This window comes from Erinaceus europaeus, chromosome 1, assembly GCF_950295315.1.
Source record: "Erinaceus europaeus chromosome 1, mEriEur2.1, whole genome shotgun sequence".
Lineage (NCBI taxonomy): Eukaryota > Metazoa > Chordata > Mammalia > Eulipotyphla > Erinaceidae > Erinaceus > Erinaceus europaeus.
This window is the reverse complement of record NC_080162.1, coordinates 182,174,929-182,247,017: the sequence shown is the minus strand read 5'-3', so window position 1 is coordinate 182,247,017 and position 72,089 is coordinate 182,174,929. Positions and strand designations below refer to the sequence as shown.

The window sequence follows — 72,089 nt, the reverse complement described above, 5'->3', positions numbered from 1 at the left end:
GGAAGCAGAGAAAATTGTTGACTAATCATGAACCTAAAGGTTAGAATATTGCAGATGAAGATTGGAGTCTCTGTTTTGGAAATAGCTAGTAGGTCTATTTTAGGTATATTCCAAGGGGCCCATGACCCAATTACTTTTTGCCTGTGCCTGACACCTAATATGCAGGTGACCTAAACTATTGTCTGGGGGGGGATGGTGTCATAGTTGGAAAAGGACCAGAAAGCTGGATCAGGGAAGGGGGTAGCTCTCAAATAGGGGAAAAGTATATAAATATTGTTAACTGTAAATCCTATCGATTTGATCTGGGGCCCATAGTCAGCACAGGAGCCTATGTAATCGATTTTTTAAGTATAGGACACAGAGAAATTAAGAATGGAAGAGAAGATAGATAGGGAGAGAGAGAGAGAGAGAGATACAGATAGACACCTGCAGACCTACTTCACCATTTGTGAAGAGACACCTCTGTCGTTGGGGAGCAGAGGGCTTGAACTGGGACCTTCGTATTATGTGTGCTTAACCCCATGTGCCACCGACTGGCCCCAGAGTCTGCCAGTAACGTCTGTTCTGTTCCAAATAAGAAATATAACTTGGAGGTGGTGGTAGGAAATGAGCACAGAACACTGTGTTTAACCATAGAAGCAGAACCAGGAGAAGACAGCATACAGATATTATACAAGGCATCATCTGAGATGATTTTGAAGATTTGTTGTTAAGTTTGAAATCTGTCTGTGAGACTAGAAGTATAGCTTGGAACTATGCATGGGCTGAAGCTGTCGTCCACAGATGGAAATTTCTTCATACATTCTGGTCTTATGACCTTCCAGCTGCTACTGGATCAGCCCCAATTGGAGTACACCATCTCCCTCAAAGTCAAGGATGGTGGACTATAGTCACATCTACAAAATATCTCACAGCAACATTTAGAGTACTGCTTAGCTGAATAGCTGGAGGCTGAAGACTAGTCATGTTGACCATTCAAAAAGATTGTTGGGAGTCAGGCGGTAATGCAGTGGGTTAAGCACAGGTGGCACAAAGCACAAGAACTGGCATAAGGATCCCGGTTCAAGACCCTGGCTCCCCACTTGCCAGGGAATCACTTCCCAAGCGGTAAAGTAGGTCTGCAGGTGTCTTTCTTTCTCTCCCCTTTCTCTGTCTTCTTCTCTTCTTTCCATTTCTCTCTCTGTTCTATCCAACAAGACAACATCAACAACAACAATACCTACAACAATAAAAAAAGATTGTTGCAAAGAAAGAGTAATTGTATTAAACTTTCAAAAGCTAAATGACTGCAAGTGCAGCACTAGAGGTGAGAGCGGAGGCAGGGAGAAGCCTTGCAGCAGAGCTGTTCACAGCAGGCTTGCACCCTCCTTCCACCTAGTGCTTGGTGGGGGAACCCCTTCATCTAGTAACCTGTATCTCATTCAGCACTCACCAGATTTGTGTACATGTATATAATTAGTGACAGTCGACATTTATAAGGAATTTTATTTATAAGGAAGTAAAGGAATTGTGGCTTTGTGACAACATGATGGAAAATGAGGAGCTCCTATTTAAAGTTAAGTATGAGGACTGACAAAATAGGTCACCTAGGCAGTGCAGTGCTTTGCCATGTGCATGACCCAGGTTCAAGCCTTGTCCTCACCCACTGAAAGAAGTTTTGGTGCTGTGGCTTCTTTCCCTCCCTTTTTCTGTCTTTTAGTCTCATTCCTTCTACTTAATCTCATAATGAAGCAGTTAAGCCTTGGAGGCCACACACACACACACACACACACACACACACACACACACACACACACACACACAGTTTAGTAAGTGAAAAGCAGGAGCAGAAGATACATTTGTTCTGCAAGGAAGGCGTGGAAATCTAAAATGGATTTGTGATTCCGGATTTAAATTTTTTAAACTTATTTTTTATTTGATAGAACAGAGAGAAGTTGAGAGAGGTGAAAGACATATAGAGGGGGAAAAAGAGAGAGAACAATGAACACTGTTCATTGCTCATGAAGCCTCCCCCATGCTGGTGGAAACTGGGGCCTTGAATCTGGCCCTTGTGTATGGTAACATGTGTGCTCAGCCAGGTGAGGCAGTGCCCAAAGGAATGTATGATCTCATAATCATTCTATAATAATATTATTTCTTATTATTTTTCCTGAGCTGTTGTTTATAGCATACATTGATGCAGAGGTACAACTTCTCATTTCTCCATATCCCATCCCTTTCATTGGAGGCTTCTCCATTCTTTATCCCTCTGGCGTTTGGACCAAACTTCTTTATGGGGTGCAGAAGATGGAAGATCTGGCTTTTGTAATTTCTTCCTTGTTGGACATAGGTGTTGGCAGATCAATCCATATGCCCATCCTTCTTTGCATATTTTAAGTATGTAACCTGTGAAATTATTATTTCTCATTCACTGGGGTACTTTTTTGTTTTGATACACATTTTTCCTGTCGAGAAACTTTTTTGGAGGTTTATTTTTTCACTGTAGTCAAGCTTTTGTTCCCTTAATCCAAAGATAAAGAGTTAATGATGTAATTAATGTTTATGGATGGAGCAAACAGTAGACTCATTCAAGTCCTAATGATGGGTAACCTCCGTGATTTTCTTTGCCATCCTTGGTCATATCCAAGAGTTTCACCTTCTCCTGAATGACAAGCATCTTCTTCTGGTGCTCAGTTTCATCATCAGAAGGCATAGAAGAAGCAGCACATTTAGGAGCCATTGTGGGCCTTAGATAAAGGTTCGCAGAAATCGAAAATACTTACAAGAGCAAAGATGCTTCCAGTGCATAGCAATGCAGAAGCCTGTATGAGAGAAAAATTCTCTGATGGACTTGGTTTCACCACACCTGATTTCAGACACACAAAGGAGTGGTGGAGCAGCTCTACCTGGCATTGAAGGATTTGCTGGAATGCACAGGCATATAGGAACTTAAATTTTAATTGTAATACAAGGGTGTATAATTGACTCAGACAACCGAGTGTGTGCTGTATTGTTTTCACTGTTTCTATGACAGGCTTATAGGAACTTAAATTTTAATTGTAATACAAGGGTGCATAATTGAAAACCGAGTGTGTGCTGTATTGTTTTCACTGTCTCTATCAACTTTTTAGTGAAGATATTTGAAAAAAATGCAATATAGTGAAACCATTAAAGTCAAAGTGTGAAGTGGCAAGGGACTACAGTATTGCATTTCATTCCTTGGCACTCTGTTCTGTTCTATTGAGTTATTTTAGTGTTCACAACAAATTCCTATTTTAACTATCCTGTTAAAGTTTCAGTTTGAAGCTTTTGAAAAGAATTAGTTCAAAGGGACCCGGTGATGGCACACCCAGTAGAGGACATGTTTCAGTGTCCAAAAATTGGGGTTCAAACTTCTGATCTCTACCTGCAGGGAGCAAACTTCATGAGTGGTGAAGCAGGCAGTAGAGATCTCTCTCTCTCCCTCCCCCTCTCTCTCCAGCACCTCCTCCCCCCTCTAAATTTCTCTGTCTCTATCTAGAACAAATAAGTAAATAAATATTTAAAAAGAAAATAATTTTTTTATATTCTAGAGTGCTGGATGATGAAAACATTGAAAAGTACTAAACAAGACTTATAAAATGGCTAAATGGCTAATAGAACAATTTTAGAACACTTGTTAAAGTTATGCCCACTGTTACCAACTTTTGGGGCATTGTATACATTCTATTATAGTAGCACTTTATTTTTTATTAGTGATGTAGTAATAATTACAAGAATGTAGATAAGAGGGGCACAATTCCATACAATACTCCCCACCAGAGTTTCATATCCCATTTCTCCATTGGAAGGTCCCCTATTCTTTATCCCTCTGGTGTTATGGAACAAAATTCTTTATGGGAACAACACTTTATTTTATCTTTATTCCATCTCTTCTCAGACTACCAGCTTCCTAGGAGAAAATGTTGCCCATTATTCAACTTCTCACTTTTTTTAAAGGTTTTTTTAAAAAAATTGTATTTATTTATTTAGGAGAAATATAGAAGGAGAGAGAAAGAGCCAGACATCACTCTGGTACATGTGCTGCCGGGGACTGAACTGAAGACCTCATGCTTGAGAGTCCGATGCTTTGTTCACTGTACCACCTCCCGGACCACCAACTTCTCACTTTCTAAAGCATGTATTGATTGCATGTGAAAGAGCATTTACTGTAATATCTTGCTCATATTAGATGTTCAGTTAATATTAACTGATAGCTCCTAAACTATAATACCATATTATTTCATGCTCAGAGAAACGGAGCTCACCACAATAATTGTGAATTAATGAAGTTGTAGTCCAGAGGAGTTAAGTCACTGACTCAAAGTGATGGACATTATTAACTCTGAAAACCATAGCTGATTCAGAACCACTAGGATCCAACTCTATTAGCAGGAGTTCAACAATAATTGAGTAACAACAGAATTGACCCCTTGCTTGATGGTCCAAAGATTGGTGTGATCATATTTGCAAGTCCAAGTGCAAGTACAAGAAAGCACTTTTTTTTCTTGGTGTAGCTTGATTCATGATGTAGCATTAACCTTCCTTCCTGTTATTGTAGTCACTCTTTCCTTCCTCCAATAAAGATTCTGGATTGTGTTGCATACACGTGTGCCTCTGAAGAAATAGTGTTTCCGCAGTAGATGGATGGTCTTTGAAAATGAATTTTATTGATAAGCTTAGGATGTTGCAACAGACCAAAGCTAACAGAGCTGTATGTGAGTGTTGATATAACCTCTCCAGACCCTAGCACCATATTTCTTGCCACATCCACGCGTCACTAAGCTCCACCAATCTATCAATAGAGGGCCAGAGCCGAAGAAACTCTAAAATCACTCTTTATATTTTTGAAATTAAATTGCTTGTTATTCCCTGCTATACATTCAGGTGAGAGTTAATATATTTTCAGATGTGACTTTTCATGCTAATTTCCCTTCACTTTATTGAGAGTAATAAAAATTATATAAAAAAAAACCTAAAAGAAAATACAGATAAAGGAGAGGGAACAGACTGAAAATCAACTGAAATCCTGTCACACTGAGACAGCTACAGAGAATATTTTGTGCTCACACAGATTTCTGTATATTGTATAGTTATATGCTACTAGTTATCTTTTCATGATTATATATAATTTAAATTTTTATTAATGTCTTCTGCATTATGTTCCAGTAAATTGTTGTACCATATACAACAATTTAAAAACTCTCTATCCTGTTCTACATCTAGATTGTTTCCAGTCTTTCTTTATTTAATAATAAGCATGTTAAGTCTTCATACACATATATTATGTTCAGATCTGTTTATGATGTGTATCATCTGCAGATGTTATTTCATTGTACAGACTGAAAAACAGATAATTTAAGCATTTTCAACATTCTTACATAACCACTAATTATTCATTTTTTCCTTCTAATAGTTCCTAATTGTTTTAATATCTTAAAATGCAGACAAGACTTTATTGTCACTAGTGGAGATTCTATGCTATAGACCAACTTGAGGACAGAGAGAGACAGAAAGAGAGAGAGAGAGAGAGAGAACCTGGGTTGTACCATGGCAAAGCAAGTGCACTATCCAAGTAAGCTATTTTGCTTGTCCAGTAACATTATTTTCTTTAAATAAGTCTTATATTATTAATTTATTTTGGTATATATACAGAATGGATTATTATGCAACTGCTAAAAACAACAAAGTCATCTCCTTTGTTGTATCATGAAAAAAAAAACTTGAAGTCATCATGTTGCATGAGAAAGTTATCATGTTGAATGAGAAAGGAAGAGAAGGAAGGAAGGAAGGAAGGAAAAAGAAAGAAAGAAGGAAAGAAAGAAAGAAAGAAAGAAAGATAGAATTAAAGAAAAGGACAAATACTATGCGATCTCATTCATAGGTGGAAACCAAAAGCAAGGCCAGTATGGGAAATTATAATGTGAAATTGGCATTAGGCATAGTGTACTGCATCAAAGCAAAGGACCCTGGGGAAAGAGGGAGAATGATGGGATGGAGCAGATGTGGAGTCTTGGTGTACAATGGTAGAAAAGGACCTATGGTGGGGGAGAGAGCGTCTTGCATATCAGTCATGGGAAGATGATAAGCTATAGCTATGAGTCAATACTGCACTGTAAAACATTAAGCCCTCAATATAGTTTATCTAACAAAATTTGCAAACTTTTGGTCAATATTTCTCAACCCCTTCCATCATCTTTTTCTCTTACTGAAACTCTAATGACACAAATGTTAAGACTTTTTATTATCGTCCCGTAGGTCCTCAGGGTTCATTCATATTTTTCATTGGTTTCATTCTTTTCTCAGGTTAAACTGTCTTCCATTGTTCTATTGCCGAGTCTCCTCTGAGATCTCTATTTTGTTATTGAATGCATCCAGTGAATTTCCTAGTTTCAATTATTATCTATTTCAACTCTAAAAATTTCATTTGATACTTTTTCATAGTTTCTAGTTCTTTGTTGCAAACTCTTTTGCCACTCATTTCAAGAAGGCTCATTTTTAGAGTCTACCAGGCAGCTTTAAAATTTGGGGCTTATTGGCACTGGCAACTTTTGATAGTCTTTACTATCAAGAATTTGTCAGATATTCCTGGAGTCTATGTTTGTTCTTGGTAATTTTTCACTGTATCCTAGGTATAATCTTGTGAGACTTTTAGGTCTTTTTAAAATCCTCTAGAAAATGTTTAATTGTATTTGTAGGCAATATATACAATCCGGGCCACATGTTCTGTCTAGTATGTTCTGAGAAGTTATTCTGATTAGATTTCCAAAGTCTTCTTTTATGCTGTTTAGATATTTCCTTTACACAGTCACATACATAGTGATTGTCTGAGAGGTGGGTGGTGGTTTCTCTTGTCTTTTCCTCTCTCACACCCCCACCCCCTAATGACAATTCAGACTTTTTTACATTTCTTTGTCAATGAAGTTCAAGGAGAGTCTTGGGTGTGAGCCGGGGAGACAGCATAATGGTTGTGCAAAAGTCTCTCATGCATGAGCTTCTGAGGTCACAGGTTCTAGCTCTAGTTCCACCGTAAGCTAGAGCTGAGCAGTGGTCTGTTCTTTCTCTCTGTGTATCTTTCTCTCTGTACCTCTCTCATTAAAAATGAATAAAATATTAAGAAACACACAAGTTGATACACAGGTGATCCATTTTCCCAACTCTGTCCTCTTTGAAATTTATCTCTCACTCTCCAGATTTTAAAAACTCTAACTCTCTGACTAGAAATCTGGGATTTGTTTAGCTGTTTACCTTCATTCCCTCACTAGGACTTATTCTCAGTGCTAAACAATGAGATAAGGAAGGAAAAAAAATGGAAGAGATAAGATCCCCCCCCCATTTTTTTTAATTACATACACTAAATTATCCTAGTTATAGCCAGAGGTATTTTTGAGTTAGCCTTGGTTCACATGACAATACATAATCTTTTAGAGTACAATTTAATCCTTTTTAAAATGCCACCACACTGCATCCATCTCAGAAATGCTAATAGTCCTGTATCAGAGTCCACAGAATCCAAATTCCCTCCATCCTTGGAACTCACCCTCTCGTTCATTTCTATTAGTTCTGGAGCCCAAATACAAAGACTTATCTTCCTTCAATATTACTTATTTTCCCTTGTTTTCTTCCTTTGTTTAGCCCATGTACGTAAAATTATTCTGTATTTTCCTTTTATATAAGTCACTTTAGTATTTCTTTTAGGGCCAGTTTATTGGTTATGAATTTCTTTAATCCTTATGTGTCTGGAAATTTCTTCATCTCTCCCTTCAAACATAAGTGATAATTTAACTGGCTATCCATTCTCTTTTTAATTTTTTTTATTGGTGGATTAGTGATTTACAGTAAATAGTAAATACAGTTGTTGGTACATGTCTAAAATTTAAGTTTTCTGAAGACATTTTAACCCACTATCTAGGTCCTCCTCCACCATTATGCTCTAGAACCTGCAAGTCCCTCCTTCCTCCCCCACAGTTACTTACTTTGGTGCAATACACCAGATGCAGTCCAACTTTTGCTATGTTTTCCCCTTTGTTCTTTTTTCTCAATTTATGCTCATATATGAGATCATTCCATATTCATCCTTCTCTTTCTGGCTTATCTCACTTAATATGATTCCTTCAAGCTCCGTAGAAGATGAGGGGAAGATGATGAATTCATTGTTCTTTTTCACAGAAGGTGGAAGGGACTATTCCTGTGTCTTCAATATTTTTGGAAGAGTTTAAAATGTATAGGTATTAACTTTTACTTGAAGGTTTTGTAGAATTCATTTATAAAACCATCTGATCCTGGACTATAAAAGAAAGAAATAAAGGTTCTTGATAGCTGTTTCAATTTCTTTGGCTGTGATTGGCTTGTTCACATTTTCTAGTTCCTCTTGGTTCAATTTTGGATGGATATGCATTCTTGAAAGGAAGTCTTTAACATGCAAATCTTTGAACATATTCTGCCAATCCTTTCTGAAGAGTAGAATTTTTGTTGAGAAATCAGTAGGTAGTCTTTCAGGTGTGTCTTTGTAGGTGACTCTTCTCTTTCTATTACTGCTTTTGACATTGCTTCTTAGTCTTTTCTGTTTAAATTATTAAGCATCTTGGTGAGCTTGAGTGTGAATTTATTTTGCTTGGAACTCTTATCACTTCCTGTTTTGGGGAAATTCTCAGCTATGATTTCAACAAGAATTGGATCCACTCCTCTCTTTCTTCTCTGTCTTGCAATTCTGTGATATGAAGTTGATGTTGCCAATAACTCTCTTATATTTGTTTTAGCTCTTTTCCTTTCATTCTTTCAATTTTTTCCTTCTCTTCCAGCCTGCCACTTTTTTCTTTTTTGTTTTTTGCTGGTTGTTCCCTCTCTAATTTTTTTAAATCTCACTAATTGTGTTTTTTATTTATCTGATTTTTAAAATACTTTTTCTGAATTTGTTTAAATATTCTTCCATTGACCTTCTGTTTGCCAGATTAGAGAGCCCCCACACCTTGTAGATTTCTTCCTATTGTGGAAGAATATTACATGAAAGGGCTTTTTCCTTCTTGGTGGAAAATGTTTCTCTGTGTCTCACCACCTACATTTTCACCTTTTTGTCCCTTGCTGCGGGAATTATGTTTCTATGTGAGGTTTCCCATGTATTATTTGGGGTTTTCTACTGAGTCTGGGGAGGAGGGAACACAGGGTTTCTCTATTCAATCCTCTTGACCCTGTTCTTTATGATGCACTTTATTTTGAAGGTTATGACTACCATTGCCTGACATGGTAATTTTATGTCTGTTTCTACCTCATAAAACAATCAGGGTGAAAAGATGGAATGAAGGAAGTTGTTTCTACAGTCTCTTGCTGATAGAGTTCTCACTTCTCTTCAAGATAGTTTGGGTGGCTGGAAGGTGTGTATGTGTATACATGTGAACATATGTGCATTCTATATAAATTAACAGTATCAATAGAGTACAAGTATTCAGATTTCCTTCCATGTCATTTGAGTACTTATGGACAGGTTAATATGATTTAACAAGCCAGTGACTACTGGAGGCTAATGGTCCCATCTGGCATTTGGGGGACAATGTTTTGTTTTTTCCCCTTGATTCTATAGTCGTAATTGTTGTTCCACTGGTGTTAAAGTTTCTACATATTTATTCTTAATATTTTATGACTATGAATCTTATTTGTAACCTCTAGACCCTTGAGAACTCATTTACTTGTCTGCCTCTGACACCTCTTTCTCTGCCTCTTATGCCCCCTCAGATATAACAAATGGGTTTTTTCTAGAAAATTAAACCTTATCCAATATGTTCAGAGAACTACATTACATGATCATAAAGGGATACTGGATTTCCCAGGTACACTTATTTACATCCGATGATAGGGCCCAAGTCCCCAACTCTACATAAAGAGTGTTCCTGAGGGAAAATTGGATATGGAAAGAGAGAGAGAAAGAGAAAGAGAAAGAGAGAAAGAAAGAAAGAAAGAAAGAAAGAAAGAAAGAAAGAAAGAAGAAAGAGAGAGATGTTTTCTATCCATCTCCGTATACTTGAAATATCTTATACTTAAAGTTTTCACCTGCTTCCTTTCTTTGCCTGTCTGGCATAGACTACGCATATGCAAAACAATCTTGATATGTTTCAACAGCAGACAAAGAAACTTAGAAAATCCTTTTCAACAGCCAAACCAGGGTTAAGAACAGAGAAGTCATAATAAAGTAAAATGAGTAACATCTGAACGTCAAAATCTGTGGCACAAATCTGTAGTGTGCTCCCAGATGTTGTACTCAGACGAGTTGCCATTGAAATAAAGAAGAAACAAATATCATTAAGTATGCAAAAAACTCTGTGACTGTAACACTTGGGAGTCAGTCTATATGGCAGTAAAAATCCAGCTAATCAGAGATCAAAATGTGAAGATAAGCCCAGAGATGGAGAAGCTGACGCAAGTTACTTATGGTCCATATTGAATCCACTTTAAAAAGGGCAAGTAACATGATATTATGTTACAGAATTGTAATTCTACATATCTTACAAATATAATGAGAACATTCCAAAAATGGGAAATAGAAAAGGGAGAATTTGGTTAACTATTAGAGAAAAAATTGTCATCTCGTGATTTATATGTAACGAATCAGTATAGTCTAAAATTGGAAATTATACGTAGTGACTCAAATTTCCAAATTATTGCCATTTCTTTCAACCTTAGTAGGAATGCTTAGAGGTATTCATTGTAGTGAAGAAATGTTCAAGATAAATAGTTAATACTTTTTAAAAGTTTATTCTTATTTCCATTTCTTCTGTAGTATAAAAACCTCTTCATAAAGTTGTACATATTGCATAATCTTAGTTCATGCAAGAGTTTTCATTAATCTATTTCAATCCCTGCTTTTTTACACTTCCACATGTATATGATATTTTGCTATGACACAATATGGTCTAACCTACACAGGAATTTATGCCCAATTAATGATTATGACAGATATGTCTGGTCATGCATTTATTTATTTTATTTTTGCCTTTGAGGTTATTGTTGGAACTTGGTGCCAGTACTATGAATCCACTGCTCCTGGTGGCTATTCCCACCCCACCCCCCTTTAAAATTATTATTGGATAAGACAGAGAGAAAGAGGTGGGGGAGGTTGAAGTGTGGGGGGAGAAAGATAGACACCTGAAGACCTGCTTCACTGTTTATGAAGTGACCCCCTCCTGCAGGTGGGGAGCTGGGGGCTTGAACCAGGATTCTTGCTAAGGTCCTTGTGCTTCCTACTATGTGCGCTTAACCTGGTGCGCCACCACTTGACTCCCTGGTCATGCAGTTTTGAGTATGTTTTATTATACTGCTTGAATTAGTTGTATGCATGTAATGTATATATCCATATAGTAAGTTAATCCTCTCTTTGAGACTTTTGAGAAATGTAAGGTAAGTTAAATGATGATTCATAAATGAATTTTTCTAATTTTCACTCAGTAGAGTGAGAATTATCTGCTAGTTGTGCAATTATTTACCAATATTTGGTTGAGCTTGGTGGTGAGTGACCTTTTTCTACCAAGACAAATTCCAATTGCATTTGGTAGGATTTATCATAGATAATAGTTTCATTCTGTTTGATAGACATATAACACATACTGACTTCTAGGTGTGAATTAAAAAATAAATAAATTAGATAACAGCACAAAAATCAATGGTAGATGTTGGAAAATCAATGTTTTACTCAATACAAAGAATAGAATTAGTCATGTAAAAGCTAAGGAAGGTGCTTTAGGAGTGAAATCACCTCCTCATTAATATACTGAGGAATCTGGAGAGTGCTTTGAGGGCACATTCCAAAGGAGACATCTGATTTTCCTAAATTCAGATTTTTCCTCACCTGAGTCATGATTCTGTAGATTTGAAAATGCTTGTGAGAATCAGTATCTCAAAGAGTTCATGCTCTGAATTAGTAAGGTTTTTGTTTGCTTGTTTATCTTAAACGTTGTTTTCGATTCCCATTGTTGTACTTAGAAGGCTTGGTAATAAGATCACTACTAATTTTCTAGTTCTAAGGTTTCTTGACCCTGTAGTTTGAATACATGATGAGTTTATATAGCCATCCTTCTGCTCCACATCATTTCAGCTGCTCTCTATGATTGTCAACTGTGTACCTGCCACCGAGCCTGTGGCTTTATTTTAATTTTTAATTTGTCCAAACTTTCAGTCTTAGAGGAATACAGTAACTGATTAATATGCTGTTTCCAACCTTGCATTAGTTAGCACTATTTGTGAAAAGCTTAAGTGAGTACATTCCAAATTACAGAGCGTATTTCATTCTACTTTTTTTTCTCTCTCTCTCTTTCACCCTTCTTTCCTTCCTTCCTTCCTTCCTTCCTTCCTTCCTTCCTCCCTTCCTTCCTTCATTGCTTCTTTCCTTCCTTCCTTTCCTTTCTTTCTCTCTTACCACCAGGGTTATCACTAGAGCTCAGTGCCTGCTTGTGGCCACTCCTCATAGCCATGTTTCTTTCTCTCTCTCTCTCTTTCTCTCTCTGCACTTCCCTCCCCTTTTTATTTGATAGAACATAGACAAATTGAGAGGGATAGGGAAAATGGGAAGAGAGAGAGAGAGAGAGAGAGAGAGAGAGAACTTCAGACCTGTTTCACCAATCATGAAGCTTCCCCTGCACAGGTGAACACCAGGGGCATGAGCCTGGGTCCTTGTGCATGGTAACATATGCTTTCAGCTGGGAGCATAACCAACCAATCCCAAAATATGCACTTTCAATGATCATATGGTTAAAATGTTCTCTTTTCTGACTGATGTCACAAAATAGTTAAAGTTAATAGTAAGCTTGATGTGATGGTCATTTCCTCTGGAAAAAAAAAGACATTTTGAAAGGAAAAGTAAAACCTTGAAGTCCACAGAGGCCTCTTGAATTGCATGGCTACGTGCATGTGAAAAGTTGCTACATCAACCTAAATGACTACTCGATGACCTTAAAGTCTCTGAGCCTCCAGCAGTAAAACCAAAAGATTTAAAGAAATGATGTAGGGGTAAATTTTAGCTACCTATGTTAAGAAAATTAAATAAACAGCAATTACATGCAAAAGTAATCACCTATAAAACCCCCTTTCAAACTGCATTTATTTCTCTCTTGTGAAGTTAATATAAAATTTCAGCTAGATTCCCCAAGTGAAGATAATGGAATTTAGTATTTACTCCAATTAAGTATTAAGAATAAAGAATAGATTTATCAGTGTTCTCTCCCCCTACCCTCTTAACACACACACACACACTAAACCGTCTCTGTTGCTATTCACTTTGAGTACTGTTTATTGAATGCAGTCATGGGGTAGAAAGTCAACAAACCGAGAAGATGCAGGTGTGTGATGTGATGAAATCTGATAGAGGCTATAGTCCTCTAGGAAAATAAACAGGAGTCATTGATTTAAATGAACTTAAATGTTGTCTGTAACCCTAAGGTCATTGTCCTTCCTTCCCTCCTTCCTCTAGCTTTTCCATATATGCATTTAGGTGATACCTAAATATTTGGGCTTAAAATACTTCTGAGAAATTGGGAATAAATTTCTTGGGAATTTGATGGATTTTTATCATAATAGGAAATTAAAAATGACATTGCTGAGGTCAATTCTCATAAACAAATCAACAAGAAACATTTGATAAAACCTTCCACTTTTCATGAGATGTTGATCCAGAAGCTGTTTTACATTACTAGTAATTTGGGAGGAAAGTAATTTTTTACTAAATAGACAAAATAAACCTAGTCATTGCATATACTATTACTCTAAAAATCATGGATAATTTAATATAAATTAACTTCACTTGAAATTGAGCTTGTCTCAGTGTATAATAATTATTTATTTCCTAGTCTTCAATACATAGCTTTGAGATTGTTCATACATTTACCCAGTTTGTCATGAGATCATTAGTTTGAGTCAATAATTTTCAGTCACGACATTTTTTTTTAAAAGCCTTTCACCTACAGTAATAATATTGGCTTCCAGTTTTAGATGGTATCAGATCACAATCACATTTAATTTCCATTAATATTAATATATAGTATATATAATACATTCCCAAATCAGTATCTCTTGAAACACAGCAGGTAAGTAGTAACTATCATAGTTTTGTTTTTGTTTTGTTTTGTTTTCTAGGAAATCTCTAGACTTTAAATATATTATACGTATAGAGAAGTCTATATACCAACAGATTTCCTACATTTACTTATCCTTAAATTTTCTTTGTTGTCATCTGCTAATGCTTCTAGAAGCAAATGATAAACATTCACACTGAAAAAGAAAGAACCACCATAGATATAGGAAGAGCAAACATAACAGCAAAAAGTAACATATGTGCAAACAATTCTGGGTCCTCTTTCTCCTTCCTTAAGATTCATCATGATAGCACATTCTTCAGAAATAAATTCAAGTTCTAATACCTTTCAAAGTAATACAGGTGTGTATTTAAGATCTTTAAGGAAATGGAGGGAGAGAGAATTTGTTTTTTGCCTCCAGGGTTATTGCTGGGGCTCAGTGCCTGTACCATGAATCCACTGCTCCTGGAGGCCACCCCCCCTTTGTTGCCCTTGTTGTTGTAGCCTTGTTGCGGTTATTATTGTTGCTGATGTCGTTTGTTGTTGGATAGAACAGAGAGAAATGGAGAGAGGAAGGGAAGACAGAGATGGGGAGAGACAGACAAGACACCTGCAGACCTACTTCACAGTCTGTGAAACAACTCCCCTGCAGGTGGGGAGCCAGGGCCTGGAACCTGGATCCTCACGCTGGTCCATGTGCTTTGTACCACGTGCGCTTAACCCGCTGCGCTACCGCTCTACGAGAAAGAGAGAGAGAGAGAGAGAGAGAGAGAGAGAGAATTCTTATAAAGGGCTATATTCCCTTGATAATCTTTTTATTCCTAACCAAGCTTGAGCACTACCCAAAACATTCCCAATCATTGTATTAATTTGCTTCTTCCAAACTTTCCTTGTTTTCATATTCTGTAAAACATGAAGTATAATTTTCTGGGTTATGAGCCAAAGAAAATCTGTTTAACTTATTTCTTTCCCTTCTTTAAATATTCTAGAAACTGATGAGGTTTGTTTAAAATTTTTTCCTTTCCTAATTATGTTCAAATTATTGTATTTTGCTGTTTTCCTCATATAACCTCATTAGCAAAGATGAATTGAAAATTGATACAGTCTAAATAATGTTTTTTCTTACATAATCTCATTATCCTCAAATAGTTAAGGATGAAAATAAATAAAGAGATAATTGTTACACATAAATCTTTATAGTAGATTGTTTTGGCAATAATTCTTCCCAGTGAATAGAATTTGCTTCAAGTTATAAATTTTTTGTGCATACTTAAAAATAAATCTTACACATTATATTCAACTGTTTTCACACAGAATCTCTTACTGAAGTAGTTTTACAGCAAGAAAGCCAGCACCGCCTAAGTCTCTAAATGTTTGTATGGAGATATAAATATATAGATATTCGACAGACCTGAAACTATGACTAGACTGGTTACCTTTTAATTTTATACATAATTTCTGGTGGGAAAGAACTGAAAAGTGGTGAATGGCACTTATACACAATTAGAGAGAAACAGAAGAGAAATAAGGAGCACTAAGTCAAGTGTCACAAAATTTCTTGCTATACAAATAGTATAGCAAAGTGGGGGTAGATAGCATAATGATTCTGTTGAGAGACTATCATGCCTGTGCCTCCAAATTCCCTGCACCACCATAAGCCAGAGCTGAGCAGAGCTCTGGTAAATAATAATAATAATAATAATAATAATAATAGAAATAGATCAGTAGCAGTCTTACTCTTTCATTTGGTTATTCAATAAGTCACCATTCTGCTTCAGTTGGCTTAAGTGGCAACATCAGTTGAAGCAGGATAACCAATTTTCAGACTATTTTCTGATGAGAGATGCTGGTGGCATGGAGAGGAAGCAAGGGCCTTCATTTAAGAAAGGACTCTTGAGATGGAGGCGCAGACAGGGGTGCCGGGGGGATTTAGGGTCCTGGTGCACAAGAACTTAAGTTGGGGGCAAGAGGATTTCAGAAAACACCTATCACTAGGAGATGAGAAGTAATACCCACGTCTCACAAAATGTACTGTAAACCATGACCCCTTCAAATACACAAAATGACAAAAAATTAAAATAAATGTAAAAATATATATTTGGGGCAGGAGAGAGGCAGCATAATGGTTATGAACAATGACCTGCATGTTTGAAGTTCCTCAGTTCAATCTCCAGTACCACCATAAGAGAGCCTCTGGGGGCTCTCTCATTAAAAAGTAAGGATATATATTATATATACCCTTAATTTTTAATGAGAGACAAAGAGAAAGAGAGAGAAGGTAGAGAGGACTGGGCCTACTGACAGATTGAATGTAGTGGGAATAAGATAAAGAGTCAAAGATGACTTCCTATCTCAGAATGGTATTGTCTGCTACCAAGCTGTTTGTAAATTCAAGGTAAAAAGGACAGATTTGAGAATCTCCCTGCTGCCTCCAACAGACTCCAGCCACCAAGCTTTCTGCAAGACTGTTAGGTTAACAGTTCAGTAGTAGAAAAGAGAAGTCACTTTCATGAGCTGATTTGCTGGAGCCTCTGCTGACAAACTGAGTCCTTAAAGTAGCTTTGACACATTGCCCCACAGGCACAGGGGCTTGGGCAGAAGCTACAGCATAGGAGAGAAATAGGAAGTGAGAGGTGCAGAGAGTGAGTGGGTGGCCTGTATAGGGTCTATTTGCTGCTTTTTTCACCTTTTCTTTATTTATTTCTTTATTATTGAATAGATAGAGACAGAGAGAAATTGAGAGGGAAAGGGGAGATAGAGAGGAAGAGAGACAGAAAGATATCTGTAGCCCTGTTTTACCACTTGTGAAGCAGGTGGGGACCAGAGGCTTGAACCTGGGTCCTTACTGTAATGTGAGTGTTGAACCAGGTGTGCCATCACTTGGCCCTTCTGTTTATTTTATTTTATTTTTTTTAGGGAAAACAACCCACTTGGAATTAAAATGACCTCACAACAAATTTCACTCCATTTTTTACTCCTTCTTAGGAGTCCAGTAGAAACCCTTTCTTTTAATTTTTTTAAATATTTATTTATTCCCTTTTGTTGCCCTTGTTGTTTTATTGTTGTAGTTATTATTATTTTTGTTACTGATGTCATTGTTGTTGGATAGGACAGAGAGAAATAGAGAGAGGAGGGGAAGACAGAGAGGGGGAGAGAAAGTTAGACACCTGCAGACCTGCTTCACCTCCTGTGAAGCGATTCCACTACAGGTGGGGAGCCGGGGTTTCGAACCGGGATCCTTAAGCCGGTTCTTGCACTTTGTGCCACCTGCGCTTAACCCACTGCACTACTGCCCAACTCCCTTAGAAGCCCTTTCTTAGGGAAAATTGAAAAGAAAATATTAAGTATCTTCCTCCAACAGAATCAATCTGTCCACATCTAAATGGTCAACACACTGTGCATATTTTGCTAATAGGACAGAATATACCACAATGTTACAACAAATAACATTGAGGGAAGGATACCACAACATTGAAGCTTCTCCTCAGTGTTACAATGACTGTGACTTGATACAGGGTGGAATGTGACAAAGCAGGTGTGATCCCAGGTGAATTACCTCACTGAGCAGACAGCATTTTGTCACACTCATGTTGTTCACAGACCTAGGAGTAGCAATAAATATTGATATCATCACCTCCAATTTATGGAGAAATGAAGCACAGGGGTTAAGTTAAGATGACACAGCTAATAAGGGAGTGATGCTAGGGTGTTAAGTTCTGAGAATCCAGGGTCTGTGTGTTTAACCCTTACACCCAAATCTTATGCTTTATTTAGAGGGCTCTGTTGTAGTGCTTTGCTCAAATTTATATTGATTATTAAAAAAAAAAAATATATATATATATATAATCTTTGGTAGTGTCAGGTAGCCCATTTTTCCCCCCAAAACACAGTGACCCATTGTTATGATCAAGTAGTTTCTTCTACTGTGCTTAAAGGAAAATACATAAATAAATGTTATGCATGACAAAATAGAAAGGGAAAATAAAAATCCAAACTGGAAATGAATGTGTTAAAGAAAAGACTCAGCAACAGGTAAAACAAAAACAAATAAATAAGAAAAACAAACAAGCAAAAAAAAAACAATAGAGAATAGGAGGCAAAGTGAAATTCAGTGTAGTTGTAATTTTATGACAATTGCAATCCCTGAAAATAACAGCAATAGATGGGCATTGTAGAACTGCAACATGCAGACAAACTTAAGGGAGTCACTAAGCCTGATTAATCCAGGAGTCTAGTAGGAAGATGTATTATACCACATACTAGTTAAATTTGTGTGGCAACTCAACTAATTTAAATGCTAATTTTATTTTATAGCTATCACAGTTGAGGAACCCTTATTGACTCACTTAGAATACAGCTATTGGGCTTAGATATAAAACATTTTGCACAAGTATAAATCTTTCACCTGTCATAGCTTTGATTTTTTTTTTTAATTAGTTGATAAGGCTCTCATGGCATATGTCTCCTAAAGGCTTTGTATATGGACATTGTGAAATGTTTAGATGTTTCGTTGATAAACGGTGGTCATAAAAACTACAATGGTGATGCTAATAAATGGTCTTTACTATCAGAATACTACTATATGGGGGGGGGGGGCAAGCCAAGATGGTGGCTTGGAGGCAGCTGCTGCTGTGAGCTCCAAAAAGCAGTGACCTGTGACCTAGGATTCACTGGATAGGGTAGGATACTGGGCTGTCAACAGGAGGGGGAATAAGGGATCCTAAGTGTGACACCAAGGAGGGTTCCTATAGCTCACTTTTGGGTTAGAAAGTGGAGGAAAAAGAAAGGAAATCTTTTGATTATTTCTGAAGTTCAACCCTCACTTCCACACCAGAACTTGACCTCAGGGGCTGGACAGCTGCTCTTAGCAGACTTCCTGCTGAGCTATTTTCTTTACCAGTATTCCTGGCTCACCAGGGGTGTCATTCCAATCCATTTCCGTTTTGATTTCCTTCTCTCTTTCTCTGTCTCTCTCTCTCTGTCTCTCTCTCTCTGTGTCTCTCTCCTTTTTTTCTCTAAGTGGCTGAAGTTCTATTTGAGTGACAAGATACCTGACCAATCACAGCCTCATTCCTGCCTGGGAAAGACTACCTGGAAGTTTTTTTGTTTGTTTGTTTTGTTTTTGAATACTTCTTAAAATTGGCTTTCTTTGCTCAGGCTGCATGAGCCAATCCTGAGCAGTACAAGCTGCAGAATGACTGCAAGGGTTTTTTACTCTATTCTATTTTATTATTACTATTATATATATGCATGGCCCCTTTCCCTCTCCTTCTTCAGGTTGACCAAAAATTAACTGTTACTGCTTTTTACATTGCTAGGTGGCTGAGTATCCTATCCATTGTGAGAGGAACTTGTTTCACTATACCTTTTCCCTCCACTCTCCTCTCCTTTTTCCCTCCTCCTAGCTAATAAAAAAAATAAAACCTCTTTCCTTTCACTGCTCTTTTTAAAAATTTATTTATTTGCCCTCTTGTTGCCCTTGTTGTTTAATATTGTTGTGGTTACTGATGTCATTTTTGTTGGAAAGGACAGAGAGAAATGGATAGAGGAGGGGAAGACAGAGAGGGGGAGAGAAAGACAGACACCTGCAGACCTGCTTCATCACTTGTGAAGCGACTCCCCTGCAGGTGGGGAGCTGGGGGCTCGAACCAGGATCCTTACTGGTCCTTGTGCTTTGCACCACCTGTTCTTAATCCACTGTACTATCGCCTGACTCCCTCGGTACTCTTTTTTTTTTTCTTGTTCTTGTCTTCTTTCCTTCCTTCCTCCTTCTTTTCTGAATTCACTGATACTCATTTGTGAATTATTTTGGGGAAGAAATCTGACTCAGAATAGACTCTTTGTGTGTGTCTCTCTTCTCTACTTCCCTTTCTCCTCTTGTTATCCCTAGAATTTCAGTGTACAGTAGATTTGCATAATTGTCTATTCTTGCTTTCCCTTTTCTCCTTTATCTTCCTTTTTCTTTTAGATTTGGTTGCATTTTTTCTTGGACTATTGTTTGGCTAACTGGTATTGGTTAAACTGCATCAACTGTATACTTGTATACTGAAAACTATGAGTCACTATTCAAGGAAATAGAAACTGATACCAAGAATTGGAAAGACATTCCATGCTCATGGATTGGAACAACAAATATCATCAAAGTGAATATTCTCCCCAAAGCAATATACAAATTTAACGCAATACCCATCAAAGTTCCACCAAGCTTCTTTAAGAGAATAGAACAAAAACTACAATCATTTGTCTGTAACCATAAAACACCTGGAATTGCCAAAACAATCTTGAGGAAAAGAAACAGAAATGGAGGCATCACATTCCCAGATCTCAGACTATATTATAAGGCCATCATCATCAAAACAGTCTGGTACTGGAACAAAAATAGATACGCAGACCAGTGGAACCGAATTGAAACCCCGGAACTAAGCCTCCACACCTATGGACATCTAATCTTTGATAAGGGGACCCAAAGTATTAAATGGAGGAAGGAGGCTCTCTTCAGTAAATGGTGCTGGGAAAACCAGGTTGAGACATGCAGAAGAATGAAGCTTAAATACCTTTTCTCACCAAAAACAAAAATCAACTCCAAATGGATCAAGGACCTGGATGTTAGACCAGAAACTATCAAATACTTAGAGGAAAACATTGGTGGAACACTTTCCCACCTAAACCTCAAGGACATCTTTGATGAAACAAACCAAACTGCAAGGAAGACTAAAGCAGAAACAAACCAATGAGACTACATCCTATTGAAAAACTATCACACAAACAAAGAGACCCCTCACAGAATGGGAGAAGATCTTCACATGCCATACATCAGACAAGAGACTAATCACAAAAATATACAAAGAGCTCAGCAAAATTAGCAACAAAAAAGCAAATGACCCCATCCAAAAATGGTCAGAGGATATGAACAAAACATTCACTACAGAGGAAATCCAGAAGGCTAACACATATATGAAAAATTGCTCCAGATCACTGACTGTCAGAGAAATGCAAATAAAGACAACATTGGCATACCACCTCACTCCTGTGAGAATAGCATACATCAAAAAGGACAGCAGCAATAAATGCTGGAGAGGTTGTGAGGACAGAGGAGCCCTATGTTCATAGCAGCACAATTCATAATAGCTAAAACTTGGAAGCAACCCAGGTACCCAACAACAGATGAGTGGCTGAGAAAGCTGTGGTATATACACACAATGGAATATTATTAAGAACAATGAACCCACCTTTTCTGACCCATCTTGGATGGAGCTAGAAGCAATTATGTTAAGTGAGCTAAGTCAGAATGATAAAGATGAGTATGGGATGATCCCACTCACAAAAAAAAAAATTCAGGAAGAATAACAGAAAGGGAAACTCAAAGCAGGATCTGACTAAATTTGTAGTAGGGCGCCAAAGTAAAAACCCAGTGTTGAGGGTGAGGGTGGATGTTCAGCTTCATGAGGTGTGGGGGGGGGAGGGAAGGGGGAAGGGAATGGAACACAGTTTTTTGTGGTGGGAATGGTGTTTATGTTCACTCCTATTAATTTGTAGTCATATAAATCACTATTTAATTAATATGAGAGGGGAAAAACTGATTGAATGTCTTAAACTTTTTAAAGCACAGACTGAGTCTTTTTAATACGTAGGCTGAGTCTTTTATATGTTGACTCTCTTAAAAGCTTAGTCCAGGGAGAACAGAAGCAATTAATTTAATTAATTAAATTAATTTTTCAAAATTAACCCAATTTCCAAACAATGTGATTATTGCGATAACTAGCTACTGTCTTCTCAAACCCTAAGACAGCAGGAACTTCCTGCTTCCACTATAGAGCCTGTATTTCCCCCAGTCCTGGAACCTCTGAGGTAGGGCTCACTTTCCTGCATGCTTCTCTCAAGTCATACCAAATGATTTTGCATCTGCTGATCCCAACCTAATCAGTGCAACGAGTACCACCTCAGCATTCTTCACTTCAGATTCTGTCCAGAGAAGTCAGGCATGGAATGCCAACCCTTCACCCTCATTACTCAGGTGAGACCTTCCTTTCATGGTATTCTCTAATTCTATTCCAGGAGGTTCACTTTCTAACAAAGTCCCGAAACCTAGATATAGGCCAGGTCCCATGAGATAGAGCATATGTTCTCATGTATACATAAATTAGAGCAAAATATATGCCTGAAAGCAAAAGTACACAATAATCTACAGTGAGTCAGTATCAAGTTCAAAATGAAATAGTGTCTACTTAGACTTAGATACTCTCCTCACCTACTTCCTATTACAGTTTTCTCACTGACTCCAAAGCTAACCTTATTAAAGCGAGGACTGCAAAAGCTGAATATGGGCAAGAGACTGGCATACTTTAATGATGACTCTTTAGTCACTGTCAGGCCACTCCATCAGCTGGGGCCCTAATCTGGGAGTCCTGAAATTAGATATCATCAAGGTAGACTTGATGGGCCTAGACCTCGAATAAATCCCTCTCTCCATTGTTGCTGGTCATTTCTATCAGGAACAACAAAATAGACCCCTTTGTGGGTCCTCATAGGACCTTGCCCTCAACTTGGATCAACAATGGTAGAGAATGTTCCATCCTCCAAAGGGAGGATAAACAACATACTTTATGCTACTCCTGAGGAAGATGGGTCATTATTGGGGCAGCATGGAATGTTCCTACACATGACCACAGAATGTGAGCTTAGATCTAGAGGGATGCAGAGGTCACACAGGCTCCTAAGCTAATTATGGTCCCCAGATCACATCAAATCTATGGGGTTTACAGTCAACAATATTTATACCTCTTTCCCATATTAGGGAGCTACTCTCTTCCCTGATCCAGCTTTCTGTTACTTTTCCAGCCATGACATCATCTCCCCAGACAATAACTTAGATCCACTGGCATATCGGATTTCAGGCTCAGGTGCAAAAAGAAACGGGGAAAAAAAAAAAAACTAGTATAGCCACAGGCCCTTTGTAAAATAACTAAAATATGTCTACTAGCTATCTACCAAATGGAGGAACCCCCAATTCTTCATCTGCACGATTCCAGCCCTTACGTCCATGACTGGTCAACAATTAGTTTGGCTTTGTTTGATAACTCTGTTGTCAACCACCAGGTTCCAGATGCTAGCAGAATGTGACCAGACTTCCCAGGACAGACAACCCCACCAATGTGTCCTGGAGCTCTGCTTCCCCAAAGCCCGTCCCCACTAGGGAAAGAGAGAGACAGGCTGGGAGTATGGATGGACCTCTCAATGCCCATATTCAGCGGGGAAGCAATTACAGAAGCCAGACCTTCCACCTTCTGCATCCCACAATGACCTTGAGTCCGTACTCCCAGAGGGTTAAAGAATAAGAAAGCTATCAGGAGAGGGGATGGGTTACAGAGCTCTGATGGTGGAAATTGTGAGAAGTTGTACCTCTCTTATCCTATGGTTTTGTTAATGTTTCCTTTTTATAAATAAAAAATTTAAAAAGTATACTACTATATAATATGCACCTTATAATTTTCATCATCTTTATAAACAGAAAGATATTGTAAAAATTTTAATTACTATAAGTTCAGATTGGCATTCACCAGTGGAAATAAAAAAAATTTATAAGCAAGTGCATTGTCAGTGGTTAAAATGACAAATAAATTTTTCTTTTCTTTTTAAAAATTTTTTATTTATAAAAAGGAACTATTGACAAAACCATAGGATAAGAGGGGTACAACTTCGAACAATTCCCACCACCAGAACTCTGTATCCCATCCCCTCCCCTGATAGCTTTCCTATTCTTTAACCCTCTGGGAGTATGGACCCAAGGTCATTGTGGGATGCAGAAGATGGAAGGTCTGGCTTCTGTAATTGCTTCCCTGCTGAACACGGGCATTGACAGGTCGATCCATACTCCCAGCCTGTCGACAAAGAGATTTTTCTACTCTTGCTGCTTCTCATGTTTTTTTTCTCATCCATCAAGTATGTAAAATTATAAAGCTTTTCCACAGGCCAGTTCTGTGAATGAAATTGTGTAGTTTTAGGAATGATGGGGACAGAGATCAGTAACAGTATAGCATGAAATTTACCACTAAGGTAAAAGGACACTGTAGAGGGCGAGATTAGATGCTACATGAAACAGTGGAGCTTCTAAGCAAAAAGATGTGTCTTAAAAAAGTAACTGCAAATACTTTATATTATTTTATTATTTTATTTATTTTTTGTTGTTGTTTTGTATTATCACTTTAACTTCTTTGCAGTTGAGAGACTTGATCTCAGGAGATTTCCCTAAAAAAAAAAAAAAAAGTAATAAACAGTTCAGATGATTCAGGCCTTGAGGCTATGGAAACCCCCCCATATGTATATATATATATATATATATGTTATATATATATTACATATATATATATATATAAATGTATTCAATATAAAAATCCTAAAAATAGATGAGGAAGAGCTGATTTTATTTCATGAACACCGGCAAAATTTAACTTCAGTTATGTCTTGTTAATATCTCTGATAATCAGAAAACAAGAGACTCATCTTCTTAAAAATGGTAAAAGGTCATGCTTTTAACCATTACTCTGGACATTTAGAAGCCCCCTTCTAATAACTAATCCTTGCAAAGGTGAAAAACTTCCTCATCTTAATTTTATAAACCACCTTTATCATGACCTCACATCTCCATACTAACTTTGCATTTGAAAGCTCATAGTTGAAGAATATTCTTATATGCATAATAAATTCCTACTCAGTATCAGTAATTATTCTAGTGGTTTTAATTTTGCAATTTTGAGCCAAGAAGACATGTCTAAATGGATGAGAAAGAGGTCAATTAGGACTCACAGACTGTTTGATGAAGCATTTACTTAATTTTTAAAATTTTATTTAAATGAGATAGATACAGAGGAAAAGATACAAAAAGAGGGAGACAGAGTGGGGGAGGGGGAAAGGGGGACAGAGGTAGAGAGGGAGAGGGAGAAGGAGGGAGAGGGAGAGAGAGACAGAGAGATTCCAGAGCACTGCTCAGCTGTTACTTATGGTGGGCTGGGCATTGAACCTGTGACCTGGGAGCCTCTGGAATGTTAGTCTTTTATGTAAGCATTATGCTGTTTCCCTAGCCCAAGCATTTAATTTATAGACAAAAGATTTGTGACCAAAGAAAAGAAGGGAAATGAAATCCAACAAATATGTGAACAAAAGAAAAAGGAAATTTTAGGATTCTGAAGAAGAGGGGAACAATACTGTCATAATATTAATGGGTTTTGACCACTTAAGTACTTTCAAATGGTTGGCTGGAGCCAAGAGGTCATTTATTTTGAGGTAGTGATGCTTTTCTTTATCTTTAACAGTGCAATAGAAGCTTTGAAGTAACAAGGTCAACTTCAACTACATTTTCCAGAGTCTGTGCACAAATACTGGGTTTGAGTTTCCAGAGAACATGAAGAAGTCATTTCAGCCAAGCTTTTACCACCCACAAGTCCTTTTAAAAGACTTTCAGAAGCATCCCAAATTTGCACATTACCTCCTTGACCTTTCAAGCAGGAGGTTGGAACTGAAGCCCGGGTGGTTTCAATTGTCTGATAAGATACATTGTTTCAGTCTTGGCCTGGTTGAGGTTAAACCAGCTGGTTTCTATCTCTTCTTCTCTAATCATTAGGCATTAGGCAAACCATGAAAATGTTATCACAGCATTTTATTAAAGTCACTACTAAGTCTCATGATGAATGGGAAATAGAAACAAAGCAAGCAAAATTAGATTGCTCTAACAAAAGGCAAGACTTAAATAAATGAAAAAAAATGACTAGGTTCTGAGACTTAAAAAATTAATAAGAAGCTTGTCTCTTGAATAGCTGACAACCTTTCTTTGAATAGACAGTGGAAATTATGAAATTATTTCTAATTTGCTTTTGGCCTTGGTTACTAGAAAGCTTACATTTAAATTTACTGTTAAAATGACAGTACTATAATCCTTTACTTTCCATATAATGAATTTGCCTTTATGTGATTTCATATTACTTAAGTTTCTGAGCTTATATAATTCAATGTATTTTTAACTTAATAATTATATTAAACTTTTAGTTCAGTTGAGCATATCTCAATTATAGCAACAAAAACAAATAGTAATTATAGTAACAAAAGCTAATAAATTGTGATTAACTCCAAAACATTAAGTAATTTATTTATTTAATTATTTTTATTTTTTAGATAAAACGGGGAGAAATTGAGGGAATGGAGAGATAGAAGAAGATAAAGACAGACACCTGCATACCTGGTTTACTGCTCTGAAGTGAGCCCTCCTGGCTCCACTAAGTAATTTATTAATGAAATTAAAAAATAAGTCATCCTAGTAAATTCATTTAATATATCACTTTCCAATTTTTTTGAATTGTGTAAATATAACATTAATTCCCTGAAAATGCCTCCAGGACTAAGGTACTTAAGGACATTATGGAGTCTGAAGCTTTTATATGGTACGAGCTATTATTCTAGGAATCTTCCAATGAATTTTCCTGTGATGGAGAATTCAATTCAAATAGGCTTATGGTTAAAAGAAAATATATTGTCTATTATAGTTGAAAAATACTAAAGGTGAATTTAGAATATAGCTATATTTAAGGACTCCACAATATCATTAGGTTTGCCTCTTTGCCTATCTTTTTGCTTCTCCCTCATCTTCAAGTTTCTTTCCCAAGTTGATAGACCTTGGAAGTTAGTTTCCTTATAGTGAAAGCTGGCAGTAACGACTACTTAATAACTAATCCATTTGCCAATCCCAGGAAGAAGAGAGGTTACTTTTAATAGGGCAACAAAATTCCTGCTAATGAATCCAGTTGATTCCAACTGGTTCACAATCTTTATTTGAATCTTTACTAAGCAACTTCCCCACAAATAAACACAATTTCACTCAAATCACATAAATGAACAATAAAGGATGAATTTTATCTTGAAGAGAAAATCATGGCACTGTTACAGGATTAGGCAAGAATCACAGATATCCACTACAACATTTCACTCAGCTAGACCATTTTTTGGACCTTGTTTTTTCAAGAAATTTGATTTCTGCTTAAATGTTAAGTGAGTCAGCCAGGAAAGAAAATCCTGGTCTTAATTACTCACATGAGACTCCCATTACCTCATGATGAATTTATTAATGAAAACCGTAGTGACTTTAATGATTGACACAGACCAAATTTTGCTTTCTATAATTAAAGTTGTACTAAGGCTAGAATATTACAATACTTACAGCTATAACAATGCTACAGTCTTCCTAGAATATTATATATTTCACAAGTTGTTTGTAAAATCTCCAAGTTAGATTAAGCACATCCAGTGTTTTTCACCTATCCTTGGGTGGTTTAGAGGGTAAAATGAAAATTAGCACCTATTTTATTGAACCCCATCATTTCCTTAATTCTCTTAATTACTACAATAAGGCATGTTAAAAATAAATCTTAGACCTCCTAATCACACCCATTTAATCGAAAATTTTAAAATAACAGATATGTAGTTAGGGGAAAAAGCAGATTAATTTAATTATATCAAATGATTAAAATTCAATAAACAAAGTTCCAGAAATGGTTGTACCTTATCAACTAAACTAAATGATTTTACTTGTGGTAAAATTATGATGACAATATCAACGTAGAATATACAGCCTTTGCGTGGGATGTCAACCTTTCAGCTCCATTACTCTGCCACCAAGTTGCAGTTGCTACCATGACACTAACCTGATATCTCTGGGCAGACAACTTCATCAATATGTCCTGGAACCCCACCTCTCCAGAGCCCTGCTATGGAAAGATAGAAACAGGGTGGGGTAGGGATTGGCCTGATAATGCCCATGTCTAGCAGAGAAGCAATTACAGAAGCAGTTCCACCTTCTGCACCCCATAGTGATCCTGGGTCTCCCAGAAGGATAAAGAATAGGAAAGCATCCAATGGAAGGGATGGGATAATGAACCTGGTGGTGGGAATTTCAATCATTATTAAGTCAATAAAAAAATACAACTTTTGGACAATTAAGCAACAATAAATCAAATCAAGGACAGAACAATTAGGCAGTTAGAGACTTGGTCTTTATAAGCCAAGGAAGCCATCAGACCTTCATTCTTCCAACCAATAAAAATTTACTGAGAGCTTACTTAGTATTGGATATTTTATTGAGACTTAAAGATTAAAAAGAACAGAAAAGATTTATAGTTTACATTAAGATTCGGGGGCAACAACCAAGTAACAATGATTTATCTTAATCATACAGATATTGTCTAGGAATAAGCAAACCCACATTTGGATTCTGATTCTACCATATCTAACCTGGGCGATTTTAGACAAATGACCCAACCTTTAGACTTCTTCCAGCTCCCTTTTCCACCAGTAAGAATCCCTAATACACTTATAAGACTGATTATTAGGGGGTTGGGCAGTAGTGCAGCAGGTTAAGCGCATATGGCGTAAAGCCCAAGGCTGGCACAAGGATCCGAGTTCAAGCCCTTGGCTCCCCACCTGCAAGGGGGTCACTTCACAATCAGTGAAGCAGATGTGCAGGTGTCTATATTTCTCTCCCCCTCTCAGTCTTCCATTCCTCTCTTGATTTCTCTCTGTCCTATCTAACAACAATGACAGCAGCAACAACAACAACAATAGTAACAACAATGACAAACAAGAAGGGCAACAGAAGGGAAAAATGTCCTCCAGGAGCAGTGGATTCGAGTGCAGGCACTGAGCCCCAGCGATAACCTTGGAGGCAAAAAAAAAAAAAAGACTGATTACTGTCTCACATCTCACTGATGCCCTGTTTGTGTTACAACTTCCTCTTTTCCTCTTTATATTTAATCTAGAGTTGTTTCAAATGATAGGTCTTCAAGTTTGCTAATCTTTTTCTGGGATGTGTGACTACCTTTACCCCCAAGCAATGTGTTCTTAATTGACAATAACCCTTGTTATTTCTAAAAGTTGGGTTTGGGGCTTTATAATCATTGCCTCTGTGTTGGAGTTTTTAAAATGTATTGAATCCAGCTATGGTATCCATTTTTTATTCACTGATCTTCTAATCCTACAGGAGTGTCTGTTCTGGTTTAGTTTAGGTAGATGCTCCCCATTATGAATCTTATTTTCCTGGTCCTTTGCATGTCTGATAATTTTTGATTAGATAACTTACATTGGGTTTTGCTTGTTGGAGTTGGGTATTTTGTTTGCCTATAAATATTCTCAAACTTTGATCAGATATACAATTAAATTACTTAGAAAAGGAATGCTCCTCAGTTCTTGCATTTAAGATTTACTAGATTAAAAGAGAGAAATGTTTGCTTACGGCTAATATTTCCTCACTTTGAGTGTTCTGCAACCTTTGCATTAGAGTTTCTGATCTGAGTGTAGGAAACAGACACTCTTCTTGACTTTCTATGTTTGATAAGGAAAATGATGGTTTACAAGATAGTTGTCACATATGTACAATTTCTCACCATTCCATGATATATGTGTGTGCACATGAATTTCACAACCAATTTAAATCCTTCTCATCATTGTGCATTGGGTACCAAACACCCTCATGACCCTTTTTAATTTCAGGCTAGCATTATTCTCTATCATCTTTTCCCTTACTACTTTCCTGAGCCTCAAAGCCTTTCCTCAAACACATGTACTGATCTCTATTTACTCACTATTGCTCTGAAGAGAGTTTTTTGCCTAAAGTCCAATGTTTTAAAAAATGATTGTTGTAGTTATTTTTGCTTGAGCTTTTTAGTTGGTTTAGATGAGAGGATAATTTTGGTTCCCATCTTGGTCAGTAGTTAAAATCCTACTTATGTTTTCCCAGTTTAATTTTCTTCCAATTGCTTTTTATAATTTCTTTTAAATATTATATTAATTTAGATTGTAAAACACAGTGATTCGATATAAAAATGTTGCACAATGGCTAATTAAATGAACTTGATTAACATATTTCGCCTCACATAATCACAAACATTTTTCATATGATGAAAGCTTTTAAGATCTGTTCTTTTAGTGATTTTCTGAACTGCCCATACTATTGGTAAATGTGTTCTCAATTCACACACTATCCTTCACATTTCTAAAAATTTTTAAATAATTATCTGCCCTGTTTTTGACTTTTTAAAATATGTTGAATGCAATTACAGTCATCCTACAAAGTATTTAAAAGCACAAGTGCCCAGCAAAGTAAACCACCACCCAGACAAAAAGACTGGGAAAAAATCTTCACATGCCATACAAGAGAAAAAAATACCAATAACCAAAATATATAAGAACTTACCAAACTCAGCAATAGAAAAACAAATGAACCCATCCAAAATGTGGATAGGATATGAACAGAACAGTTATCAAAGAAGAAATTCATAAGGTCAATAAATATATGATAAAAATGCTCCAAGTCATTGATTGTCAGAGAAACACAGATAAAGACAAAAACTAGGTATTATATCAGAAAGGATAGTAACAACAAATGTTGGAGAGGTTGTGAGGGCAAAGGAGCCCCCTGCACAGCTGGTGGGAATGTAAATAATTCCAACCCCTCTGGAGAGCAGTCTGGAGAACTCTCAGAAGGCTAGAAGTGGACCTACCCTATGACCCTGCAATTTCTCTCCTGAGCATATATCCTAAGGAATCAAACACACAATAAAAAGACCTGTATATAACTATGTTTATAACATAATGATTTATAATAGGTCATGTGGTGGCACACCTGGTTAAGCGTACATATTACCAAGAATAAGGACCCGGGTTCCAGCCCCTGCTCCCCACCTGCAAGAGCTAGGCTCTATGAGCTGCAAAGCAGTTCTGCAGGTGTCTTTCTCTCCCTCTCTCCATCTCCCCATCCTCTCTCAATTTTTCTCTGTTATATCTAATACAAATTAGAAAGAAAAAAAAGGAGAGGGGATGGCCACCAGGAGCACCTAGCCCTAGCGATAACCCCAGTGGCAATGAAAAAATGACATAAACCTGGAAGCAATCTAGATGTCCAACAGATGAGTGACAAAGCTCTGATATATATATCACCTTCTTCACTTCATCTTGGATAGAACTTGAAGGAATCATGTTAAGTAAGATAAGCCAATATAGGATGATCTCAGTCATGGACAGAAGTTGGGAAATAAGAACAGAAAGGGGAAACACAAAGGAGAACTTGGACTGGGTTTGGTGTATTGCAGCAAAGTAAAGGACTCTGGGTGGGGTGGGGTAAGGGAGCTTGCAGGTTCTGGTGCATGCTGGTAGAGGAAGACCTAGGCTGGGTGAAAGTGTTTTGCAGAAAGCAAAGAAATTTTTTACATGTATCAACAATTGCATTTACTGCAAACTATTAATCCCCCCAATAAAAAAATAAAAGTTCAATAAGGTATTTTAAAACACATAGAAATGTTATGGAGATGTGGAGTAACTTAAAAATTTTGAAGACTCATAAACATTCCTGTAAATTCTCATGCATTTACCACTAGATATGTATCTCTGTCTCAGATCTAAAGAACCATTTCCTGGCTCTTGGAGTATCTGCTGCTGAAAACTCAAGAGATATAACTCTCCTCTCCTCCATGTTACCCTCCCCCATACACACACATACAGTCACACAGTGAGAGTTGCCTTTAGAGAGCTAGAGAAGATGTTTGGCATAAGGCAAAATACATATGTATGCTTCCTGGTATTTCTTTGCTTTGTTTTAATGTTAAATCAACATGTATATTCACCAACGTCTGGAAGTGTTTGGAACCAGAGACTCAAGACACTCCCACAACCCCCAGTCTCACCTCCACATTATTACCAGCTGCTCAAGTCTTGCAAAGGTGCCAGAATGGAAGGAGGGGAGAGATTCTAAATGGGTAACATCCAGGGGAATGGTGTCATCTACACTTTCAATTAGAATGCTAGAACTGTAGTTCATCCTTTAAACTCCAAATTTCTTCAGGAAGCAAACCCAATCAGAATTCTGAAGATCCTGTTTCCAGGTAGAGTAAACTTATGCTAAGAAGAAAGTGGATCCAAGTTTTACCAGAGGTGAGCTGTAGTAGACACTGTACTACTTCACAAAGATCTTTCCTTGGGGTCAATATCCTGTGTATATTGGCTCTTGATGCCTTATATTTGTGTCTCCTGAGACCTTGGCACTGGTTACAAAGGAGCTTCCCTGCTCAGGAATACTCACCTTCTTAGGGCATAGCCCACAGCTAAGTTAACCCTCTTGTAGATAGTACTGGATACTATTCTGAAGTGACTGTTATTCCTGTCAGGAGTGTAGCTGAGCTGGAGAAAACAAAGGAAACTACAGTTGTTGGAGTAGCCAGTGGAAGCAAGTCAAAAGTGAATAAATTAAACCTTTAGTCACTTGTGCAGTGGTGTAAGCAAGAGACTAAAAGCCAGAGAAAGCTCTGACTTTTCTTAATTTTTTCCTTGCAACAGCTTACTGGTTGAGGGTCAGGTGGAACAGTGCAAATGTGAGGGTCATCTCACTGTTGAGGGAACAAACCCCACCACCACCATAAAAAAAAAGCTACAATGTGAAGGACAGTGGGGTTGGAGGTGGGAGGACTTGGAGTGTAAAAGTACTGGCTATTGTGTGAGAGTGGAGAAAAAAGTGTATATATATATATATTTTTTATATATATATATATATATTTATTTGTTTATTCCCTTTTGTTGCCCTTGTGTTTTATTGTTGTAGTTATCATTGTTGTCCTCATTGTTGAATAGGACAGAGGGAAATGGAGAGAGGAGGGGAAGACAGAGAGGGGGAAAGATAGACACCTGCAGACCTGCTTCACCCCTTGTGAAGTGATGCTCCTGCAGGTGGGGAGCCCAGGGTTTGAACCAGGATCCTTATGTTGTTCCTTGCGCTCTGTGCCATGTGTGCTTAACCCATGCTACTGCCTGACTCCCTAAAAAGTGTTTTATACAAAGTTTTTCCCCAAATTAAAGGTCCTCAGCAGACACACCTAAAGAGAATTGGAGGCCAAGGCCTCAGAAGGAGAGGGAATAAAGGTGCTGGGCTAGGAATATAAATATAAAACAAAACAAAACATGACTGGCTGAGGGGCTGAACCCTGGATTGTAACTACCTCAGAGACTGCCAGGTATTGACCCCAGCAGGTCTGTTACAGGGAGGATGGTTGTGGTCCACAAGTCCTGTCAGATGAAGCCTTTGTACATGTGCATGGTTAAGTTAGAAGAATCACAGCTGGGATCTTCACCAGGTGCCAAAATATACATATTCTGTCTTGGATCACAAGGTTAGTCAAGGTTTCAGTTGCTAAGGCAGTGAAATCAGACTTATATGCACCCATTTTCACAGCTAAAACATGGAAAAAGCCTAAAAGCCCAATGACAGATGACTGGATAAAATGTTGTAATAAAATACTAATATGCAATTTAAAAAGATGAGATTCTATTTTGCGACAAGTTGGATAGAACTAGAGATGTGAAAATAAAAGGTTTTGTGAATATGTGGAATATGACTAACTAAAGCAAGTGAACTTGCAAAAAAAGTAATAAAACATTTCATAGATTTTGTGAGAACATGGTGGTTATTAGAAGTGGAGGGCCATAGTACTTTGATGATGTAGTGGTGACTTATACATGCCTTATTTGGGCCTAAAACTATTTCTTTGAACCCTTATAGTTTTTTTTAAGCACTTAAATTGTTTCTAATAATTATAATGAAAGAAAACTCAAAAGGCTAGCTAAGTGGTCATCTACAACACCTGTTTGCCCTCATCAAGGGGAAAAATAATTTTATTTTGATATTAGGAAACTTTTCTTAAGATTTTCTCTTATTACAGCTGGGAAGATGATGGATGCAGTGAATAAAATAGGGGACTCTCAAGCATGAGGTCCTGAGTTCAATCCCTGGCACTGCATGTGCCAGACTGATGTTCTGGTTCTCCTCCCTCTTTCATGAGTACATCAATAAATCTGCTATATAATTTCCTCTTATCACCATTTGATCATTTTCTATATTTCCCTGAGGGTTCTATATCACTTCACAAGCAAGGACTTAGAACAATGTGTGTATATAGGTCTTTGGATGTGTTTATTTCTTGAGTTAGATGCTGATTTTCTGAGAATCACTTTCTTCAATTTCTGTACAGTCTCAGACAAATTTTGGGGAGAAGGCTGGGGTAAGTAATCTGGATGAGGGCAGGAAGAGAGATATTTTTAGTTTGTTTTTGTATTCTTTTTAAAGGATATTTTATTTATTTGATGGTGAAATTGAGAGGTAAAGGGAAGTTACACTGGGAGAGAAACACCTGCAGAATTGCTTCACCACTTACAAAGCTTTCCTCAGGCCAGTGGGAACCGGGAGGCTTGAATCCTGTTCCTTGTGCATAGTAACATATGCACTCAAACAGGTGTGCCACTATCCAGCCCTCTTTTTACTTTCATCTTTTAATATAAATACATCCATGTACCACTTGTATAAAAGTATTTTTTTTAAGTATCAAGATAAGTCAGGAGAGAAGAAAAGTGTGCTTTTGAGATCAAGAAGATTAGAATTCAAATTATAATTCTTGCTAGAATGCTGATGAGGGCTAGTTACTAAAAGTCTTCATTCCGAGTGTCTTTATCTTTAAAAATGAAGCTAGTACTTCTATAGGAAGATACATACTTTTGCATAGTCCAAAAGCTAGTTGGGTTTGTGCCAGAAGAATAATTTATCTGGAATTCTCCTTCTTTGCCATATTTGCAACCCATGTTCAATTGCCTGACCCCATGGGATTAATGAAAACTTTATCATTATTATTATTTATTTTATAAAAATCAATATTTATTTTAATAGTCTGCAGGCTCTTCTTAAATAATTATTTTATTTTAATGAAAGGTACACTACTTAGGCCTGGCTTATGGTGGTACTGGTTATTAAACATGGGAACTTAGAGCCTCTGGCATGGAAGTCTCTTGCATAACAATTATGATGACTCCCTGGCCCTGAGGACATTCTTTTAAATGAAAAAAAAATCAGTGCATATTGAGATTATAATTGGTAAAGATAATTCTCAAAAATTTCTGAAATAATAATATTGCATCCTTTAAAATGCTCTGTTTTGCTTTATTGACATGAAATATGCCATAGGAACTTGATTCATTATAGGTCACTTACTTAATTCCACAGTTTTTTTTTTTATAAAGATGTAAGCATTCTTTTCTTTATTGGAGGATTAATGGTTTGCAGTCAACAATGAGGTCTACATATTTTTTTTAATTTTATTTATTTATTCCCTTTTGTTGCCCTTGTTGTTTTATTGTTGTAGTTATTATTGTTGTTGTCGTTGTTGGATAGGACAGAGAGAAATGGAGAGAGGAGGGGAAGACAGAGAGGAGGAGAGAAAGATAGACACCTGCAGACCTGCTTCACCGCCTGTGAAGCGACTCCCCTGCAGGTGGGGAGCTGGGGTTCAAACCGGGATCCTTATGCCGGTCCTTGTGCTTTGCGCCACCTGCGCTTAACCCGCTGCGCTACAGCCCGACTCCCTTAATTCCACAGTTTACAGGAATTTATCAGTGATGTTAATCGAGAATTTATGGTAGGTGACTGCTGGACTAGAATATGGCTTGCAGAAGGCCATACTTGGTAGTGTGAACTTTGATACGTCACTTGAGAAGAAAATGCATGCACTGTATGAGAGAAACAAGTGTAGAGAAGAAGTGCTGTTATCCTGAAAAGATCACTCACTATTAGTTCACTTGGAGAAATTTCATGTCCTATTTTTATTTACTTTTAAAAACAATTTTATTGAGGGGGGAATGCTGCTTTATAAGACAGTTATTGGCATCTGTTTCCAATTTCTTCTCTCTCAACCAGACTTCCTCGGACAAACAACCCCATCAATGTGCCCTGGAGCTCCATTTCCCCAGATCCCTTCCCCACTAGGGAAAGAGAGAGACACGTTGGGAGTATGGATCGACCTGTCAATGACCATGTTCAGCTCGGAAGCAATTACAGAAGCCAGACCTTCAACCTTGTGCATCCCACAATGACCTTGGGTCCATACTCCCAGAGGGATAAAGAATAGGAAAGCTATCAGGGGAGGGGATGAGTTCTGGTGGTGGGAATTGTGTGAAGTTGTACCCCTCTTACCCTGTGGTTTAATCAATGTTTCCTTTTTTATAAATAAAAAATTAAATAAAAATAAAACAGTTATTTTACCCAGTGACTGGAATAAGTGTCTGTAGGCAGAGAAATAGACAAAAATGTATTGAAATTAGATATTTGATTCTCCAGTGAGAAAACAAACCCCATCAAATATTCACAGAGAAAATTATTGAGTAAAATTCAATTAAGTATTAAAGAACTTGAAAATGTATATTAGTAAGAAGATTTATTATTTTCATTGTATAAAGTACAAAGTAATGAAATACTTGACTTTTCTGCATTCCTCAGACATCCAGAAAATTAAAGATTAATTTTTTAACCTAGGAAATGTCAGAAATAAACAGCTAGGTAAAATTTAGTTTTCTGTATCAAGAACAAACTTTATAAGTAAGTAAATCAAGACACTTTTAAAAACTACTTGCTTGAATATTACTTCTTCTTCTTCTAGCGTTTGCCCTTCTTCCGTAGCCAGTCAACAGCATCAGGTTGAGCCTGATGTAAAGTTTCGAGACCTCCTTTGAATCTGGAGAGGTGGCAGTCGTTGACTATGTGGGTCATAGTCTGTCTGGAGCTGCAGGGGCAGTTCGGGTCGTCTCTGGCTCCCCAGCGATGGAACATAGCGGCGCACGGGCCATGGCCTGTTCGATAGCGATTGAGGAGGGCCCAATCATAACGTGCTAGGTCAAAGCCGGGTTGACGCTCGCAGGGGTCTGTGATGAGGTGTTTGTTCTTTACCTCAGCTGACTGCCAGCTCTGTTTCCAAGAGACTGGAACAGAGAAGTTCAGTGTAGGCGTAGGGTACCAGATTGGATGACGAGATGTCAAGCGTTGGACAGGGTGGGCGAAGATAGCCGCGTATATTGGCAGGTCCGGTCGAGCGTAGACGTGGGAAATGAACTTAGATGATGCCACATCCCGATGAATATCTGGCGGGGCGATGTTGCTAAGAACTGGCAGCCATGGAACCGGGGTGGAACGGATGGTTCCAGAAATTATCCTCATGGAGGAATATAATTTGGAATCGACCAAGTGGACATGGGGGCTACGGAACCATACTGGGGCACAGTATTCTGCAGTGGAATAGCATAATGCCAGAGAGGATGATCGTAGTGTGGAAGCGCTCGCGCCCCATGAGGAGCTGGCCAGTCTTGCAATGATGTTATTCCTCGCGCCCACCTTTGCTGCAGTTTTCATGAGATGTTTGTGAAATGACAGAGTGCGATCGAGAGTAACGCCAAGATAGACTGGCTGGGCTTCTCGTATCGCCAAGCTGCACATTAAGCTCACGCGAGGCCGAGGCATGGTGTAGATGGAAAACAGATGATACCGTTTTTGCAGTGCTAGGGAATTAGTCGCCATTTCTTATAGTAATCAGATATCAGAGACATGTCTTTCGTGAGTGTTTCCTCGAGGATGTCAAACTTGGATGCCTGAGTTGCACAGCAGATGTTATCGGCGTAGATGAACTTCCTTGAAGAAGTTTCTGGGAGGTCATTGATGTAAATATTAAATAGCGTAGGAGCCAGAACAGAGCCCTGGGGGAGGCCACTTGAGACAAGTCTCCATCTGCTAGACTTGTCACCCAGATGCACCCGGAATCTTCTGTTTTGGAGAAGAAATGATATAGTGTTGGCCACCCATGGAGGCAGGCATCTTGAGATCTTGACTAGGAGACCACGGTGCCAGACCGTGTCATAGGCTGCTGTGAGATCAACAAAGACAGCACCCGTCTTTAAATTCTTCTGGAATCCATTCTCAATGTAAGTTGAGAGGGCCAGGGCTTGTTCGCAGGTAGATCTTCCTGGGCGGAAACCAGCTTGGGCGGGTGATAGGAATTTCTCTGTAAGATGAGAAATACGTGACAGAAGCAGCCTCTCAAGGAGTTTGTAACACACGGAGAGGAGAGAAATTGGCCTATAGCTGGCGGCCAGTGTTGGGTCTTTCTTTGGTTTCAAAACCACTATAATCTTCGTGCGACACCAAACTTTGGGCATAGACTCAGATTCCAAGATGTGGGACAGGAATGAAGCGAGCCACTTCTTTGCCACGGGGCCCAGGTTAAGAATGAGTTCTGGGGTGATGTTATCATAGCCAGCAGCTGTTCCTGGTTTAACCCTCTTCAAAGCGTCTTCCAGTTCAGACAGTGAAAAGAGAGAGAGTTTTGGAGATGGACAAGATAACCGGAAGTGGGATGACCACTTTGCTCTGGTGCAATACATCATGTCCAGTCTATGTTTCACTTTGTGCTCTCCCTCAAAGAAGTTCTTATTACTGCTGGAGGATTACTAGAAGCCTCACTTCAGTTTCTCAAGTCCTTCATAGTAGCATGCTGGGGTGGTGCCACCACATAGCACAAAATTTTATTTTCTACTCAGCTGTAAACTTGAGGAAGAACACTACTCATCCATTACCCAAAATAAGGCTTGCAGTAACTACTGAAGTGGACTATAGTACAGAAGGGTTAAATGAACAAGTGTCCATCAGAGGGAAACCTCTGCATATTCTGTAACTGTAAGATATATTTTGTCGTCCTTGTAGAAATATTCCAACTGGCTGATAGTGCTGCATGGCTTAAAAAAAAAAAAAACAGTTCAAAAGAGCATCACTCAGTACAATAAGCATTGCTTTCTAGTTTTGTAGCTTCTAATACCGGCCATTTTGATGATATGAAATAGTTAACTTGGAGAACATTTTTAATGCTCTAATTGCACACTTTACAAAATAAGAATATGAAAGCCAATAGATATATGAGAGAGTTTTCATCATTACTCATCAGAGGAATTATAATTAAAGCTAATGAGATACTATAATACATAAAAATGACTGAATAAAGTCTGACAGTAGTGAGTGTTGGCAATAAAAAGGGAATAATCAGGACTTTCAATCCTTGTTAGTGGAAGAAAAAGTTGATACAAGCACTCAGGGAAATAATTTGGCAGCATCTAATAAAGATAACCTTGTAACTGTTGTATGGCTCAATGCTACTTATAGACACAAGAAAAATGAAAACAGATGTCTACAAAATGACTTACATGCGATTATCCATGGCAGCCTCATTTCTCATAGTAAGAAATTATAAACACTCTAGGTGCCATCAATAGCTGAATGGAGAAATGATTGTAAATTGACACAGTGGGAACACTATTCATCAATGAAAAAGTTCAAATTACTGATACAGAGAAGAAATCCAAATGAGTACATTCTGTATATGACTTTATTTGTATTTGGATGGGAATAATGTTTTCCTCTGAGTTTTGAGTTTTGATTGGCCAGTGGCAAGTAAGAGCCTTAAAGCATGATGGGAATGTTCTTTATCTTGACTTGGATGGCAATTACATGGATATGAAATTGATTAAAATTCATCCAAATATAAACTTCAGCTGTATGCTCATCTATATTTAAGTTGTACCACATAACTTATTTTGGCACAGTGGATAAAGGGTTCAACTCTTAAAGATGAGATCCCGAATTCTGTCCTCAGGGTAGCATGTTCTGGGGTGATGCTCTAATTCTCTGTCCTCCTCTCATTAATATGAGAATAATAAGCACATATCTAGTAAACTTTAAAGAATGAAAATAAGTTATCTGCAAATAATTAGCAAATAGTGAGATTCCTTCCTCTCCCCTGCCTGTAACCATGTTTTTATTCTATTTCAGCAGTGGTCAAAGGTCTTAGCCAGACCAACTTAACATTGTGGTCAGCTTCACTAAAGTGAAATTATGGAAATGCTTTAAGACCCAAATAAGCGCTTTTGCTTCTTTTAGGGGGAAAAAAAAGTCTGCCATGCTGTAGTAGCGGAAGAAAACACCACTAGGTTCTGAGGTAACTCCTCAAATATGATCAAGACAATTTGAATTATGTCTTCAGTAGAGAATAAGAAAGAATCTTAAATAAAAAGTAAGCACAATGGGGTTGGGGAAATAGAGAAAAGAAATTTGGGAACCAGAGAAGAAACTGCCTAGTTAACAGGAAGAAGTACTTTAAAAGCCCCTTGGCTGAGGAGCTTGTGATCAAGAAGACGCTGTTTAGGAAGCTTTGGTTTGCCTTAGACAGTGGCAGGAAGTAATTTTGACCAAATGTCTTCTTTTTAACCTGTGATTGCATCATGCAGATGAAGCCACTGTCTGTGTGTTGTGCACACTTCAAAGTAACATTTTATAGGGAAAAAAATTATAAATGCTAGAAATCTGGAATTTTCCTTTGAAAAATAATCTAAAAGTAATTTAAATTAAAATACACTGATTAGAATAGCCCTGTTTTAGATTTTGAGGCATGCTGTTTCTTTCTGATTATTATCGCTCACTTACTTAATATAAACCACCCCAGATCAAGAGAATGAAACAGAAATTTTGTGATAATACTCAGGATCTATTCACAGTCTAAAACAGCTTCACAGATAGCCTTCTGAAGACATTTAATAAGTCTGTTATAACTGGCACATGATCCTCTAGAAATGAGAATATAAAACAGATTCATTATAGTGAGCCCTAACTACAGTGGGGATTAATTGTAAACTCATGTCACATTTAGTCAGTATTCATTTGGGACAACAGAGAAAATCTTTTCCAGGCTAAGGGTAATTACGTATTTGTCAAAACAGATAAAACTTAAAATGTTAATTTTGTTTTTTCTCTCAGATAAATATTTCTGTGGAACATGGGATCTTTTAATGTTGGGCTAATCAGTGAGGAAAGACTTCAGTTCTTATTATGACATTCCCTTTTCTGCTTCATTTCGATGTTTCAAATCTGTTCCTAGGCTCACTTTGAAAAAATCTTTGGTGATGACAGTGTCCCTCCTGCTCACTTTTATTTGTCTCTGATATATTCATTCTTCATAATTAAATATAATATCGCCAATGGTGATTTTACTCAGAGACATGGCCATTTCTGAAAATTAGAAAATTTGAATTGTATATCAGTTATTTCATCTCTAAAATGGGAATGAGAATAGAGATCTTGTCACATAGTTTGAAATTAGATAATTTGCAGAACTGGCACTCATCAGTACTTATCTAGCACTGATACAAGGCTATGTTCCAAAGGAGCCTCTATACTTTAACTGAACAGGAATCACCTGAGGGGTTTCACTAGAACAAATTCTGAGTCAATTCGTCTGGCAATGGCTCTGAGAGTCTGCCTGTCCAGCAGGCTGGACCTTACTGCTGGGCCATCAGACAGGCTTAGTGTTTTTGTTGTTGTTGTTGTTTTGTTTTGCTTTTTTTTTGTTGTTGTTACTGTGGGCAGCCTGGCTATTTTTCATTTTCAGTCTTTCAGCTTCCAGCTGTAGACTATGGCCCTTTAGCTTTCAAATGACCCAAACAATCAGAATAGAAGTCATGTTTCTTAATTACCTGGGAGGTAGGTGGCTATCATGTCAAATATTTGGAAGTCATGAAGAGCTATTATTTTACTTACTGGAATGTAGTTCTTAAATCTCTAAATACTTTATTTATTGGATAGTGACAGAAATCGAGAGATGGTGAAAGAGAGAGAGAGAGAGACGCCAGCAGCACTGCTCCATTATCCATGAAGAATTGAACCCTGGTCCTTGTGCAAGGTAATGTGTGCTCTACCTTGTGCACCACCACCCCACCCTTAAATATTTAAAATCAGATCGTTTTAGTCTTACATAAGGACACACCGAGTATTTCAGATTTTTTTTCTCTCTCGTCAACCTGGTCTATCCGTGTTTATTTTTGTTGCTCACAGATCTAGGTTTATATAACTAGCACTTCACCCTTTCTGCACCTTCACCAATGAACTGGAGTTCTAAGAAGCCTTCTGAACCATGTCTGATCCCTTAAAACAGAAATGTGTTCATCCTATTTTCTTCAGACTGCCCCACTGGCTGTGCCTGACCTTTGTGTCCTGTTTCCTGCTGGTCTAATTATCACTAATAAGTGAAGTGGAGGAATCCGAGAGTAAATTAAATACATTCAGCCTCTGGATCAGGCTCCTCTATCTGCTGGCTTCTGATTATTCGTTATCTGCAATTCTCCCATTTGTGATATCATATAGAGATAGAGACAGAGATAGATAATAAAGACAGAGACAGGTATAGGTGGATAGATTATCACTGGGACTTCACTGCTCTGGGAAGACGTTTTCAGATAGACATACAGAGAGGGAAAGACAGGACAGCTCTGACACTTTAACCAGTGTGGTAGAGGCTGGGCTCAAACCTGGATCACATGCATAGCAACGCTGATGTCTTCGGCAGGTGAGGTATTTTGATAGCTGGTATCTCTTTTCTATATTAACCATACCTTTAGTTTTTGTTGTTTTTTTTTAAATAAAACTACAGGGGTTAGACAATCGCATTCCCAGTTCAGCACATGAACCTGGGTTCAGTTCTCTAGTCCCCACTAGTAAAGAAGCTTCACAAGCAGCAAAGCAGTGCTATGGGTCTCTCTCTCTCTCTCTCTCTCTCTCTCTCTCTCTCCAGCCCCTCTCAACACCTCTATGTCCTATGAAATTATAAAAAAGGGATAGAGGCCACTGCGAGTGGGGGATTTAGCACTGAGCCCCATCAATAAATGTGGCAATAAAAATCAAACAGTCCTCCAGTTTATTTTCCATTCTAAGCTATAAATCTTCCCCATGCTCCCTCATGACTCCCTCCACTTCTCTGATAGTGGAATTAGCTCAGAAGCATTTTGAGCCCTGATGCTAGCAGTTGCAGGCACCTAGCCATTATTTCTAGATCCTCACTCTTGTCTAGTTAATGAAACTATTGATAGGAGCTCTGGGCCACTGGTAGATAAATACCTGGAGATGCGTGGAGACCTGGAATCTATTTGCTTTAGGGAATATCACTTGATTTTCAGTTGTAGGCAGGTGGGCACAGTCATAGTTCCTTTGTCCTCAGAAATGTAATTCTGCACATTCCATCAGGGCCTACACCCTGTATCTTTTGGAATCAATAACTGTTAGTATTAGAGCTGATATACTTAGGTGAGATAGATGAAGTGATGGCTATCGAGGGGCCATTTCCTCATCCACGTTTAGAAATAAATGTAGTCAATGGAAAGAAAGAGTAGGGGGCCTGGCCTCAGGTCAGGGTCTGCTGTTTAGCTTTACTCCTTACCGCCTAGGAGAATTTGTGTATTATACTGACAAAAATGCTTATCATGGTTATATATGTATGTAAGTATTTCTTTTTAAAATAAAATGTTCTTGGGCCAGAAAGAGAGCTCTCCTGTTCGGGTACGTGTCTTGGTCTGATCTCTGTTTCCCCATGGGTGTACCATGACTCAACTTCTCTCACATGACTTAAAAATAGATCTGCAGATAAATATTTCAACTTGTTCAAAGGACACACAAGCCAATAGCATACTTCTAGGTCTGATTTAATAAAAAATGCTTTCAATAGCTAAGCAATTACCATTCTGGGCATACTTAGTGGTCATGGTTAGGAAAAAGAAAGAAGTTACAGTGTATAGTAAAATTTTATCACAAAAGATCTCTTGTTAAACACAGCATGTTTATAATTCTGATTTTCATGCACAGTTTAATATCAGTTTCATTAATCTTATCAGACTATTTTCCTTGACCACCTGCTGGTTGTAAAGGAATTTTAGATGTGTTTCTCTATTTAAAAGGTTCTTTTAGGCACAAGTATATGTTTCAGTTGTACTTTGCTGTTTTAAAAATAGTAATAGCAAATAAAACTAATGCACTATATAAGTGGGAATGGTCCCCAGTTTATAATAAATATGCAGTATACCATTGTGAAGATCAACCAACACATCAGAATTTATTTAAAATGTCCATTGGCTGTGTTTTATCCTTTCTCAAAAGAGCCAAGACTCTTATAAATAAGAAATTGCACAGTATATACCGCAACCAAAGTAAATGTTTGAATGAGATAAACTGAGCACAGAAGAGTTTCTATTTTTAAGCTTTTCAAGCTTAAGTAGATCCAAAATAGGCAGCAATTTTAATCTTCTGGCTATTTAAATAGTAACTTCATAGTCTGTATTTTAGTTTCAAGTAGCGAATACTATTCAATGTAGTCTTAATTTATGTAATTTATGTTTAACACCAAAACATCTTATACACTATAAAGCCCAATATTTAGTACATGGAATACAAACTGATGAAGCAATATTTTGAGCACTCTTGGTAAGTAAGTAGTTGCTTGAAAATATCCATTCTCTTTTTATAGTTTCTTCATTTTAGGGGTGAGTAATTATGTGAATAATTAACTTATGTATATCCTTAAAATAAAACTATTCGTAAGTGTGCAATAAATAGATCACCTACCTTCTGCTTTGTTATAGGCATAAGTAAGCTGAATTTAAGAAGTGCCAACTTAAAATATATGAAATATATATGAAGGCAGAAATCTCTTTTCCTAGTGCTTAAATATTGTGTGCTGATTATTAAAACAAAAAGTCAGTTTACACATGTTATAGATCTTGAAAATCTGTCTAGAGCTTTTGTGTCACTTAACACTGAAAATAAGTATCCAAGAGGTCCAGGAGTTGGCTCAGTGGATAAAGCATTGGACTCTCAAGCATGAGGCCTTGAGTTTGATCCCTGGCTGCACATGTACCAGAGTGATGTCTGGTTCTCTCTCTCCTCCTATCTTTCTCATATATTAAATGAATAAAACCTTTAAAAAATGTCCAAGATTGTATAAAGTAAAGGTCAACTTATAAATAGCATCTATCAGAGCCAGGCGGTAGTGCACTGGGTTAAGTGCACATAGTACAAAGTGCAAGGACATGCAGCAAGGATCCTGGTTTGAGCCCCAAGTTTCCCACCTGAGAGAGGTGGGGTTACTTCACAAGTGGTGAAGCAGGTCTGCAGGTGTCTCCCTCTTTCTCTCTCTCCCTCTCTCTCTCCCTTTCTATCTTCTCCTCCTCTCAATTTCTCTCTGTCCTATTAAAAAAAAATAGAGAAAATGGCCTCCAGGAGCAGGTGAAGGCACTGATCCCTAACAATAACCCTGGAGGCAAAAAACAAAAAACAAGAAAAACAAAAAATAAATAGCTTTTATCAAAAAAGGAGATTAAATTAAGGCTTAGTAAATTTTGGAAAAATATGGTATGAATACATAAGAGAATAAAGTAAAAATAGTGTAATGAGAAGAAGACCTAAGTGACAGTCTGGTAGACATCTCACTGGTAGGATTTATTCTCTGTCATGTATATGTACAGAATAATGGAAATGGAAAATCATATATATTTTGTTCTTTAACATATAATTGATAATGTAAAAATATCTTAGTACACTTAGACCTCTATGAAAAGTCACATAGATTAGGTGGTTTATAAATAGCAGAAATTTATTTCTCATAGTTCTGCAGGCTAGGAAGTCCACAGTTAAGGCACTAACAGATTTGGTGTCTAGTACTGGTCTACATCCTGTTTTGTTTTGTTTTTTATGTTTTAATTGGGGGAGTTAATGCTTTATAGTCTAGTCTTTAATAAACAGGCATAGCCTTTTGTCTCCCCTTGATTGGTGTCTAGGAGCTACAATAGGATCTCAATGTCCCTCCATCCTGTTCCTTTCCCTCCTTCCCCAGAGAGAGAGTCCTTTGCTTTGATGCACTACATCACACTCAGCCCAAATTTCACTCTATATTTCCCTTATTCTTAAGTTCTATGAAGTTTTCATAGAAGAAAGAAGGAAAGAAGAAGAAAGAGGAGGAGGAGGAAGAATAGGAGGAAGAGTAGGAGGAGGAGAGGAGGAACTAAAAAAGGGGAAATGACTTTCTTACAACCATGGGAAAAATAGCTGACCTGGTACTTCATCAGAGATAACTTACAGATGGCCAGAGTCACATGGAAAGGTATTCAATATTACTCATTAGTAGAGAATTCAAATCAAAATTATAATGAAATAACTGCCTCATACCTGTGAGAATGGCCTACATCAAAAGGACAGAAACAGCAAGTGCTGATGAGGGTGTGGAGAAAAAGGCTGCTTGTGCACTGTCAGCAGCAATGGAAACCAGTCTGGAGCCCGCTCAAAGTCCTAAAATAGACCTACCATGTGATCCAGCAATTCCATTCCTGAGCATCATCCCAAAGAACACAAAATCACTAATCCAAAAAAATAAAATGTACACCAATGTGCAGTACGTGAGTTAAACAGTAAATACAGTCACTTAACAAGGCCAATGCAGTTACTGCTTCCTCGGACTTATCAATCTGCCAACCACACAAATGCCTTTGGAACTCAACTGGTCATGTGGGGGCAAATTGACTATAACACATCCTTTCATTCTGGAAGGTTAGAAGTTTGTCTTGACAGTAATAGACATTTATTCTGGGATTGCTTTTTTTCAACTAGCAAAGCCTCAGGCAGCACCACTATCTGGGGACTATAAAGTGTGAGAACTAGAAGCCAAATTCCTATATAACAGAGAATATGAGCATAGTACACATTTTTCTGTAATGGGTTTATAGGTGTAGACCCATGACCACAGTGTAAACTGATTGTAGTTTACATTGCATTTCTCAAAGGCACACCATCTCATGTAATTGATGCTCTCACAGAAGATGGGATAGAGCACCATCTTAAAGGTAATATCTAAAATGACAATGATATCTTAGGCTATCATGCATTGCATAAATTAAATAATAATTATTATGTTTTACTATGTCTCAAAAAGAATATGTAAGCCAGAGAACCAAAGGCTTAAAATAGTACCAAGGGACTTCCAGGGAAGAGCTATGGGTATCTAGTCATGGAAAGTTGGGTTTCCTCCAGAAAATAAAAATTACAACAAAATAATTTAACAAATTTTATCAGAGAAAAGCTGGAGTTTCTAGTAAAAGAAGGAACATAATTATCTGAAGGTTGTGATTGTGTATGGACAGTGGGAGTATGAGGGTAGGGAGATAAGGAATAAATCAGAAATGTGGGACTGTTGTGTCAGTAAGAACCATATTTGCAATTGTTTCAAATCCATATGGTGGATTTAAAGTGCCTGCACAGAACCACTTAGGAACCAAGTGGTCTGAGTAAAGGAGCTCCAGATTACCATTTGGAGTAGAAGCCACAGACTCTTGAATGACCACAGCTAGTTGTTCAGAAGAACCAAAGAGCTTAACACTGTACTCTTTTGACATCAGAGAAGTTTATCAAACTGTAAGTTGTTCCAGCTGCCATGTAGACACTGGTGACCAGGGTCAGACTATCCTGTGGGTAAGAATAGTGACTTAGATGTCACAGTAGAGTTCCAACTTTCAGGAATTAGCTTGGAAAAAGAAGGAGTTTTGGGATCTCTGTCCCCTTACTAGGACTCTGTCTAAGGGACATCAGGCACCATAATATGATGTCAAGTCTTCAAAGTTTCTCCTCTCCCCCAACACATACAAAGCAGAATTCAGCACCACCTTTGACCAACAACAGAAACAAAAACAGACAGGTAAAATTAGGAAAATACTCATTTTTCCTTGTGCAGGGGCCATGCTAATCTTCTCTGTATCGTTCCAATTTGGGTATATGTGCTGCCGAAGCGAGCACAAGGAAAATGCTCATTTTTCAAAGCCACAGTGAGGGCCAGAAGCTTAATAAGGCAAATAAAGAATGAACATAGGAATAAACATTGTCAGGAAAATTTAAGAAATGTAAAACTCACTTGTATATGTAATATGGAAAAATGGATTAAGAAAGAAATTAATGACTTCAAAAATTCACTTGATAAGAAAATGATAAATTTGAAAACACATTTATCGGTTGGAAATGACACTTTAAATGCATTTTAGTCTCAAATAGCAACTCAATGAAGTCAACTTACTCATGTAGAAGAGAGAACATTAGAAATAAAGAATAAATTGGCCACATCCTTTGACCTAAAAGGAAAAAAAAAGAATTTAGGAAAAAAGAGACAACTCTTAAAGACACTGAAACCTCCAGTAGAAAAGTAAGTAGCAGGGAACCAAGCAGTGGTGTACCTAATTGAGCGCATCTGTTACCATGTGCAAGTACCTAGGTTTGAGCCCCTGCTCCCCTCCTGCAGGGGCGATGCTTCATTGGCAGTGAAGCAGGTTTACAGGTATCTTTCTTCCTTCCTTTCTATCTCCTCCTCCCCTCTCAATTTATCTCTGCCTTATCAACAAAATAGAAAAAAGGGGAGTCTGGCTGTAGTGCAGCAGGTTAAGCGCAGGTGGCGCAAAGCACAAGGACCGGCATAAGGATCCCGGTTCGAACCCCGGCTCCCCACCTGCAGGGGAGTCGCTTCACAGGCGGTGAAGCAGGTCTGCAGGTGTCTATATTTTTCTCCCCCTCTCTGTCTTCCCCTCCTCTCTCCATTTCTCTCTGTCCTATCCAACAACGACAACAACAATAATAACTACAACAATAAAAAAAAAAAGGAGAAAGAAAGAAAAGATGGCTGCTAGGAGTGGTGGATTCATAATGCCGTTCATGGAGCACCAGAGATAACCCTGGCGGCAATTAAAAAAAAGAAATAAAATATCAAAATTATACAGGGCTCACAAAGAGAGAAGAAAAAAAAGAAAGAAGAATTCATGTTCAAAGAAAGAATAGAAGAAGATTTTTCCAAATCTTGGATATGGCCAGAAAGTAAATTTTCAGGAAGCAAAGAGAACTCCTAAATTCCTAAACCAAAATATATCTACACCAAGACACATCATTGGAAAATTTTCAAAAGTCAATGTAAAAACAAAAAACAAACAAACAAACAAAAAAAACCCTACAAGTTTCCAGGGAAAAGAAGGGAGTGACTTATAAAGGCATATAGTCAGACTTATATCAATTTTTTTCTGCAAGAACCGTGGAGGCCAGAAGAGAATAGAGTGGTATATGAATGTTTTAAATTACAACTACCAGCCATGCATATTTTACCCTGATATTTAAAATGATAGTCTGAAGTCATGCATAGAGTCCTCTATTCCTTTTTAAGTTATGTCATTCTCTCTAGTACTTTTAAAAAAAGTTTAAAAAAATATTTAATTTATTTATTCCCTTTTGTTGCCCTTGTTTTATTATTGTAGTTGTTATTGTTGTAATTGTTGTTGGATAAGACAGAGAGAGATAGAGAAAGGAGGGGGAAGACAGAGAGGGGGAAGAGAAAGATAGACACCTGCAACCTGCGACTCCCCTGAAGGTGGGGAGCCGGGGCTCGAACCGGGATCCTTATGTTGGTCCTTGTGCTTTTTGCCACCTGTGTTTAACCTGCTGCGCTAGAGCCTCACTCCCTCTCTCTAGTACTTTTAAAATCTTTCTTATCTTTTTTTTTTACAGCTATCAGATATAATAATTTGAAATTCTTTAATTAGATATTTGTGTTCAAGGACTCTTGTTGCTATAGTTTATAGCTGTTACAAAATGATCTGCATTTTTCTGAAAGATAACTACTAGTTGGCTCCACCTAGATGTGCAATATAAAGAATTTAAACACATAAGCTTGTTAAGAAGGATAAAAAATATTCGAACTATTGCTAAGACTTTGTGAAAACTATGGTGGTTACTTTTGTGAGGGAGGAGGAGATCCCATATGGGGAAAAGTGAGGGCACAGACTTATTATACACTTAGGTGTAGTATAGAACTATACACCTGCAATCTTATGATTTTATAAACTATTATTAAATCACTAATAAAAATTAAGAAAAAACACTTATTATTGTTGCCAGTGACACATGGGTTTTTTTTGTCTTTTGCTTCCATGTTTTAGTTTTGAAGTGTTCACAGTTTGGGATCTTAGTAATGGTGCATTGTTTTCAGGGCACAAGGATCTCAGTGAATACATATGGCAAATATCAGGATATTTCAGAATTTTTGTGCCAAAAGACAAGTAAGAGAGAATATATGTTACTATAGAGCTATTGTGGAAAGCAAGAAAAAAATAGAACTGCCTTTTCACAAATGCTTGTAGGGAAAACTCATGTGGGATGCAAATGGTCTATCAAGATGTATCTTGGTACTTCTTCTTCACTCGATTGTAATTAAACATTACAAATGGACATATATGGAAGCCAGAGCCTAAAAATTTATAATTACCAAGTTTTCAGGTTCACCTCCTGCGCCTCCCCCACACCTCTTTGTATGAAAGTTTTGGTCACAGCAGCTGACATGTGGAGTGTAGAATGGAGTATGGATGAAGAAGTTTAACAGAGGCAGGCCCAAGATCAGCAACAGTGTAAGAGACCTCTTATATAAGAGTAATTGGTCTAACCAAATTCCCTTTTTCTGAGAGAGGCCCTCAAGATTCATGAAGAATCTGTTTCTAACCCTGCATGAAGGTCTAGATCTATTTGATACAAAGGGGCGATTCTGACAGGAATGAGAACATACCTCTCAGATCTCTAACCAAAGGCAGATTAAATAACTGACAGCATGGCTGCTACACTTTGAAATCTGTCATCACTGTCTCACCAAGACTATACTTCCCAGAGACTAAGTGTAGCAGGTTACAAAGGTTACTTCCTGTTTCTGGAATATGTGGGACTTTTCTGATTGATGACTTGATTCAGAGACTCCCCATTGTTTCATGCCAAGCTTTCTTCAAACTCTACTGCTCTCTAGCATGAATCCACTTGACCTTCCTTCCTTGCCTCACTTCTCCACAGGGGTCACACCAATATTTCAGTCTGATGATTCTCCCAGTCTCCCCATCCTCCTTTTTTCTCCTCAAAAAAATCTCTTTAAATTTACTAGATTTCCTGGATATCTAATCTGTTCTAGAGTCAGCTTCTTAAATACCAAAGCTAACAGAAATAACCAAATGGAACTTCTAAAGATGAATAAATAAATAGCATTTTATTTATTTTATTTATTTTTTAGTTTTTATTTCTTTATTGGGGAATTAATGTTTTACATTCAACAGTAAATACAATAGTTTGTACATGCATAACATTCTCCAGTTTTCCATATAACAATACAACCCCCACTAGGTCCTCTGTCATCCTTCTTGGACCTGTATTCTCCACCCCAGAGTCTTTTACTTTGGTGTGATACGCCAATTCCATTTCAGGTTCTACTTGTGTTGTTTTTTCTCTTCTTGTTTTTTCTCTTCTTGTTTGATAAACAGCATTTTAAATAAAGATCCTAGACAATGGAAAAATGGAAGATTAGATATGACTAAGAAGAGAATTAGTGAATAGGAAGTTACATGTGAAAAATTAACTACCATAAGGTACCAGAGATGAAAAATTTACCAAAATAGATGAGAGACTTGAAAGTTAAAACAAGAAAGTTTAATATGTATGTAATCAGAATTCCAGAAAAAGACAATAATGAAAATGGGGGAAAGGTGATATTTGAAGAAATGATAACTGAACTTGTTTCAGAAATTATGAGTCATAAATTTCCATATTCAGGAAGCATAATAATCCAAACCACATACATACATAAAAATAATTCTAGACTACTCAAATTGCAGTGAGACATACTGTTAGATACACAATGTAAAGGATGAAATAAAACAAAGGTTAGTTAACAGTTAGGTTCAAAGCAATAGAAAACAATAGAATAATATTTTCTAAGTGCCAAAAGAAACAAACTATAGTGCAAAACTTTATAGATAGTAAATTATCTTTGAATAGCAATTGTAAAGTCAAATGATACCAGAAATAAAAAAAATGGGAGTATTTACCACTTTCAGACTACCTAAAGGGGTTTCTAAATTGTCTATTTAAGGATAAAGGAAAATAATTCTATAAGCAAAGTCAGATTCAAGTAAAGAATAAGTGCAACTCAAAATAAGCTTTGACTATAAATCATTATAAAAACAATACCTCACTAAAGAAGTTAAATATGTACAAGGACCCACCCGAGGACTCACAACGGTAAATGTTTTAGTTACAATAGAATTTTAAGAATAATCACTGAAAAAATTTAATATGCTGTGAAATGTCCATAGTACTGTAAAGAAATCAAAAAATTAAAAATTAAAAACTGAGTTTGTATCAGAAAAGATACAGTGAGTAAAGTAAGACAGTCAGCAGTATAACTCATTTCAAAGCTGTCCTCTGTCATTTGCACAAGCCACGTTTGAGCCTGGCCCCCACACAGTGGGGGAAGCTTGGCGCTGTGGTGTCTCTCCCACTCTCTCTGTCACTATTTTTTATCAAAAAGTTGTTCCAGAGTAGTGTAACCCCATCAGTAACAGAATGAAAATAAAAGGCAGAATTAAGATTAGAGCAGAAAGATATACAAATATATAATTATTTACAAAATATTATTTTGAGATATATAGCAGCAACACACATAAATAAACAAAATTTCATAATATTGTTAGACAAAAATAATAGACACAATTTCATTTTATTTCCTTGGGAATAACAAATTGAGTTGCCCTTCAAAAAGCTTTATATGTGTCCTAAACCCATCAGACACACATCATGGAGAGCTAAGAAACTATACTTATGTGGCCAACGGATTTTTTTTTTTTTTAATATCTAGAGAGAAGCAGAGAAAGAGCTTGCTTCCATGTGGTGGGAGCAAGGCTTGAACTGGAGTTTCTCATCTGGTAAAATAGAGTACTATTTATGTGAACTATTTGCCAGCTCTCATTGTCTGGCAGGGATGCATTGGATTGACCTTCTCGTGGTGCATCCCGTGAGTACCCATTTATTGGGGAAACTGACGATCCTTCCTAGCCGACTGAATCCACATGGATCCCAGTCACTTTCAAAGCCAGCAACAAGCAGCTCCTGACAGCTTTCAACCTGACCTGTTGACTGGCTACGGAAGAAGGACAAATGCTAGAAGAAGAATTGTCTGGCAAATCAGTATTTCTACCAATAAAGTGATTAACGAATATGCAAAACTTAGTACTCCTTATAATATTGCAATAGTCTGATTTTTGGTCATTTCAATAGTTTATAACTGACAAAGAATCATTAGAAATCTTCTGGGAATACTGTGAAAACCAGATTGAGCGTGGTGAGGTTTTTTCCATTGAAAAATGGGGACTGAGGAAATGAACCTATCAGACTCTTTCTGAGGTTGAGCTTGGGAGAGGAATGGTCCTCAGTTTTCTGCCTCCCTGTTAGCTTACTCCCTGTCTCCAGAGACCTTGCATTTTCTTCCTCCAGGGGCTTGGCATTCCTTAAAATTTTAAGCCAGCTCCCCTTCGTTATCCTGCATTCCTTGATACAATGGCCCACTCTCTTATTATCAATGTTCTGCTTTTTCTAACAAATGACTTACGGTCTCCTTCCTGTTTCCCCAACCATTCTGCTCACTTGATATATTCTTTTTCTACCCTCAAGACCCTCCCTTCCTGCAGGGTATTATTAATCCTACCAGTTAAACAGTTGATAAGGAAGTTCCTACCTTTCCCAGCCCCCTTTTACCTTTCTCCACCCCTTTCTTAACCATGCATTGTATTGCCAATCCACTTCCATTTCTGACTTGCCACTTCTATTTTCCGATTTTTAAGAGCTTGGGAACTCCAATGAATAAAGATTTGAATCACCTCACCACCACCAGCTTGGTTCCTGGGTCATCTCTCTCACATCACTGAGTGAGTAGCAGCCCCGGCTGCCTCAGGTCGCATTCTCTCCAACCCAGAGAGTCTGTGCCTGAGAAGAGGCGACCCCACACTAGGCCGGCAGAAGTCTGTCTGATAGACATAACTAAATGAACTGGAAAAAATGAGAAAGCTTTTTAAGTCCCCCACAATCAAAAACAAAGCAAAATAAAATAAACAACAGCAAAAGTAACTTCAAATGTTATGGGCAACTTTTTTTTTTAACTGGTAGTGAATACTTCTTCCCCTCTCCTTATGTATACATATATGAATATATATTTTATTTAATTTACTGTATTTTAAAATGGCTTATAAGCTTGAAGGGTAAAAATGACAAAAACTAAGGAAGATATGACAAAATTAACATATGAGAATCTTATTGTGTGGAGAAAGCTTTCAGAACTAGCGTTGAAAAATCCTGTTTTCAGCTCTAAATGAAGAGTTAATAAATTTGTCCAGTTTTATTTGTTTTTAGAATTGCTGTTTAGGATCTTTTTTGGCTTCACATTTAGTGTTTATTTTTACTTACTGTTGAGAACTTATAATATGTATCTAACTGAATTATCACACTAAGGCACCAGCCAACATTTTACTGTTTGTATAGAATAAGCAAATAAATATTACTTATTGTTATTTCAGATGAGACCACTGACATTTATTCCAGTTTTGAAGATGGAGCTCCCCTGGGAATATTAAGGCCAAGGACTATTAAGGCTGCCACTGTGTAGAACTGAGACATAATTATACTTAGCATCTCTTGTTCCCACTTAAGCACCACTGCTTCCTTCAGAGAGGCAGAGAAGTTCAGTTAAACACCCTGTGAATTTGTTCTTTATTTCTACTATCTACTTTCTATAGTTTAAAAATTCAATGTTCATCCTGGATACCATTGAAGTGGCAGGCTACAAAATCAATGGTATTTCTCTATGCATACACCAAATCAGAAGAAAAAAAGATACAAATAAGTCCCATTCACTATAGCAGCAAAAAAAAAAAAAATCAAATATTTGAAAATAAATTTAACAAAGAAGTGAAGGATTCATACACTGGAAACAGTCAGTCATTCTACAAGAAGATAGGAAGAGATACAAAGAAATAGGGGCCAGATGGTGGTGCACCTGGTTGAGTGCACATGTTGCAGTGATCCTGGGTTTGAGCCCCCTTTCCCCACATACAAGGGAAAAGCTTCACACATAGTGAAGCAGGGATGCAGGTGTCTCCCTGCTTCTCTCCTTCTCTATTACTCCCTCCCTTCTCAATTTCTGTCTTTATCCAATAAATAAAAATAATTTAAAAAATTAAGAGAGAGAGAGATACAAAGAAATGGAAAAGCATCCCATGCTCATTGGAAGGACTAATATTGCCAAAATGACCATCCTGCCCAAAGTCATATACAGATTTAATGCCATCTCCATCAAAGTATCAACAATTTTTTTAAAGAAGTAGAACACAAGCTTCAAAATTTTATATGGAACCAAAAAATCCCCAGGTTTGCCAAGGCAAACAGTAACAACAACAAACTAGGATAGCCACAGGCTTTTTGGAATATAACTAAAATATGCCTACTAGTTATCTACAGAATGGAGGACCCCCCCCCCCCAACTCTTCATCTGCACTATTCCAGCCTTTAGGTTCATGATTTTTCAACAATTTGTTTGGATTTATATGTTAACTCTCTTTTCAGCCATCAGGTTCCAGATGCTAGCATGATGCCAACCAGACTGGTGGATAGACAACCCCACCAATGTGTTCTGGAGCTCAGATTCCCCAGAGCCCCACCCTACTAGGGAAAGAGAGAGACAGGCTGGGAGTATGGATTGACTTGTCAATGCCCATGTTCAGGGGGAAGCAATTACAGAAGCCAGACCTTCCACCTTCTGCAACCCACAATGACCTTGGGTCCTTACTCCCAGAGGGTTAAAGAATAGGAAAGCTATCAGGGGAGAGGATGGGTTATGGAATTCTGGTGGTGTTAATTGTGTGGAATTGTACCCCTCTTATGCTATGGTTTTGTCATTGTTTCCTTTTTATAAATAAAATAATAAATAAATAAATAAATAAATAAAAAAGAAACAAGACTGGAGGGATTACACTACCTGACCTTAAGCTACACTACAGAGCTACTGTAACCAAAACTGCCTGGCACTGGAACCAAGATAGATGCACAGACCAGTGGAATAAAACTGAAGATCCAGGAGGACTATCAGTTGGCAGTGCTGCTAGGTTGGAGGAAGAAGGCAGTGGCTGAAGGGGAGTCTGAGGTGCAGGGAGCCAAGCGACAGCCCCGTGTGGGGAGGGCAAGCCAAACCATTAAATGGTGAAAGAATAGTCTCATCAACAAATGGTGCTGGGAAAACTGAATTAAAACATGTAAGTGGATGCAATTGAACCACTTATGCACAAAAGTCAAATCCAGTGCATCAAGGACATGGACATTGTGCCAGAAACTATCAAATACATAGAAGAAAACACTGGCAAGACACTTCATGACCTATGCTTCAAAAAAGTCTTCAAGAATTCAAATTCAAGAGCAAAGAAAACAAAAGCAAAAATAAACCAATATGACTACATCAAACTGAAAACCTTCTGCACAGCAAAGGGCACTACCACTCTTAGGAAATTGTGCAGATGCGGTCATATCCACCATGTTGTCCCCTCAGGGCATTGTCAGTTCCCCTCAAGAGTTGATACTATAATCCCAGAGTGCCTTGTTTACTCCTCCCCCTTCCCATTCCTGAGAGCTATGATCCTATCCCCGAGTGCCTTGTTTCCTAGCCAATCAGGTCCCGACTTTCTCCCATAAAAGCCCTTCTTCTTCCACCCCTCATTCTCTTAGCCCCTTCACCTGCAGGTGTGGAGGAGGGTTGCTGCCCATAGCAGGAGGCAGCCATTTTGCTAGCTCCACTTGGCCTGAACCGCTGCACTCTCACCCATGCGAATTAAGATTTGTGTTCCCTCTCCACTCCCGATCTCCTCTCTCCTCCACAGAACAGCCCGACATACCACCCAAATAGAAAGACACCCAATGGCATGGGAGAAGAGCTTTCCACAACACACATCAGACAAAGGACGAATAACCAAAATACATAAAAAGCTCAGTAAAGCTAGCACCAAAACAAACAAACAAGCAACCACATTAGAAAATAGGGCCAGGACATGGACAGAAATTTCACTGAGGAAGAGATCCAGAGGCCAACAGATATATGAGAAGCTGCTCAAAGTCACTGATCATCAGAGAAATGCCAATAAAGACGACAATGAGATACCACTTTACACCTGTGAGAACGTCATTCATCAGAAAGGAAATAAGTGACAAATGTTGGAGAAAAAAAGGACACTTCTGCACTGCTGGTGGTAGTGAAAAATCGTCCAACCAGTGTGGAAAGCAATTTGGAGATTTATTGGGACACTAGGAATGGACCTGCCTTATGACACAGCAATTCCTCTCCTGGGGACTTCCCCAAAGGAAACAGAAACACCTATCCAAAGAGATCTGTGTATACCTACGTTTATAGCAGCACAATTTATAATCATCAGAACCTGGAAGCAATCTAGATGTCAGATGAGTGACTAAAAAATTGTGGTATATATACATGATGGACTAGTACTCAGCTGTTAAAAATGATGAAGTTGTCTCTTTTGCATCCTCTTGGATGAAACTTGAAGACATCATGTTGAGTGAGATAAGCCAAAAATAGAAGGATGAATATCAAATGATCTCACTTATTATGAAGTAGGGGCATGGAGGAAGAACACAAAGGAAACATGGACTAGACATGGTTTATTGCATCAAAGCAAAGAACTTGGTGGGGGAGGAGAGGAACAAAACTTTGAGGGCCTGGTACATATGAAATTGTGTACATATATCACTATATGACTCCACTATATGACTCCACTATAAAACATTAATGCCCATAATAAAAAATAAATATGTAAATAATTAAAATAAAATAAAAAGTGAGAGGCTGGAAGTTAGTTCATCCAGGAGAATGCATGCTTTATTATGCATAAGGACTGGGTCCTACTTATAAATGAGATCACCGAGTATTCACCTTTCTCCTTTTGGCTTATCGCACTTAACATGATACACTCAAGTTCCATGTGATATGAGGCAAAGATAATGAGTTCAACATGGATAATAGCTGAGCAGTATTCTCAGTTTGCTTCCAAGTTTGGGATATTACAAACTGTGCTGCTATAAGCTTAGGTATACAGAAATCTCTCTGTACAGGCGTTTTTTTGTTATCTTTAGATAAATCCTCAGAGAGAAATTGCTGGGTCATAGGTTAGGTTCATTTATAATGTTTTTAAAAATCTCCAGACTATACTCCATAGGGACTAGGCCAATTTACAATCCCACCAGCAGTGTAGAAAAGTTCCTTTCCCCTCGAATCCTTGCCAGCAGTGGGGACTTCTCAAGACACTTTGAGGAGGGTTTTTTTTTTTTTCTCACTATAGCTTTCAAATGTCAGAAAGCATCTGAATAAACAGTGATAGCTCATAAAAATGGTTCAGAACACTAGCAACATTTTTGACAATGGGAATAACATCTCTCCTAGGCAAAACCCAGAATGATGGATGTTAGCAGGAACAGGTCAGCTGTGGGGATACAACCTAAAACCATACAGCTAGGAGCAGGTCTAAATGACTTGCAAACTTAGCAATGCCATCATGAGAGACTTAGTGAGGTACATTTCTCTGAAAAATAACCACTTTGAAATCATATAGAGTAATAACTGTAAAGGTTGTATCATGCATCAGACAATGGGTTAATAACCAATATATATAAAGAACTCACTAAACTAAAAAACAAAACAAAACAAACAAACAAAACATCCAAACAACCCCATTAAAATTAGAGAGAGGACATGGATAGAATCTTCATCAAAGAAGAGATCCAGAAGGTGAACAGGCAGATGGAAAAAAAAAGTTCTAAGTCACTGATTATCAAACAAATGCAACTAAAGACAACAATGAGATACTTTATATCCGGGGAGAACATTACACATCAGAAAGTCAATGCCCATATCCAACAATTACAGAAGCTAGACTTCCCACCTTCTTCACCCCATAAAGATCTTTGGCCCATACTCCCAGAGGGAAAAAAATAGGAAAACTTTCAATGGAGGGGATGGGATACAAAACTCTGGTGGTGGGAATTGTATGGAATTGTACCCTTCTTACCCCACAGTCTTATCGATCATTATTAAATCACTAATAATAATAATAAAGAAAGGACAGAAACAACAAATGCTAGAGAGGATGTCGTTTAAAATGAACTCTTCTATACTGCTGTTGGAAACGCAAATTGGTTCAACACCTATGGAAAGCAGTACAGAGATTTTGAAAAAAAAAAAAGTGACATAGACCTACACTATGACCCAGCAGTTGCTCTCCTGAAGATTTATCCAAGGAAACAAAATCATCTACCCAAAGAGATTCATGTACACTTATATTCATGGCAGCACAATTTATAATAGTCTTAAGTTGAAAGCAACCCAGACGCTCACCAACAGATGAGTGGCTAAGAAAGTTGCAGTATAGGGCAGGTGACTTCACCAATGCATCCCAAATCTCAACTCCCCCAGAGCCTTATGAAGTTTTCCCCTGTAAGTGGGGACCAGGGGCTTGAACCCTCATCCTTACATTGTAACATGTACACTCAACCAAGGGTACCACAACCAGACCTTTCTTCTCTTTCTTTCTAATTCTCTCTCTGGGTCCCGATGGAATTGGAGTTTAGAGCCCTCTGGTCATCTTCCCCTCTGAGAATATGGACCAAAATTCTTTTTTAAAAAATAATTTTTATTTAATTTTATTTATTATTGGATAGAGACAGAAAGAAATTGAGAGGGGAGGGAGAGACAGAGAGAAAGAGAGATAAAGAGACAACTGTAGCTCTACTTCACCACTTGTGAAGCTTTCCCTCTGCAGGTGGGGAATAGGGACTTGGACCCAGAGCCTTGAACATTAAAACATGTGTTCTCAATCAGGTATTGCCACTGCCTATCCCCTGGACCAAACAAAGATCTTTATGGGGTACAGAATATGTTCTGTAATTGCTTCTCCACTGGACCTGGGTGTTAGCAGTTCGATCCATACTCCCAGCCTGTTTCTATCTTTCACTACTGGGGCAGGGCTCCGGAGAGGTGAAGTTCTGGACACATTGGTCAGATTGTCTGCTCCTGGACCACTTTTTCATTCAGATAAATAGAAAGATGAATAGACAGACAGACAGATCATAGCACCAGGGCTGCCCACAGTGCTGTGACATTTCCATGTAATGCTTGCACTCAAATCTGAGCCATGCACATGACAAACAGCCTTTCCTGTAAGTTATCTCTCTAAACTCCAAACAATCTATATTACTTAAAATTATTTTTTTATTATCTTTATTTATTGGATAGAGTCAGTCAGAAATCAAGAGGGAAGGGGGGATAGGGAGAAAGACAGAGACATCTGCAGCACTGCTTTAACACTTGTGAAGCTTTCCTCATATATGTTGCTTTTTAATATTTAGTTGTTTGTTTATTTATGTATGTATTTATTTATTTTCCCTTTTGTTGCCCTTGTTTTATTGTTGTAGTTGTTGTTGTATAGGACAGAGAGAAATGAAAAGAGGAGGGGGAGACAGAGAGGGGGAGAGAAAGGTAGACACCCGCAAACCTGCTTCACTGCTTGTGAAGCGACTCCCCTGCAGGTGGGGAGCAGGGGACTCGAACCAGGATCCTTAAGCCAGTCCTTGGGTTTTGCGCCACGTGTGCTTAACCCGCTGCGCTACTGCCAGACTCCCTATATATTGCTTTTTATACCTTTTCTTTCTAATACTGAAATTGTAAGAAGAATAATGATTTAGAGAAATCAGTGTTTTTATTTCCCACATGGAATACCTTCCTTACTATTATTCCAGCAAATACCCCAAACCTTGTGTATTGTCTAGACCATTGTTCACATGTTGTATATGTTCAGTAAGTATTTGCTCAGCCTTGAAGAGGCAAAGGAAACATACAATTGCCTTTTAGTTGCAAATATTTTTTTTCTGTGATGGTTACATTTGGCCAACTTTAAAAAAACATTCATATATTTATTTATATGGGGGGGGATACTAGAGAGACATCCCGGATATACATGATACCCAAGATCAAAGGTAGGATCTTAGGTTTGCAAAGCATGTGCTCTGTTTACTGAACCATCCCCAGATTCAGCTTAGCTTTGATAAGACTACACCAATCACAGAAAGAAAGAAAAAAAAAAAGGATGGGGGGGGTGGGATTCGAGCAGTAGCACAGCGGGTTAAGTGCATGTGGCTCGAAGTGCAAGGACCAGAGTAAGGATCCTAGTTGAGCCCCTGGCTCCCTACCTGCAGGGGGGTCGCTTCACAAGCGGTGAAGCAGGTCTGCAGGTATCTATCTTTCTCTCCCTGTCTGTCTTCCCCTCCTCTCTCCATGTCTCTCTGTTCTATCTAACAAAGACAACAACAACAATAATAACTACAACAACAATTTAAAAAAAAGAAAAAAATCAAAGCTGGTTCCCATGTAGCCATCTAAAGTACTCTATTTGCCTCTGTCTGCCTCATCTTCTATCACAGGAGACAGACTTGCATGCCAGTAGCATGTCTGAATGAAGCAGTCCCGGATATGAGTAGAAGAGTGCCATTTGAGTGAAGGCTGAGAGACATTGGTGTCTAAGGGATAGCTAGCTGCAGGTAAGTTATATATAGAGATGCCCTGTTGAAAAGAACAATCAGTGTACTAGAGCTTTTGCCTTCCCTCACATAAAGAAATGCAGTGAAATGGTTATTTAGTTTTGAAGTAATGTGAGCTCTTCAAAATATGAGTGTTTTTATTTTTTTCATTTACCCCAGTGACCATTTGCTCACCGTTGCCACCGTAAACCGTTGCTCACCATTACCACGACCCATCAACTGATAGCTGGCGACCTGCAGAGCTGCATTTGAGCAATCTTGCCAGCTTGCATTCTTATAATGCCGCCTTATCATGGCCTAGAGCTGTGGCTAAAAGACAGTTGTAGACAATTAAAATAATGTGCATCATTTCAACCTTGCTTTTATTGGTTTCTACTGTATAAAGCACACTTTCATTCTTTTATATATTGGTTTTTATTACTGACTTAACAGTGATCAACAAGACCATACGATAAGAGAGATACAATTCCACACAGTTCCCACCACCGGAGTTCCAAATCCCATCTCTTCCATTGTCAGCTCCCCTTTTCTTTATCCCTCTGAGAGTATAGACCCAGGATCATTATGGGGTGTAGAAGGAGGAAGTCCTGACCTCTGTAATTGCTTCTTCACTGGACACAGGCATTAGCAGACTGATCCATACTTTCAGCCTCTTTCTATCTTTCCCTATTGGGGTAGGGTTCGGGAGAGGTGGGGTTCCAGGACATATTGGTGAGGTCGTCTGCCGAGGCAACTCAATGTTGGTGCCATGGTATCATCTGCAACTTGGTGGCTGAAAAGCATTAAGATATAAAGCAGGATACTGGGTGGTAGCATAGTGGGTTAAGTGCACATGGTGCGAAGCACAGGGACTGGTGTGAGGATCCCAGTTCGAGCCCCTGGCTCCCCACCTGCAAGGGAGTCACTTCACAAGTGGTGAAACAGGTCTGCAGGTATCTATTTTTCTCCCCCACTGTCTGTCTCCCCCTCCTCTCTCCATTTCTCTCTGTCCTATCCAACAACAATGACAGCAATGACAACAACAATAATAAAACAACAACAGCAATGATAAACAACAAGGGCAATAAAAGGGAAAAAATAGCCTCCAGGAGCAGTGGATTCATAGTGCAGGCACTGAGCCCCAGCAATAACCCTGGAGGCAAAAAAAAAAAAAAAGACATAAAGCACAACTAATTGTTTCATAATCAGGAAACTAAAGGTAAGAAAATAGCAGATGAGATTTGGGCGGCTCCTTTTTGGTTTATTTTTAGCTATATTCCAAGGAGCCTATAAGGTACTAAAACCATACTTTTCTCTCTGTCTTAGCCACTGGTCTGCCCTAACTTGTTTGAAATGTGATATAATAAAATGTAAGAACAATTCTACATTTCAAGTATTTCTTATATTAAGTGCTGAGACTAGATGATTATAAATCACTAATTTTTAATTTGTAAATTAATGCATTGAGGAAGTAAGCTTATGTTGTAAAAATGTTTTAGACATTTTTTTAAAAAGAAGAAAATTTCTTTTGTTTATATTATGCACAACACACACACACACACACATATATATATATATACATATATATACACACATACACATACACACAATATGCACAGAAACACAAATGGTATCAACCACACACACATTTTTTTTTTAATTAAGGACCAATCACTCATACAAGATTCCGGTTCACTGCTTTATCTTTTATAATTTTACTTTTTGGCAACTTTAAGTTTTTTGTTTTTTTAATGTGCCCTTAGCTCTGGAGCTGAATGCAGAGAGCAGGGAGCCCCCAGTGGCTCATTCCTTCTTAGATTCTCTCCTGTTTCTCAGTGGCAACTCAACACAGGTCTGGTCTGGCTCTCAAGTCTCCAAATTGTGATCAACATCATCACCACCCTACGGCACTGCCAGCATCACTATGCCCTTAACCTGTACCCCATCTATTAGTTTCCTTGAGCAGCTCACAGTGGGAGACTGCCAATCCTTCCTCACAAGTATTCCTGCTTTATCAGGGCTATGTCCAAGGATAATAAGGAGTGACACACAATGAGAATTTTTGTTACACAGGTAAAGAGTGATTTAGGTCCTTGGATACAATTCACATTCTGTGTCCAGTTACTTCTCATGCAACTTCACAGTGTCAACATTGGATATTAGCAAGGACTGTTACAATGAAGTAACACAGAGTGGTGTCTACACAATAAAAAAGCCAGAACACCAGCAGTCATATTCAGAGTGTCATCAGCAGGGACAGGACTGCTTCTTCCTGAGCCTCTCAAATCATCTGCTTATAGATAGCTGCCTTCTCTCGGTCTTTATACAGTCTCCCCTTGGTATCTGTGGGTGGCCTAATCTCCTCTTATAAGACCACCAATCATACTGAGTTGGGGTCTACTTTAAAGGCCTCATTCTAAGTTAACCATATCTTTGAAGACCATTTCCAAATACAGTGACTTTTTGAAGCACAGGGGCTTAAAGTCTCAACATAAAAATTTGGTGGGGAAGACATATTTCAGCCCCCAACAAATGTAAAGATGAATATTTTCTATTTGTCTACTATTCTTGTAGTCCACCTCAAATCAGTAATTTAGTCAGAAAATTTAGGTGAAAATTTAAGCGATTGTCTTTTATCTTAGCAGTATTTGGTTTAGATATGCGTATCCAAGTCCTTTTTGGTGGTAACAATACCACAGGTCTCACCTTCAGTGCTCATGTAACAAAACATGGCTTACATATGTTCAAAATTAATGTGACTTCTTGAAAACTTTTTTGTTTCTAGAATAAAATATGATATGATCCAGTTATGATTCTTCATCTACATATGGTACTACACTATATTTGTAGTCGACAATCTACCTCTGAGTAGATTCTAAATCTGGGTTTTACTTGATAATCCACTGAAATCTGTAGTCAGATATATTTTTTCTAAAATAAATTTGACACTGTTGTTACTAAAACTGTTTTATGATTTTGCATTTCCCTGATTATATCTAAAACAGTAATAATGAAAGCTTGACATTGATTTTGAAGTAACATCATTTTAGAGGATAATGTTAAATTATACAATTAATCTCTTATGTATTTTTTCCATTACTGTGATCATTTATCTTTTCTCTAATAATTTGGTAAAAAAAAAAAAAAAAGAATATACTTCATTCCATGAGGTTTTTTTTTTTCTTTTTCTCATTCCCACCCCAGAGACCTTTACCTCAAATCCAATCCAAGTTCTGCTTTGTGTATTCCCTTCTGTTCTTATTTTTTAACTTCTGTCTCTGAGTGGCTCATCCCATATTTCCCATAATTTTCTTTTTTTAATTTTTAAAATTTATTTTTAAAAGGAGACATTAACAAAACTGTAGGATAAGAGGTGTACAACTCCACACACTTCCCACCACCAGATCTCCATATCCCATCCCCTCCCATGATAGCTTTCCTATTCTTTAATCTTCTGGGAGTAAGGACCCAAGGTCATTGTGGGGTGCAGAAGGTGGAAGGTCTGGCTTCTGTAATTGCTTCCTCGCTGAACGTGGGTGTTGACAGGTCGATCCATATTCCCAGCCTGCTTCTCTCTTTCCCTGGTAGGTTGGGGATCTAGGGAAGCGGAGCTCCAGGACACATTGGTGGTAGGCATCATGCTAGCCTCTGGAACCTGGTGGCTGAAAAGAGAGTTAACATGCAAAGCCAAACAAATTGTTGAGCATTACCATAATTTTCTACATTCAGACTGAGCTTATGGTTTAATAACTAAGAAGCTGTTAATACTGATTAGCAACCAATGAAATTCCTTTACTATAACAAATGTAAATGAAGCCAGCAAGAGAGCTGACTTTGATAATGTTTTTTTAAAAATATTTATTTATTCCCTTTTGTTGCCCTTGCTGTTTTATTGTTGCAGTCATTACTGATGTCATTGTTGTTGGATAGGACAGAGAGAAATGGAGAGAAGAGGGGAAGACAGAGAGGGGGAGAGAAAGACAGACACCTACAGACCTGCTTCACCGCCTGTGAAGCGACTCTCCTGCAGGTGGGGAGCAGGGGGCTTGAACTGGGGTCCTTACCCAGTCCTTGCGCTTTGCGCCACGTGAGCTTAACCTGCTGTGCTACTGCCCCACTCTGGAGAGTTGACTTTGATATAGCACTTACTTCATCATGAGCGTGACCACAGATCCAGCCTGCCCTACTAGCCTAGACCTACTTCCACACCTGGCACTAAAGGAAACTGCTGGGCTGTGATGTCTTTCTATTTATATCTCTTTCTATCTGAAAAAAAATCAGCCTGAAGTGGTGAAGCCTCAGTGATATAACAACAAAGGATAAATGCAAATGTAATATAGTTCCATTTAGATAAATTTTATGCAGTCACCTGCATGGAAAAATGATGGAAACATTTTGAAACTTTAGGAGTGCTTAACTTTCAGTGTCAAGGATTTGAATAATTTTAATTTTCTTCTTTTATATTATCTGTATTTCCAATACAATGACATGTTTTAATTTTAAATATTACTGACATAAAGATATAATTTTATAATTATAATTTTAAAACTCACAGAAATTTTGGTTTTCAGATATAGTTAAAATATAGTTAAAATACATAACTGATCAGCCTATTAAATTAACCGATCTTTCGATCTACTTGTTTTTTTTTAAAGTGGCAAAGCTTTATATGATCCTATGTTGGTTTAACCAAATTCTATCAAATAAGATGGAAGAATATTTAAATACGAACATATGTATATGAGTTAATAGTGGGAAAATAAGATGTATCCACAAGACCCTCCACAGAATAGTTAGTACATATGCAACTATGCTCTGACTTGGAGAATTCCTACAGGGACTGCTTTATGATTTCTTGTCAACAGATTACTTACACTTACTAGATTTAGAGGTCATAGCCCTAGTTTTCTCTTGTATAGAATATGGATAATAAGATCTACCTCCTCTTTTTCCCTGTGTCTGTTAGAGCCATATCAACTCTCAAGGAATACAAACACAAGAAGGAAGGTTTTAGAATGCTAGTAGAGTTTGAAAATATTTACTTTGTGTGGAGGACATGAAGGCAAGAGAAATTTTCCACTGTGTGGAGGAATCCTGAAAATACTGCAGTATTTACTCATTTATTCACAAGTATTTTATGGACCAGGTGCCAGATAAAGTTATAGATACTGAGACTATGATCAGGAATAGTATAAGACTTTTGCCCTTATGAGATTTACAGTCTAGTAGGCAAGGTTGTCAATAAATAAGCGAATAAATAACTGCTATGACAATTGCCCAATTAACACATGTACTAATATTAATACAAGTACCAGTAGAAGATCATTTTACAATTGACTGAACAGTCAATGAGAAATTATGCTGATGTGGAATTAGTTGCAATAAGAAGAACCAAATTACTAATTACCTAGTAATAAGTGTGTCTTACCAGTGGAACACTTTCTTTCTCTATATTTATTTCAACTTTAATTACATAAATAACATAAAATCATATTACTTTTTAAGTTTTTGCAACATCTTTGATTTTGTTGGAAATTTCAGAAAGTTGCTCAGTCTTAACTCATCCCCTATGGAGCCACTATAAGCCCGTTTGTGAAAATAACAAGTAGAAAGATGGGTGGAAGAAAAAAGAAAAACAAAATTTGTCACCACTGAAATATGTCCAGATCCAACCTTAACTAACCCCATTGTGTAAAGCATTTAGAAAATTATTGAAAGAAATAGTGCAAGTGTAAATATACATATTCTCAATGAAATCAACACCATCCAGCTGATTTGTAACTATTCCCTTAATGCTGCTATAAACTTTATTGCAGTGAAAACACTGGTTCTACAGATTGCTTTCCTCTTCCTCAGGATGTGTTTGACCTCTGTGGCATTGCCACTATAAATCTCATGGCCCAACAACCCCTTGTCTGCAAGTGATTTCAAGCACTATCATAAAAATGAAACAGACAGACTTAATTTGAGTTCCAGACTTGAGGAAACTCAACTAAAATATTAGCATAATTTCGCTGAAGACAGAGGAAATTGTTAAAATATGTGTATTAGAGTGTGTCTGCAATTCGATCCATCTTTTTTACTGGCTCTTGGGTGCCACCCAGTGATTAATTTCACGGCAGTTTTCCAAAGGGATCTATGGGACACAAACTACGATTGGTCGGTCACAGGAGAGCAAGGATATAGTGAAAAGCTGAGATGCTAAATTAAATCCAAGAATAAAAAGCAAACAACAACAAAAACCAACTCTGGTTTGAAATTTTGTTCCACACGGGAAAACCTGGCCATCAATAATATAGTCCTTCTTGATATACAGACATTGCAGATGAACTAGTCTGTGATAAAGAAAAATCAAGTATTTAAAACACAAACTGGGCCCACAGTCACATGGTCAAGTACAGCAGCAAGGAAAGAACCAGCCCCTTTCCTGATTCTCTTGCCCTGCCCTTGTCTCACCTTCACCAGCCTCTCTTCCTAATTCTGTCTTAAAGCGTGTCTTGGAAAAATTTGCCTTATAACTCTAAAAATAGGAGCTGAGTCAAATAGGTGATTATTTTCATCTCCAACATACTAGACTATGTCTTTTTCCCATAGTGTATAGGGTTGCATATAAGAACAGTCTTGTTGCCTCCCACTCTAGTAAAGTCTGCACAATCCAGTGGCATTGCTATCACTGCATTGTTTTAAACTAGAGTTTTCTCTCAATCTTAGTGAAGATGTGTGTGGACCATCTTATTTAGGACTGTGTCTTCTTGTGATGGAGAAGCAATATATCCCAACTTAATGGGCCTTCTATTTCTAGAAAAAAATAAAGAACTTGATAATGTAATACATGTGGGTTATCATATATAATATTATATACATATGAATTATATATGATTTAATTTTTATTACACATAACATAATATTATCTACTGGTGTTGCCATTTGTCTAGTCCCTCCTACACTAACTTCTTATGAGCCAGCCAAGGCACCCAGGGTCAGTGGTGGATCCTGCACAGAGTTCTGAGAATGAGATGATTTCTTCAAGCTATCAGAAGAAATATGCTCTAAAAAACTAGGAAGCACCTTATAAATGAGGAGTGTCACTATGAGGGGAGCAGAGTCTGGAGTGGGAGATGAGTACGTACATCAGACCCTTGCCTCCATCCTGTACCCACTCTGTTACTTTCTGACTTCAGGTTTTCTTCCTCCATTCCCTCTCAACCCATCTGTCCACTCGGCCCTCATTTTACAAACAAACTGAATAAGACAAAGGAGTGATGGTGGCAACAGTAGGTCCATACGTTAACTTAAAAGAGGTAGGAAAAGTGAAAGTTCATGTAGAGGAGTTTGAAACCACCAATGTGCCCACAAGCTGGAAAAGTGACAGATCTTTAGCAAATTGGATATAGACACAAATAAATTTCCATTAGAAGAAATAATTAAATGGAGCTCATGGGGACCTGGACTGATTTTTATTGAATCTTATGTCATTTGAACAGAGGGGGGTTTTCTCAATCATTGCCAGTCCCATCACTGTTTAGTTTCTCACAGTATTCAGACTGCCTATAGAAGGAAAGGGAGAGGGAAGGGAGCCTTATCTTAGAACCTCACCATTATATATTACCTTCTTTCAAGGAAGTTGCTTAGCCAAAGCCAAATTAAGTATTAGGTGCTTACACTAGGTCCACAAAAGAAATGCATGAGACTATTCCTGGTTCTTTTTCTCATGGTGACACCACAAGAGGAAGAAAATTAAATGCTTTAGTTTATGGTGAGATAATGCTCTCTGGTTGCATACAAACACCGAGTCTATGCCATTTACAAATCAAAATTTTGTTTTAAAAATTTTTATTATATTTATTTATTTATTGGATAGAGACAGCCAGAAATTGAGGGGGAAGAGGATAGAGAGAGGGAGAGAGACAGAGAGACACCTCCAGCACTGCTTCACCATTTATAAAGCTTTCTCCTGGCAGATGGGGACTGAGGAATTGAATCCTGGACTTGAACCCTGGTCTTTGAGCATTGTAATGTGTACTCAATTAGGCGTACCACCACCAGGCCCCCTGAAAATTTATTTCCTGATACCATTTATGACCACCACCATCATCATCACCTTTTATATAGTTGTGTAAATTGAAGTCAAGGTAACTATTCACTCAGGCTCATGCTGTTAGTAACTAGAATCTAGGATATATTTTCTGCAAATTGATCTCATAATATTTTAGTATTTTTAATTTGATATAATACCCCAAACCATAGATCACAAGTTTTTTAAAAACTTCAAACAAAAATCATTTGTCTCAATGTGAATTAGACAAGCTAACCTCATTTTTCCACATGGATTAATAAATATTAAATAAGTTCATTTTCATTTTTAACACTATCATTTTTGAAAATACACCTGACTTGGTATCAACCGAAGAAATATGATTTGAAACACAGCCAGTTGGTAACTTGAACATTCAGTACATACACAACTTACTGGGAAAACCTAACAAACTGAGACGTTATAAATATGTATTTTAGGAGTTCAATCCCTCTGCTTAATTTTATAAACATTCGTGAAGTCTAATTCCTTTTACTTTGTAACTACTAAGATTACTTAACCAGGAGGATTAGGTTAATCCAGTGCTTATATGAATACTTGACTGAAGCCTCAGACATCTGTAGCTTAATTTTACTGGAGTGACTTTAGCCTAAACATTCTAGACTTCTCAAGCAAGCCCTCTAGTGAACATTTCATTTTGCATCAACTACCACCTTATGAATTCACTAGAAGAAACTGGCTCCTAGGTCCATTCTCAACCAAGTGAAAATTCTCATTAACACTGAGTGAAATTGTCTTATATAATCTCACTAAGGATCAAACGTGTTTCGCTGAGGAGTACTGTTTGTCTCTACAAATGACTGATCACAATATCCCTTTACTGGCTGACCACTGGAAGTAGTAGTTGAACTGGAACTAGATAGACGATTCAATTGCTAGTACTTTTTTTTTTAATTTAGTTAATTTTTTTTCTTTTTTGTGGTACCTGGAAATTATGACTTTGCAATTCCACTAGTCTCAGGTTGAGTTTTATTGTACTTATTTCAGGAAAGGGAATGGAAGAGATACTAGAGAATGACTCCACTATCCTTGGAGTTTTCCATGGTGCTCCCTTGTAGTGTTGGAAATCCAGTTAAGTTTCTTAAGCATGGTAAGGTGTGAACTTTACTGGGTATGCTATACCCTGACCCACCAATTGACATCACTACAACAGGTCAGTGTTTTGATTGTTTTTCCTATTGTTATAGGAGGAAAGAATGGCTCTAGTATATTTAAAAAGTTTAGCAGATTGTTGTACAAACATTCAGCAAAGCTTTATTTCACATGCTTTAAAATAAAACTCATTATGACAAAAAAGTTACCACTAGAATTCTAATCCCGTAAATTGGTGGTGGTGTAGCTAGTAAAGTGCACAAGTTATCATGCATCAGGACCCTGATTCAAGTACCTGGTCCTCACTACAAGTGGTGAAGCAAGCTACAGTTGTCTCTCTTCCCCCCCCCCCCCACCATTTCTCCCTATTTCTCTATGTCTTTACCATAATAAAAAAATAAGTAAAAATTTAAAAACCTTCTAATATTTTGTGCTGTTTTACAATAGGAACTCTAAAGGAGAGTGACTATGTATACTGGGTTGAAACTGACTTCAATACTTGGGCTGCAATCATAGACCAGCTACCTAGTATTGTAGTATCTGATTGTTCTTCTGTTCTTAGAAAATAATCCTATTCCTGGAACCAAGGAAAACTAGGAGTAACTTCTTCATTTTGGAGTTTGGTTAGAACTCAGGGGCCCAAAAGGACTGTTTGAGGGTAGTAAAGGATATTTAGGAAACACAAATTTGATTATCAACAACTAATTCAAAAATTTATAATGCTGGAATTGGGCAAGTAGACAAATTGTACCAATGAACAAAAACTATAAGATAGTGACCACTCTTTCAATGTTTTGAATATACGTGTTACCGTATCAGTCTCCCCTGGTTCTTCCTTCTCCTATTTCACTCTTCTTCATAACACTTATTTCTAAAAACTATATGACTTAGACTTTTGTTTACTGACTCTTTCCACCAGTTAAAATGTGAGATCCATTCAAAAGCTTGCTGTAGTCACATAATAAGAATTCAGTAAGTAACTGGCAAATGAATAAACCTTTTTTGAGGGGGTGGTCAGTTTATCCTTTTGTAAAACATCTGTACTGTTTGTAGAAATCATACTCATTTTGTTCTTTACAAATAGTTTATCCTTTTGTAAAACATCTGTACTGTTTGTAGAAATTATGCTCATTTTTTTCTTTACAAATAATAGCTACCTTTTCTTGTATTTTTCATGCTTATTGAAATGGAATAAGTTTTGCTTCTGAATAGTTCTTAATCTTATATTTCTTATATATGTGTGTCACAAACACCAATCATATTTTTTCATATTTCATGGATGGACAAAACAAGATCACAGAGTCTTAATGCCTTCACTTTCCCTGCATCAGAAATGCTTCTAAGATCAGACTGCTGCCTCACATGAGGTCAGCTTGAAGGACAGTAGCAAGACTCTTCATTTCAGAGCTTTCTTATTTTCCAGAGCTTCTAGTTGACTTGAGAGTCATGCTATGTCTGTCTTTCCCTAAGTAAGAATGATTCTTGTTTCTTTTTTAAATTTCTTTATCTAGAAACTAATTTCCCTAAGCTAAAATCAAAGACTACAGAGGGGCAGAAAACCAGACACACATATACAGTTTTACTGCTCCCAGGTTGACATTTTCATTCATTTAATTATAGATAGATAGATAGACAGATAGATAGAGCCATC

The 72,089-nt window shown here is 37.7% G+C and overlaps 1 pseudogene; it reads right to left on the bottom strand.

Annotated features, from left to right (window-relative positions):
• Positions 1–47,493: 47,493 nt before the first annotated feature.
• LOC132542742 (U6 spliceosomal RNA) lies at positions 47,494–47,589 on the bottom strand (annotated as a pseudogene).
• Between the last annotated feature and the right edge of the window lie 24,500 nt (positions 47,590–72,089).